At 46.4% G+C, this 72,089-nt stretch overlaps 1 long non-coding RNA gene across 1 annotated transcript; it reads left to right on the top strand.

The window, feature by feature from the left end:
• The first annotated feature begins 47,077 nt into the window (after window positions 1-47,077).
• Window positions 47,078-66,381, top strand: LOC140387182 (uncharacterized). The gene is made up of 3 exons (XR_011933771.1): window positions 47,078-47,297; window positions 56,842-57,325; window positions 66,146-66,381. It is a non-coding gene; the product is annotated as an uncharacterized lncRNA (long non-coding RNA).
• The last annotated feature ends 5,708 nt before the right edge of the window (window positions 66,382-72,089 follow it).

Raw genomic sequence — 72,089 nt, 5'->3', positions numbered from 1 at the left:
TCTACACGCTTATCGAAGACGCGGATGATTTTGAGGACGCAATGACTTTGTTAAAAGAGCACTACGTCCGCAGTGTGAATCAGGTATACGCTCGGCATCTTTTAGCTACCAGACGGCAGATCCCAGGGGAATCACTGGATGATTTTTACCACGCATTGTTAGTGTTAGGTAGAAACTGTAACTGTCCACAAGTCTCAGCCAATGACCACACCGAACTCTTAATACGGGATGCTTTTGTTGCGGGCATGCTGTCCTCTAAAATCCGCCAGCGACTGCTGGAAAATGACATGCTAGGGCTTAAAGAGGCATGGAAACCTGCGCACTCCCAAGATGTAGCCTCCTGCAACACCCAGGCCTACGTTCCCAATCGCACGGTACCCGCATGGACAGGGTGGACCCCACCCACGGCCGATTCCAAAGCACCCCTAAATTCACCACAAGCTTGTGCAGTGCGGCAGCCAGGAAACCCTGGGGGGGGTGGGGTGGGCCGATGATATTTTTGCGGCAAAACAAACACCCCCAGCAACGCTGCCCGGACCGATCCGCAATCTGCAAGGGCTGCGGGAAGAAGGGGCACCTCGTGGCAGTGTGCCAGGCCCGGTCCCCGCCGCCGTCTCCACAGGCGAACCGGGCCTGCTGCCATTCCTCTCCTCACAGGCCATGTGCGATTCATGGGGGCAGCCATCTTGGATGACGTATCAGGACCCAGACTCGGCTGGCCATGTATCGCCTGATGAGATCTCCCAGCCGGCCATGTGCGAGTCATGGGGGCAGTCATCTTGGATGACGTCTCAGGACCCCGACTCGGGTGGCCGTGTATCGCCCGACGAGATCTCTCAGCTTCTGCCACAACTTGCCTCAGTGACACTGGGCCAGTCTCGGCCCCGAACGCTTTCAACTGCTACGACGTTGGTACTCATCAGCGGGCACAAGACAACCTGCTTGAGCGACTCTGGGAGCACGGAGAGCTTCATCCATCCCAGTACTGTGGATAGCACAATTGCTTCACAGCTCCAGGGTCCCAGGTTCGATTCCGGCTTGGGTCACTGTCTGTGCAGAGTCTGCACATCCTCCCCATGTGTGCGTGGGTTTCCTCCGGGTGCTCCAGTTTCCTCCCACAGTCCAAAGATGTGCATGTTAGGTGGATTGGCCATGATACGTTGCCCTTAGTGTCCCAAATTGCCCTTAGTGTTGGGTGGGGTTACTGGGTTATGGGGACAGGATGGAGGTGTTGACCTTGGGTCGGGTGCTCTTTCCAAGAGCCGGTGCAGACTCGATGGTCCCGAATGGCCTCTTTCTGCACTGTAAATTCTATGATAATTTATGATTAATCTTGGACAAAGGTTCGGCACAACATTGTGAGCCGAAGGGCCTTTTCTGTGCTGTATTTTTCTATGTTCTAATACGGTAAGATACTACTCCCTCGCTGTACACCCGATTAAACAAAAGGTCTCCCTGGCCTCTGGGTCCCACTCTGTGGAGATCCGGGGGTACTGCATAGCCAACCTCACGGTCCAGGGCGTGGAGTTCAATAACTTCCGACTCTACGTCCTCCCCCATCTCTGCGCTGCCACACTCCTGGGACTGGACTTCCAGTGTAACCTGCAAAGTTTAACGTTCAGATTTGGGGGCCCCATACCCCCCCCTCACTGTCTGCGGCCTCGCGACCCTCAAGGTCGACCCGCCTTCCCTGTTTGCAAACCTTACCCCCGATTGCAAACCCGTCGCTACCAGGAGTAGACAGTGCAGTGCCCAGGATCGGGCCTTCATTCGGTCGGAAGTCCAACAATTACTAAAGGAAGGCGTTATCGAGGCCAGCAACAGCCCCTGGAGAGCTCAAGTGGTGGTTGTAAAGACCGGGAGAAACATAGGATGGTCATAGACTACAGTCAGACCATCAACAGGTATACGCAGCTCGCCGGCGTACCCTCTCCTCCGCATATCTGTAATGGTCAACCAGATAGCGCAATACAAGGTTTTCTCCACAGTAGACCTTAAATCAGCCTACCACCAGCTCCCCATTCGCCCAGACGACCTCAAGTACACTGCATTCGAAGCAGATGGGCGGCTCTACCACTTTCTAAGGGTTCCCTTTGGTGTCACAAATGGAGTCTCGGTCTTCCAATGGGAGATGGACCGAATGGTTGACCGGTACGGTCTGCGGGCCACGTTCCCGTACCTCGACAATGTCACCATCTGCGGGCACAACCAGCAGGACCATGACACCAACCACCGCAAATTCCTCCATACCACAAAATTCCTTAACTTAACCTATAACAAGGACAAATGCGTGTTTAGCACCGATCGCCTAGCCATCCTCAGCTACGTAGTGCATGATGGAGTCATAGACCCAGATCCCGAATGCATGCGCCCCCTCATGGAGTTTCCCCTCCACCACTGCCCCAAGGCCCTGAAATGTTGCCTGGGCTTCTTTTCTTGTTATGCCCAGTGGGTCCCCAATTATGCGGACAAGGCCCGCCCACTAATCCAGTCCACGGTTTTTCCCATATCAGCAGAGGCCCGCCAGGCTTTCAGATGCATCAAAGCAGACATCGCCAGGGCGACGATGCACGCAATCGATGAGTCCCTTCCCTTCCAGGTTGAGAGCGACGTATCAGACGTAGTTCTGGCTGCCACCCTCAATCAGGCGGGCAGATCCGTGGCCTTCTTTTCACGCACGCTCCACGCCTCTGGAATCCGCCATTCCTCCGTCGAGAAGGGAGCCCAAGCCATCGTCGAAGCTGTGCGGCATTGGAGGCATTACCTGGCCGGCAGGAGATTCACGCTCCTCACTGACCAACGGTCGGTAGCCTTCATGTTTGACAATACACAGCGGGGCAAAATTAAGAATGATAAGATCTTACGGTGGAGGATCGAGCTCTCCACCTATAATTACGAGATCTTGTATCATTCTGGAAAGCTCAATGAGCCTCTTGATGCCCTGTCCCGCGGCACTTGTGCCAGTGTACAAGTAGACCGACTCCGGACCCTCCACGACAACCTTTGCCACCCGGGGGTCACCTGGTTCTTCCACTTTGTTAAAACCCGCAATCTGCCCTACTCCATCGAGGATGTCAGGGCCGTAACCAGAAACTGCCAAATCTGCGCGGAGTGCAAGCCGCACTTCTACAGGCCAGAGAAAGCGCACCTGGTGAAGGCTTCCCGCCCCTTTGAACGCCTCAGCCTGGATTTCAAAGGGCCCCTTCCCTCCACTGACCGCAACACGTATTTCTTAAATGTGATTGATGAGTACTCCTGGTTCCCTTTCACCATCCCCTGTCCCGACATGACGGCTGCCACCGTCATTAAAGCCCTCCACAGCATCTTTACCCTGTTCGGTTTCCCCGCCTACATCCATAGCGATAGGGGGTCCTCCTTCATGAGTGACGAGCTGCGTCAATTCCAGCTCAGCAAGGACATTGCCTCCAGCAGGACGACCAGTTACAACCCCCGGGGAAACGGGCAGGTAGAGAGGGAGAACGGGACAGTCTGGAAGGTCGTCCTACTGGCCCTACGGTCCAATAATCTCCCAGTGTCCCGATGGCAGGAGGTCCTCCCCGATGCACTTCACTCCATCGGATCACTACTGTGCACTACTACCAACGAAATACCTCATGAACGTCTCCTTGCCTTCCCTAGGAAGTCCTCCTCGGGGACGTCGCTCCCAACATGGCTGGCAGCCCCGGACCCGTCCTACTCCGCAAACACGCACGGGCCCACAAGTCGGACCCACTGGTCGAGAGGGTACATCTCCTCCATGCTAACCCCCAGTACGCCTATGTGGCACACCCCGACGGCCGACAAGACCCGGTTTCCCTCCGGATTCTGGCCCCTGCTGGATCCGAACCCTCACCCCCCCCCCCCCCCCCCCACCACCACCAACCCCAACCATTTTTTCACCAGCGCACACCACCGCAGCCCCCTTCCCAGGAGAATCCGTCCTCCTACTGGCCCCATTCGGATGCGATGAAGCTGAAGACGACACGCTCCCAGAGCCACGGATGCCCGAGCCGACACCAGCATCACCGCCGGGACTGCGACGATCGCAGAGAATGACCATGGCCCCCGACAGGCTGATAGTTTCATTGTAAAATGAACTTGTAAATAATTGTCTGTAAATATGTGTATTGCATGTAAAGGCACCGAAGGGTACCGCTATAACCTCTACCACTGTAAAAGCAAGGCCACCACCACCGCCGGACTCTTTTTTTAAACAGGGGGTGAGTGTGGTAGGCTATATTAGGGGTATCGCGGTATCTAAGTGGGATGTACCTTATACTGTAGTAAGAGTGGTGGAACCTGCCTGCCGGTTCCACCCAGCAGGCGGAGTATAAGAGTCTGTGTTTCACCCACAGCAGTCATTCTATACCGGAGCTGCTGGGGTAACTACTTGTTCATTAAAGCCTTCAATTGGACTACAATCTCGCTTCAGTAGTGATTGATCGTGCATCACTCTGGGGCAGCGAATTCCACAGATTCGTAACCCTTTGGGAGAAGTAGTTTCTCCTCAACTACATTTTAAATTTGCTACCCCTTATCCTGAGACTATGACCTCCCATTCTAGAATGCCCCACAAGAGGAAGCATCAGCTCCACGTCTACTTTATCCATACCTTTATCACCAGTATACCTCAATTTGATCTCCCCTCATTTCTTCTAAATTCTGGAGAGTATAGGCCTAAACTGTTCAATCTTTCTTCATATGACAAACCCTTCATCTCTGGAATTAACCTTGTGAACTTCCTCCGAACTGCCTCCAATGCCACTACATCTTTCCTCAAATATGGGGACGAACACTGTGCACAATACCCCAGGTGTACAGTTGCAACAACACTTCCTTACCTTTATAATCAATTCCGTTAGCTGGTAATGAGGTTCCCGCTCTTAAATTTTAATAAATACTATTATAGAACTTCCCCACAATATGTTCCCATCACTGAGTGTTTTTAAAAACTTGTAGCAGTCGAGGCGACCCCTCCAGCGGTGCAAAGGTCAGTATTGCCCCCAGGGGGGTGAGGTAAATACCTGGGATCCTGGCACTGCCCCTCCCAATTGGAAGGGGGGATATACAGCACAGAAACAGGTCATTCGGTCCACTTTGGTGTTTATGCTCCATTCCAATCCCCTCCCATCTTTCCTCATCAAAATCTCTAATCCTAACTCTATTTCCCTTCTTCCTCAAATGCCTATCCGGCTTCCACTTAAATCTATCGGCTCTCGTCCCCTCACCATTCCCTGTGGTTACACATTTTCACCACTCTCTGGACAAAGAAATCTCTTCTGAATTCCCGATTGAATTTCTTAGCGCTGATCTTCTATTGATGACCACCAGCTATGCTCTTCCCCACAAGAGGAATCAATGGGCAGGATATCCGGCACTGCTGGCGGGATCTTCCCTCCCGCTGCTGGTGCCACTCTACACCCCCCCCCCCCCCCCCCTCCTCCCGTGCAACGGGCGCCCGGCAATGGGACAGACCAACAGTGCAAAACGGCATCGACCTCAGGGGGACTGGAATATTCCACCGGTGACCAATGAAGAGCCGCATTCACTGCTGGAAAACACACCGCTAGGGGCGGGGGGGTGGGGTGGCGGGGGGGGGGGGGGAGGAATCTCCCCCATTCTCTCTGTATCCACTCAATCAAAATCTTCCAGAATTTTAAAGATCTCACCCCTCAGCTTTCCTTTAGCGAAAGATAAGAGACCTAGACGGCCAGTTCTTTCCTGATATGTATACCCTCTCATTTCTCATATCATTCTTGTGTCTTAAGAAGAAAACAGTAAAGTACAATATTAAACACCGATAATGAATGAGTCGCTCTTCTTATTAAGCTCTCCAGATGCTGCAAGGCTGCATAAGTTGCTCATCCCTAATTGCCCTGAGAAGGTGGCGGTGGAAAATCTTGAACGCCTATACTAAACTTGGCGGTGGTGTTCCCATGGTGCTGATCATAGAATTCTTAGGGACCTGCTTCCTTACTCTCCCACCAGCTTCAGCCCAAGTATCTAATGGCAGCAGAAATCAAAACAGAAAATGCTGTAAGCACTCGGCGGGCCACGTAACATGTGTAGAGAGAGCCGATGGATTTAATGGGCTGAATTTTAAAATTTAAATTTAAAAGTCAGTGGTGAACCTGATTCCTCTTGACCGGCTCGCACCACAGCCATTTAACGGCCGGGAGACCATTAATTTGCTCATGCGGCCCCCGATAGGGGAGGAATTACAGCCTCCGAGAGCTGCCAGCCATTTGGTTGGCCAGCTGTTTTCTGGTCCCAGCAGGTCCAGCAGGACCGGGTGCCACAGGCAGGCAACCCTGTCATAATATACAACAGTATATCATGGTGCAGACACACACTGATGGACACACAGTGGGACCAATCAACATACATAACACCGCAGCCAATCACCAGTGAGAGCCCACACACTATAAAGACAGGGGACATCAGAGTTCCCGCTCATTCGAGTAGCAGCTAGCTAGGAGCACAGAGCTCACAACCAGCAACACAGACATTCGCCATGTGCTGAGTTCATCAACTGGTTCGGACAAGGCAAAGGTCTTTAGTTAAAGCTGGTATCGTATTGACCCACAGTTCAAGTATGTTTAAATAGTTAATCTTTTAATAAAATAGTGTTGCACTACTTCAAGTGTTGGTGACCTGTATGTGATCCAGAACACCCAACACATCATGATACCAGGAGTGGTTGCATACTAGCACTTCTGAGACCTACCTGCAAGTGATCTGCCTTCCGCCAGCATTCCGTCATTCTGCAACATGGACAACATCAGCCCACCGCCACCGCTCCGCATCGCCGGCAACCTCGGGGCCAACTGGAAGATTTTCAAACAGCGCTTCCAGCTCTACCTCGAACCCACGGACAAGGAGGGCACCTCGGACACCAGAAAGATTGTTCTTCTCCTCTCCACGGCCGATCCCCAGCGGGAAGCAAATTGTGATGGAGCCTGGACGAAAGCCAGAACGAAGGGGTGTGGGGGGGGGGCGGGGGGGGCGGTGAGGGGTTGAGCAGAGTAGGGCAGAGGGGAAAGTCTGGGAAGTGATAGAAGGCTAGAGTACCTGGGGGGGCGGGGGGGGGGGGGGGGGGTGGGGGGGGGGGGGCTCCGATTGTCACAAGGGAATCACAAAGGAGGCACCCCACCTTGCCCATCCATTGGTGGACTGGAGACTGGAGATTTGGAGCCAGTGTTCCTCACCAGTGGTAAAATCGCAGTGGTGGAGGGAGGAGGCACTTAAGTGGCCTTAATATTCAATGCTTCTTGTCACATTAAAACAAAATTGTTATGAGTGGAACAGAATGAAATTATTCATTCATGCAGAGCTTACTTGAAATATGTTTCAACTGAAAGTCAACACAAGGATTTATTTCTTATTTCTCTTTCATTTTGTGATTTCCTTTTCTTTCTAATCTCCTGTTGATCTGCCCTGTGGTGAGGAGAGAGATCCGGCTACAGAGCTACATCAATTCTTAATTAAGCCACTGACGGGAGGGGAATTTGGTCGATGTTGGACTAGACAAATGATGTAGCTGAGTTAAGCAAATCTTGCTATCTTGGGGAAATCCCCCCCAGATCTGCAGATCAGTGTTAAGAAGCGAACACAAACTCAGGTTGACCAGTTAAAAGTCCAACAGGGAAACAGTATTAATATCCAGAAGTTTCCATTGACACACTAGGGCGCCACGGTAGCACAGTGGTTAGCACTGTTGCTTCACAGGCCCAGGGTCCCAGGTTTGATTCCCGGCTTGGATCACTGTCTGTGCGGAGTCTGCATGTTTTCCCCGCGTCTGCATGGGTCTCCTCCGGGTACTCCGGTTTCCTCCCAAAAGTCCCAAAAGATGTGCTTGTTAGGTGAGTTGGACATTCTGAATTCTCCCTCAGTGTACCCGAACAGGCGCCGGAATGTGGCGACTAGGGGTTTTTCACAGTCATTGCAGTATTAATGTAAGTCTACTTGTGACAATAAAGATTATTATTATTAAATAAAACAAGGGTTAGACAGTAAGTGAGTTCATAAAATCATATAATTATTCAGCACAGAATAAGTCTATTTAGCTCATCATGCTCTGCTGTCCTTTGAGGGCAGAATTCTCCCTCAGGACATGCTTGAAGGCAAGAAAAACATTTGAATGAAGGGCGTTGGGGTCAGTTAGTTGATGGGTGCCCACCTCCGGATGGTTTTGCCGGAGGCAAGGTGGAAGAGAAAAGGGCTACCCGCCAGATAGTGGTGAGAGCCATGTTGTATATTTAATTGTCCAATTGTGGGCAGATTGGAGGCACCAACAGAACCTTCTGAGGCCAAAGCCTGGCAGGAGTCAGGAGTTGGCTTGTGGGCAGATGGCTGGGGCCCTATGAGGCTTCTTTCAATTCATCATCAACTCAGGACTACAGCCATCAACGAGTGATAGCTGAAGCCATGGGCCTACCTGTGGAGGGATTTGCTGTGGTCACCATTCATTTTATCAAAGTAAATACCCTTTCAGAGGATGCCTCAAGGTGGCAGCACCCACTTCTGCCAGCAAGGCCATCCTACCTCCACTGCCCGTTCACACAGTGCATTTCAGAGCATAATAACTTGCTGTGTAAATAAATTATTCCTCACCTCCTACTTCTGATACCGTTGCCAATTTTTGTAAATATGCATGTTCCAATTAACAAGCCTCCTGCCAGATTCTCCCTACCTACCCTTTCTAAATCCTTCATCATTCTGGCTATCTTGATTAAATATCTTCTTAACTTTAAGGAGAAGACTGTTTTGCTAAGTCGCTTCAATACCTGATGCCACTAGTCTTTCATTGTTGGGGAATCATCATTTCTTTAACACTTCTGAGGATGTCTTAAGTCTTCCCTTCCAGATTTCTCATGTTACTGACAGACAGACCAATACTTTTGGGATTAGGACAGAGTCACTCACATGTCTACTGTAGTGTGTATGGTGTGTGCAATTCTGTGAGTCTGGTGTCAGATAAACAATGGTACTTTTAAGAGATTTATATTTGTATTGGTAAACATTAGAAATAAGGTATAGTTTTAAGTGTATTTAGTTTAATGTTTCTGTGCCTGGAAAGGTAAAACCTATAGTTAGATTCATGCTGGACAAAGGTGTTGGGAGATTGTGTAGGGGTTGGTTCAGTTCCAACCGTGTTTCTATTGTACTCAGAGAGGGCTACAGCATGAAGAATAAATACACCAGCAGTAGTTGCTTAACAATTGGGGTCTTATAAACTGAGAAGCTTTTAAGTTTTAGTTTAGCTAATTTGATTGCAGTTGGAGACAGGACCTTGGAGAATGAATATCGCTCAACTCTGCCAGAAGGAAGACTGGACAGGATGAGAGCTGCAAAGAGGCAGACTTCCTGAAGTGTAAGTTGCAATCCAGAAAACCAGGGAATTGGAACAGAAAGAATGTTTCGGATGACTGGAGTTAAGTGAACAGAGACCAAGGTATTGGTCAGAAGAATTCAAGGACGAGTAAACAAAGTGTTCACAATTCAAGAGCCAATTGCAGTAACCAGATGTAAAGTGGGACAGCATCCTTCAAAGGTAAATCAAACATCAGATGCCATTTTAATAGAATCTGCGAGTCAAGAATTAATTGTTTGCACAGCAGTCAAGACAAATAAGTCCTAAAGGGGTTGATGTGAAACCCTGGACTGGATTCACTGTTAAAAGTGGAGCAGAAGCTTTGTTTAAAAATGTCATTTGGAAAAACTGGGGTGGGATTCCACACTGGCAGGATTCTCCCTTGCGCCGTCAGCGCACCCACGCTCATGGGTTTCCCAGCGGCCTGGGGTGGCCACAATGGGAAATCCCATTGGCAGGTGGCGGGAAAAGAGAATCCTGCTGCCGGCGAGGGTGTGCTGCCCAGGCAAACGCGCTGGTGAACCGGAGAATCCTGCCCCTGGTCAAGATTTTGGAATGCAAACTACTAAGGGAAAGCATAGGCAAGAGAGAAGATTTTAAAGCATTTGGGATTTTAGAGATTTTGGGAGTGGAGTTTGGAAACTCTCACGTGACAATCATTTAGGGAGAGATTCGGAGGAGACATCCACAAACATTGCCTTGATGTTGAGAGTGGAGAGTGTATTCACCCAGTCATCTTGTGTTCTTAAAAGGGACTTTGTGTGAATGAAACCATTGTAGATTAAAATGTACTTTGTAATCCGTGTTAATCCTAAAACCTGCGTGTAATTGTTAAACTAATGAGGGAGTAAAGGTGTATTGTATCATAATCCAATTTTTTCATGTTGAATAAATTATTTTTATCATTGTTAAAACTAATTAGTGGTCCTGTCTCTTGAGCAGTCTTTCGAGCCAGGGTTCTATTCTGGGATCTTCCCGTCCAGTTATAGTACCAATGAGATCATTATACTGGTCTGTTCTCACTGTGCTTGATTGGATAAGACTGGGTGATGACTCAGTGCTAGAGTGAACAGAGAGGTTCCTTGAAGTTAGAGCTGGGGAAAGAATGATTTGTCGATTGTCGAGATATTTTAAAGCCCCGTAAACAAACTAGCGTTGTCTCTGTATTTCTCAGAGTTAGATAAAGTATACATCAAACCGGTGAAACACAAGTGGGAAAATGTATTGCATGGGAAAGCTCTGCACACCGGCACCATTATACACGCAACTTGGGAATTATGATAGACAATCTCAAGTTTGCCAGGCGCAAAGGAACCCAGCCCCGGTACAGAAAGGCCAGTTTATCTCGGTGGCACTCCCAGCCCAGATCAATGGGGAGGGTTGATGGCAGGAAGGGCATCCAGCTGTAAAACCATCTACCAAACCCTAAAATGTTGCTGGATATGAAGGGTGGCCAACCAGCACCGTGACAACCCTGTGCAACACGGGAGCAGCTGAAAGAAAAAGGCATCTCATGTTTGGCAGTATCTACACCCTCATTATTTGGGCAGCGCGGTAGCACAGTGGTTAGCACAGTTAGCTCCAGGGTCCCAGGTTCGATTCCCGGCATAGGTCCCTGTCTGTGTGGAGTCTGCAGGTTCTCCCCGTGTCTGCGTGGGTTTCCTCCGGGTGCTCTGGTTTCCTCCCACAGTCCAAAGATGTTCAGGTTAGGTGGATTGGCCAAGCTAAATTGTCCTTGGTGTCCAAAAATGATAGGTGGGGTTACTGGGTTGCGGAAGTGTGGGCTTGGGTGGGGTGCTCATTCCGGGGACCGGTGCGGACTCGATGGGCCGGGTGGCCTACTTCTGCACTGTAAATTCTATGATTCATTCTGAATAATTAATTAGTCAATACAGTTGAAAAGCAAAGACGTTCAATGGCCCAAAGTCTGTGGAACAGGTGAGGTTTCCACAGCAGTAATGAATTTATGTTGGGGGCGAAATCAGATAGAAGACTATCTGAACCCCCTGGCTGGGAACCTGACTTTCAGATTCAGTCAGATAAGCTCAATGTCAGTAATGAAACGTGCATCTTATTCCTGCCATCAGCACTTCTGAAAGTAGCAGGAGGTGCCATCTTCCAGATGAATCCTTTTGTAACGGCGGCCTGCCCTCTGGAATGGACAAAACGATAACCAATTGGAATATTTTGAAGAAGGCCTGTGAATTCACCATTCTCCTGGCCAATATATGTCCTTCAACAAGCACCATGTGATAGATTGTCTGGACATTGTCCCATTGCTTTTTTGTGGGATCGTGCAGACATTGACTGCTGCATTTTCTACAGTACAACAGGGGCTGGAATTCTCCGGCTGTTGGGATTCTCTTTTCCCACTGGCAGCACAACCCACCTGTGGGTTTCCCCAAAGGCATGCTGCCGGAAACGTACGGCTGAGGGACCGGAGAATCCCGCCCAGTACTGCACGGCGAAAGGTCTTTCATTCACTGCGAAGTGTTTTGAGGTTGTGAAAGGCGCTTTGTGAATGCCTTTCCTTACATTTCTCTCTCCTGCTCTTTCACCCACTTCATTCCTTCTTGGTTGCCTGCCCTCTCTGGCACCCAGAGATGAGCCTGAGGCGCGAGTGTTTAGTGTTGCAGTACCTTTGTTGGCCACTGGCAGTGCCCTGGCTGCAAACGACTTTGGCAGGAGGCCAGACGCCATTAATGTACCAAACAGAAATTCTGCATTTGTTCCACTTTGTGTACAAGTTGGCCAGTGTGTCGTTAAATTAAATAAAGAATAGAATATTAACTTTCTGACAGAAAACACTCCTTCATGAAATGAAATGAAATTCGCTTATTGTCACAAGTAGGCTTCAAATGAAGTTACTGTGAAAAGCCCCTAGTCGACACATTCCAGCGCCTGTTCGGGGAGGCTGGTATGGGAATTGAACCATGCTGCTGGCCTGCCTTGGTCTGCTTTCAAAGCCAGCGATTTAGCTGCTGAAGACTTAAAGGGGAAAGAAAGTTTGCCATTTAAAAGCGCTCTTCATGACCACGGAATGTCCCAAAGCACTTTCCAGCCAATAAAATGCTTCTGAAATGTACTTAATATTGTAATGTAGGAAATGAGACAGCTCCTTTGCACCTAGAAAGCTCCCCAGACAGCAATATCATAAAAACTAGATAATCTTTTTCGGGATATCGATTGCGGGATAAATATTGGCTAAGATACGAGGGATAACTCCCCTACTCACCTTCAAAATAATGCCATGAGATGTTTCCCCCCATCTCAGAGCTCAATTTAGCTCCTTATCCAAAAGATGGCACCTCTGATGAGGCAGCACCCCCTCAGCACTGCTCTGGACTGTAGGACTTGACTTCTGTGCTCAAGTCTCAGAGTGGGACTTCAATCAAGGATCTTGAGACTTCGAAGGAAGCCCCTGCCGTTAACTAGTTGAACTCGTAGTGTGGAGTAGCCTTTTGGAGATTGATTGATATGTTGGACTTGATGCACATTCTCTTTTACCACCTTGCATTATTCCGCAGCCTTCTATCATCACTCCTGCAGTCCCAAATATGAACTCTCCCAGGGAGAGTTTAGCAAGAGAAAGGAACGATATTGATCAAATGTTTCAGTTACAATAAGAGACAAAGAAAAATGAGGTATGGAGTGGTGCCATTGGAAGTGCAATCTGTTGACTGAAGGACAAATAATACGAACACAGCCTGCAGCAAGGCCAAGCTTTTTGCTTCAGTTTTTAACATTCACCCAGCTTCATCTCACCAGAGATAGATAACTCATTCAATCTGGACAAGGAACTACAAAGTGTCTGAGAGCTAAATTATGACACTGTTCACAAGAACAACCACTTGTATTTATATAGTAATGTAATAAAACATCCCAAGGGGTGTCACAGAGACATTATCAACGAAACTTGAAGCCACGTAAGAAGTCATATTAGGGTAATTAACTAAAAGGGGTCAAGAATCACAGTTTTGAGGAGTCTTGTCAAGGAGGAAAGCATGATAGAGAGGCAAAGAGATTTAGGGAAAGAATTCCAGAGTTTGGGGCCTAGACAGCTGAAGATGCGGCCATCAGTGATAGAATGATTAAAATTGGACTGCTCAAGAGGCCAGAATTGAGGGGAGTACAGATACATCAGAGAGTTGTGGATCTGGAGGAGACTGCAGAGGTAGGGAGGGTCAAGAGCATGGAAACAAGTGAGGAGGTTTGGCCTGGTGGGATGGAAGAAGGAGGGAACTGTCAGCAGCGGTGGCATAGTGGTAATGTCAGTAATAATCCAGAGGCCCAGGGTAATGCTCTGGGGACATGGGTTCAAATCCCATCACAACATCTCATTTAAAAACTCAATTCACAAAATCTGGAATTAAAAACTGGTCTCAGTAATAGTGACCATGAATCAATTATTGTAAAAACCCATTTGGTTCACTAATGTCCTTACCTGGTCTGGCCTACATGTGACTCCAGACCCTCAGCAATATGGTGAACTCTTACCTGTCCTCTGAAATGGCCCAACCAACCATTCAGTTCGAGGGTAATTAGGGATGGGCAATAAATGTTGTTCTTGTCGGCGGCGCCCACATCATGTGAAAGAATAAAGAAAAACAATGAGGCAGCTCATCTGATTGTCTCAATCTCAGTGGCTGAGAAGTCCGTGACTTACTCACACTTGTTGTTGAAGGTGAGCGTGGAGAAGATCTGGGAAAGGGTTTAAGAGGATGGCTTGCATTGGAGAGAAGAATCCAGGTGCTATCAGAGTCGTATCGTACAGCACAGAAACTGACCCTTTGGCCCACCATGTCTATGCTGACCATCAAATACCAATCTATATTAATCCCATTTACCAACACTTGGTCCACAGCCTACCATTCCTTGCCGAATATTGTTGTATTCCTGGATTATTCGGGAATAGTGAGTTGTGTTAGCACACAAGAACATGGCCTGATAAACCTTTAGGTGGTCTAGTCAGATCCAGAAGTGAATGATTTACCCAGTTGTCCGCCATACCTTTTCCAGATTGCATGCCTTGGACTTAATGGAGCGGAGATGAGGGCCATCCCAACAGGAACAGCCAGGATGAGAGGGAGGATTGGTTTTAATGCGAGAGAGTAATAGTTTTAATGAAAAAGAGTAATGATTTTAATGAGGGTTCAGATGTTGAATGTGGAGGTGAGATTGTGATCAGGCAAACCAGCAGCTGCAGAAATGTCATGATGAATGGAGCGCTGAAAGTTAGATCGTTAGGAACTTGGGAGTGAAGGAAGGGGGAGAGCTTTTTTGCCGGGGTGAATACATAACTAGGAACAGTTTGGAAAACGAAAAGGAATATGTCTGAAAAGTGAGAGAAGGAGGTGATCAGAGATGGCCTATATTAATAGTGTGGTTGCCAAAGAAACTATGAAATGTAAGGTAAATAAATCAAAAAGCAGATAAGAGGAACCATAAAAATAAACGAGGAAATGCAGGAACGTTGACGTGAATCTGCCAATAAACACAGAATACTATAAAAGTGTCTGGAAAAAAGCAGACATAAATATTAATTTTTTTAAAAAGGTACAGACAGTGACCCAGGAAACTGCAGACTAGTGAATTTGGAGTCCATTCTGGGCATGTGTGTCCCAATCTTTATTAAAGACAAGATCATGAAGCGTCTGGATGAAATTAAAATCATAGATGTGAGTCAATATATGTTTCTAATGGCAGGATTTCCAATCTAAGATACAATTTTCTTCAAGGGTGTGCCAAAGACATTTGGTAGGGGTAAGGTAATGGATGTGGTATGATGGAGTGAGATGGCTATGGTCCTTAATGCACTATGGCTAATTACTTATATGGATTTCAGTAAAGCCTCTGATAGAGTTCCTCTGGCATTGAGAATAAATAAAGTGGGAATCAGTAGCAATATTTTACAATGCCTGTGCAGTTGGCTCACTGCTAGAATCCAGATGGTTCTGGTACAGAAATTGTCATCATCCTGGGGAAATATAACCAATGGAGTCCCACAGGGTTGGTCTTAAGATGGCTTTTTCTTAAATGAGCTAGAACTGTAACTAAACTTGCAGCTGGCACAAAGGTAATAAAAATGGTTGGAGTCATACCTGGCACAAAGGAAGATGGTTATGTTGGTTGGAAGTCAGTCATCTCACTTCCAGGACGTCATTGCAGGAGTTCCTCAGGGGAGTGTCCTAGGCTCAACCATCTTTCCCGTACCAGCCTCCCCGAACAGGCACCGGAATGTGGCGACTAGGGGCTTTTCACAGTAACTTCATTTGAAGCCTATTTGTGACAATAGCGATTTTCATTTCATTTCATTCATCTTCAGCTGCTTCACCAATGACCTTCCCTCCAAGATGATATCAGAAGTGGGACTGTTTGCTGATAATTGCCAATCCACAGATACTAAGGCAGTCCAAGTCCAAATGCAGCAAAATCTGGACAGTATGCAGGTTTGGCCTAACAAGTGGCAAGTAACATTCATGTCACACAAGTGCCAGGCAATGAGCATCTCCAGCAGAAGAGAATCTAAAAATCGACCCGTGACATTCAGTGGCATTACCATTGCTGAATCCCCCAGTGTCAACATCCTGGGGGTTACCATTGAACAGAAACTGAACTAGACTAACGATATGTGTATACAAGAGCAGGTCAGAGGCAAGGAATCCTGTGGCAAGTAACTCATCTCCTGAATCCCTAAAACCTGTCCGCAATCTACAAGGCACAGTTAGGAGTGTGATGGGATACTCTCCACTTGCCTGGACGATTGCATTTCCAACAACACTAAAGAAGCTCAACACATCCAGGACAAAGCAGCCCACTTGATTGGCACCCCTTCACAAACACTAACTCCGTCCATAGAACATAGAAAATACAGCACAGAACAGGCCCTTCGGCCCACGATGTTGTGCCGAACCTTTGTCCTAGATTAATCATAGATTATCATTTACAGTGCAGAAGGAGGCCATTCGGCCCTTTGAGTCTGCACCGGCTCTTGGAAAGAGCCCCCTACCCAAACTCAACACCTCCACCCAACACCAAGGGCAATTTTGGACACTAAGGGCAATTAACATGGCCAATCCACCTAACCTGCACATCTTTGGACTGTGGGAGCAAACCGGAGCACCCGGAGGAAACCCACGCAGACACGGGGAGGATGTGCAGACTCCGCACAGACAGTGATCCAAGCCGGAATCAAACCTGGGACCCTGGAGCTGTGAAGCAATTGTGCTATCCACAATGCTACCGTGCTGCCCTTAAGAACAAATAAATCTACACTATATCATTTTACCGTAATCCATGTACCTATCCAATAGCTGCTTGAAGGTCCCTAATGTTTCTAACTCAACTACTTCCACAGGCAGTGCATTCCATGCCCCCACTACTCTCTGGGTAAAGAACCTACCTCTGATATCCCTCCTATATCTTCCACCTTTCACCTTAAATTTATGTCCCCTCGTAATGGTTTGTTCCACCCGGGGAAAAAGTCTCTGACTGTCTACTCTATCTATTCCCCTGATCATCTTATAAACCTCTATCAAGTTGCCCCTCATCCTTCTCCGTTCTAATGAGAAAAGGCCTAACACCCTCAACCTTTCCTCGTAAGACCTACTCTCCATTCCAGGCAACATCCTGGTAAATCTCCTTTGCACCTTTTCCAAAGCTTCCACATCCTTCCTAAAATGAGGCGACCAGAACTGTACACAGTACTCCAAATGTGGCCTTACCAAAGTTTTGTACAGCTGCATCATCACCTCACGGCTCTTAAATTCAATCCCTCTGTTAATGAACGCGAGCACACCATAGGCCTTCTTCACAGCTCTATCCACTTGAGTGGCAACTTTCAAAGATGAATGAACATAGACCCCAAGATCTCTCTGCTCCTCCACATTGCCAAGAACTCTACCGTTAACCGTGTATTCCGCATTCATATTTGTCCTTCCAAAATGGACAACCTCACACTTTTCAGGGTTAAACTGAATATTTGCCATCCACCACCACTCTCTGACTTCTATCGGTTAGCCAGTTCGTTATCCAACTAGCCAAATTTCCCACTATCCCATGCCTCCTTACTTTCTGCAGAAGCCTACCATGGGGAACCTTATCAAATGCCTTACTAAAATCCATGTACACTACATCCACTGCTTTACCTTCATCCACATGCTTGTTCACCTCCTCAAAGAATTCAATAAGACTTGTAAGGCAAGACCTACCCCTCACAAATCAGTGCTGACTATCCCTAATCAAGCAGTGTCTTTCCAGATGCTCAGAAATCCTATCCTTCAGTACCCTTTCCATTACTTTGCCTACCACCGAAGTAAGACTAACAGGCCTGTAATTCCCAGGGTTATCCCTAGTCCCTTTTTTGAACAGGGGCACGACATTCGCCACTCTCCAATCCCCTGGTACCACCCCTGTTGACAGTGAGGACGAAAAGATCATTGCCAACGGCTCTGCAATTTCATCTCTTGCTTCCCATAGAATCCTTGGATATATCCCGTCAGGCCCGGGGGACTTGTCTATCCTCAAGTTTTTCAAAATGCCCAACACATCTTCCTTCCTAACAAGTATTTCCTCGAGCTTACCAATCTGTTTCACACTGTCCTCTCCAACAATATCGCCCCTCTCATTTGTAAATACAGAAGAAAAGTACTCGTTCAAGACCTCTCCTATCTCTTCAGACTCAATACACAATCTCCCGCTACTGTCCTTGATCGGACCTACCCTCGCTCTAGTCATTCTCATATTTCTCACATATGTGTAAAAAGCCTTGGGGTTTTCCTTGATCCTACCCGCCAAAGATTGTTCATGCCCTCTCTTACCTCTCCTAATCCCTTTCTTCAGTTCCCTCCTGGCTATCTTGTATCCCTCCAATGCCCTGTCTGAACCTTGTTTCCTCAGCCTTACATAAGTCACCTTTTTCCTCTTAACAAGACATTCAACCTCTCTTGTCAACCATGGTTCCCTCACTCGACCATCTCTTCCCTGCCTGACAGGGACATACATATCAAGGACACGTAGTACCTGTTCCTTGAACAAGTTCCACATTTTACTTGTGTCCTTCCCTGACAGCCTATGTTCCCAACTTATGCACTTCAATTCTGTCTGACAACATCGTATTTACCCTTCCCCCAATTGTAAACCTTGCCCTGTTGCACGCACCTATCCCTCTCCATTACGAAAGTGAAAGTCACAGAATTGTGGTCACTATCTCCAAAATGCTCCCCCACTAACAAATCTATCACTTGCCCTGGTTCATTACCAAGTACTAAATCCAATATTGCCCTTCCTCTGGTCGGACAATCTACATACTGTGTTAGAATAGCTTCCTGGACACACTGCACAAACACCACCCCATCCAAACTATTTGATCTGAAGAGTTTCCACTCAATATTTGGGAAGTTAAAGTCACCCACGACTAATACCCTGTGACTTCTGCACCTTTCCAAAATCTGTTTCCCAATCTGTTCCTCCACATCTCTGCTACTATTGGGGGGCCTATAGAAAACTCCTAACAAGGAAAGGTGCTCCTTTCCTATTTCTGACTTCAACCCACACTACCTCAGTAGGGTGATACTCCTCCACCACCGAGACACAGTGGCAGCCGTGTGTACCATTATTTTGGGGAACATTGTGGATTTATACTCTAGCTGTGTCTGCTGCTGGATCGTTGTGGTTACTTCGGTCTCTATTCTCTGAAGTTTAGAAGAATTAGAGGTGATCACATTGAAAAATACAAGATTCTGAATGGGCTTGACAGGGTAGACACTGAGTGGTTGTTTCCCCCAGCTGGGGAATTTAGAATACGGGGGCACAGACTCATGGCAAGGGAAGACAGCACTCACCCAAACATACACCTCTGCCATGCTGTGTTAAATCAATGTTACCACAATGGTGTGGCTCTTACTTGAGGCCTGCTTGATGCTCTGCAGCTACAAAGCGGGAAAAAAAACCTGATGAAGATTTGACATCTCACTGAAGAGACTTCAAGCCGATCCACATCCAACAAATTAATCCTATCTCCCAAATTTAAAAGATCCTTAAAAAGTTTCAGGATCAGGATCCAGATTCACATCTTTGATTAATTCCAGAGCTGCAGTATTAAACTGGACACTCTAATCACCCCACGTCTCACCAGATGTCACGTGTCTACTGGTGGTAAAGTTTCCAAAGCGCACCAACAAAATGCGAATAAAACTCCTAGCCATTTAGACTAAACCTAACTAGGAACTTTAAGTGGCGTAAAGGAGATAGATTCCTGAATGCCAGTCCTCTTCAAGCCAGCCCAACACCTGAAGAAATTCAATTACCTTTGGGCCTCATCCCAAGAGTGACGAGCAAAGTTTGAAAAGGTAATTGATACGGGCAATTGCAGAATAAGATTAATGTGTGGATGATGGAATGAGTACAGAATGTGTAGTGCTATTGCTCCTTTTTTTATTAACCAGGAAAGCAGTGTAAAGAAATGTAATCAAAATTCAATTTTGTTCCCAAGTGGTGGATGTTTGTCATGTTCTTTAAAGACATGTCATATTTATAACTTTATGTATGGACAGAGCTACTATGGAAAGTTGTAGTGCTGTACTTTATTTGTTTAAAATGGATGCTGATGAACTGGTAAAATGGCTGCCAAGCGATCAAATGACCTTTGCTTACACAACACAGACTATCAAGCGTCTGGAAAATTCTGAATTGACTAACCATGGGTGTGGGCCTCCTAGTGGAATGGTGTTACAGTACCGAACCAGACCCCCAATTTATTTTCGGAACTGGATGAGAAACCCCAACTTTTCAATTTGTAAACTGTGAGGAAAGAATATTTCCCTCCCAGGAGTGAATCCACAGGCTAATAAGGAATTTTTATATTACAACTATTGTTAACGCAGGATTAATCCCATTAACGTCCAAGGATAAAAAACAGCTTTTCAAATAACAGGTAAACAGTTCTTTAAAAAAATTATTTGAGCTTACTTTCCCATCTACTCCTAAACGTTCAATTAAGTAAATTCTACATGCAAGTCAAATGCCACTTATTAATAAAGTTAACATGTAGTGGCTTACAGATTCACAAACTCCTTGGAGAGAAGCCTTCAGAAGTCCATCTGAGAAACACAGCTCCTTTCATAAGAACATAAGAACTAGGAGCAGGAGTAGGCCATCTGGCCCCTCGAGCCTGCTCCACCATTCAATGAGATCATGGCTGATCTTTTGTGGACTCAGCTCCACTTTCCGGCCCGAACGCCATAACCCTTAATCCCTTTATTCTTCAAAAAACTATCTGTCTTTATCTTAAAAACATTTAATGAAGGAGCCTCTACTGCTTCACTGGGCAAGGAATTCCATAGATTCACAACCCTTTGGGTGAAGAAGTTCCTCCTAAACTCAGTCCTAAATCTACTTCCCCTTATTTTGAGGCTATGCCCCCTAGTTCTGCTTTCACCCGCCAGTGGAAACAACCTGCCCGCATCGATCCTATCTATTCCCTTCATAATCTTATATGTTTCTATAAGATCCCCCCTCATCCTTCTAAATTCCAACGAGTACAGTCCCAGTCTACTCAACTTCTCCTCGTAATCCAACCCCTTCAGCTCTGGGATTAACCTAGTGAATCTCCTCTGCACACCCTCCAGTGCCAGTACGTCCTTTCTCAAGTAAGGAGACCAAAACTGAACACAATACTCCAGGTGTGGCCTCACTAACACCTTATACAATTGCAGCAGAACCTCCCTAGTCTTAAACTCCATCCCTCTAGCAATGAAGGACAAAATTCCATTTGCCTTCTTAATCACCTGTTGCACCGGAAAACCAACTTTTTGCGACTCATGCACTAGCACACCCAGGTCTCTCTGCACAGCAGCATGTTTTAATATTTTATCTTTTAAATAATAATCCCTTTTGCTGTTATTCCTACCAAAATGGATAACCTCACATTTGTCAACATTGTATTCCATAAAGTCCGCCCGCATATTACCACAATGGTGTGGCTCTTACTTGAGGCCTGCTTGATGCTCTGCAGCTACAAAGCGGGAAAAAAAACCTGATGAAGATTTGACATCTCACTGAAGAGACTTCAAGCCGATCCACATCCAACAACCTGCTCCAAAAACCCTGCTTCCTCAGAACCCAGAGCAGAACTGTAAAATGAAACTAAAAACAGACACAGGGCAGTGCCGAAAAATGAAATTAAAACAGACTGTGCCCCACCCATGAGTGATATCACTTCCTGCCTAGCTGTTAACCCCTTAATCATGTATGATGTGGTGATGCTGGCATTGGACTGGGTGGGCACAGTAAGAAGTCTTACAACACCAGGTTAAAGTCCAACAGGTTTGTTTCAAAACACTAGCTTTTAGAGCACAGCTCCTTCATCAGGTGAGTGAGTTAATCATGTATAGCAATCTGGATACCTCAACCTAAGTTACTTTAATAACATTGCAATACAATATATATAATAATACAATATATAATAAAATATATATTAAAAGTTTCCAACATTCATCACACCTCCCCCTTCAGCAAATGAATGAGCAATATGAAAAGATGGCTTCATTTTCCCAAAACCTTTTCAACTTTAAACACACGTACTCTAAAAGGTACTCTAAATCTTATTAAATTTAGGCATGCAGATTCAAACATTAGCATAGTCCATTTCAGCCTGTCTTTTCCAACTTTGAACATTCCATCCTTCTTGCACCTCCAAGTCATGGTAAAGCATCTGCAGTCATGATTTCTCTTCCTGCTACATGCATAATTTTCAAGTTAAATGGTTGTAGCAATAAGCTTCATCTAAACAGTCTTGCCTTTCGACCTTTAAAAGCTTTAATGGATTCTGGTTGGTATAAATAATTGTCCCTGATGAAATGTTAGCAATATAAATGTCAAAATGTTGCAACACCAATACCAAACTCAACACCTTCTCGATGGTCAAATGCTTCTTTTGGTTAATATTTAATTTCTGGAAAAATAACCAACAGGTCTTTCTATTTGTTTGTCATCTTCTTGTAACAGTACAGCACCAATGCCAATATCATGCACATCAACTGTCACCTTAAATTCTTGGCATAATTCGATGCCGGCAAAACCGGTGCAGTCATTAACAGTTTTCAGATTGTCAAATGCCTCCTAACATTCTGATGTCCAATTGACTTCCCTGTGCTTTTTCAGAAGTTCCATCAATGCAGCAACCGCACTGCTAAAGTTTGGCACGAATTTCATGCAGAAAACACCCATGCTCAGAAATCTCAGAACTTCATTTTTCATTGATGGTATTGGGAACTCCCTAAAAGCTTTTGTTTTCATATTCCATGCGGCATCTGACCATATCCAACAATTTGGCCCGAGAATGTGACTTGGACTTTCGTAAATTCACTTTTAGCCACATTTACCACCAAGCTAGCCTCCTGTAATCAATCAAACAATTCCTTTAAATGTTCCAAATGCTTCTTCTAAGTTTGACTGACATCACCAGATCGTTTATGTACACAGCGCAACTCATTAGTCCAGAAATTACTTTGTTGGTTAGTTGTTGGTACATTCTTCATTCCAAATGGCATAACTTTAAACTGATACAGACCATTTGGTGTTACAAAAGCTGAAACTTCCTTCGCCCGTTCTGATAAAGGTATTTGCCAGTATCCTTTAAGTAAGTCAAGTTTAGTAATAAAATGTGTTTGTCGCACCTTTTCAATACAGCCTTCCAAACAAGGAATAGGATATGAAGTTGACTTCATAACTGCACTGACTTTTCATTACACCACACACAATTGTTGCGTTCTATTTGGTTTTCGTGCCATCACAATAGGTGTGCTCCAATCACTGCACCTCATTTCAATGATATCATTCTTAAGCATGCTTTCAATCTCCTTTTGTATCCATGCTGACATTAGTGGATTGAGCGTATATCGATGTTGCTTAATTGGAATAGAATTTCCAACATCTACATCATGTATAATTACTTTTGTACTTCACCCAAACTCAGCTGACTGTGGAGTTTCCACTTTCTCCTCGTGTCTGTGTGGGTTTATTCTGGGTGCTCTAGTTTCCTCCCACAGTCCAAAGATGTGCAGATTAGATAGATTGGCAATTCTAAATTGCGCCCTAGTGTCCAAAAGGTTAGGTGGGGTTACTGGGTTCTGGAGATAGGGTGGGGACATGGGCTTAAGTAGGGTTCCCTTTCGGAGGGCTGGTGCTGGTTAGATAGGCCAAATGGTGGAGTTGTAGACAGTGCGGAAGGATGTTACAAGTTACAGAAGGACATAGATAAGTTGCAGTGTCGGCTGAGAAGTGGCAAATGGTGTTTAATGCAAAAAAGTGTGAAGTGATTCATTTTGGAAGGAATAACAGGAAGACAGAGTACTGGGCTAATGGTAAGATTCTTGGCAGTGTGGATGAGCAGAGAGATCTCGGTGTCCATGTACATAGATCCCTGATAGTTGCCAGGTTGAGAGGGTTGTTAAGAAGGCGTACAGTGTGTTAGCTTTTATTGGTAGAGGGATTGAGTTTCGGAGCCATGAGGTCATGTCGCAGCTGTACAAAACTCTGGTGCGGCCGCATTTGGAGTATTGCGTGCAATTCTGGTCGCCGCATTATAGGAAGGATGTGGAAGCATTGGAAAGGGTGCAGAGGAGATTTACCAGAATGTTGCCTGGTATGGAGGGAAGATCTTATGAGGAAAGGCTGAGGGACTTGAGGCTGTTTTCGTTAAGAGAGAAGAAGGTTAAGAGGTGGCTTAATTGAGGCATACAAGATGATCAGAGGATTGGATAGGGTGGACAGTGAGAGCCTTTTTCCTCGGATGGTGATGTCTAGCACGAGGGGGACATAGCTTTAAATTGAGGGGAGACAGATATAAGACAGATGTCAGATGTAGGTTCTTTACTCAGAGATTAGTAAGGGCGTGGAATGCCCTGCCTGCAACAGTAGTGGACTCGCCAACACTAAGGGCATTCAAATGGTCATTGGATAGACATATGGACGATAAGGGAATAGTATAGATGGGCTTTAGAGTGGTTTCACAGGTCGGCGCAACATCGAGGGCCGAAAGGCCTGTACTGCGCTGTAATGTTCTATGTTCTATGGCCTCCTTCTGTACTGTAAATGTTATGATCTATGAACCATGGTTTTAAGTTGCCACTTGAATAAACCCTACTGGCTTTTCCTGTTTTAACAAGTCTGTCATCCCAGTACCTTTCTTAAGCCACCAACACTACGATTTTGTGTGTTCAACTTTATTACAATAAAATAATTGAAGTTTTCTTTTCTCTCTACACTCTCATAAGTTTCCTTTTTTACCTGAGGAAAACTGTCCTTAATATCTTCAACTAGACCACCTTTTCCAAGACCACCTGTGGAGTTTTCATTTCCCCAGTTTCGATCCTTCACAGATTGAAATTGATATTGAAAACCAAACTTTGATTTATAAACCAACTCAAAATCATCTGCCATTCCTGCTGCCAGTCTAGCAGTTTTAACCTTTTGCTCTTCCACATGAATTCTCACTACTGCAGGAAGTGAATCTTTAAATTCCTACAAAATAGCCATTTCTCTAGGAGCTTCATACCTTCAGTCTATTTTAATGCTCTTATCCACCTATCATGATTGTTTTATTTGATTCTTTCAAATTCTATCTACGTCATTCTTCCTTTAGATTTCTAAACTGTCTGTAAGCTTCTGGCACTATTTCAAATGAACTTAATATGGCTTTTCTCACCCCATCATAATCCCGAGATATCTCCTCTGATAGTGATGCAAACACTTCACTAGCTCTGCATACTAACTTTGATTGAACCAACAATCCCCACGCGGTAGTTCACCAGTACAATTGCTTAGCCATTTTCTTAAATGAGATTTTTTAAAAAGGCTTCCATGTCTTCTTGTCTATCCTTGGATGTTCTTGAATATCTTCAACCATGTCTCCACTAAGCTTTTGACTAGGAGGGGTTACTCCTTCCTCTAGACTTTCCTCACTGTCTGCTTTAGCTCCAACATTTTCAGTTAATATTCTCTTTTCCTTTTCACCTCCCTCTCCTTCATTTTCATGTGGTGAAGTTTAAGTTCTCTCTCTTTTCTCTTGCCATTGTCTTTCTTTCTCTTTTTCTTCTGCCAGAGCCATTCTCTCTTTTTCCTTTTCTGCTCACTCGTTCTTTTTCTTTTAATTCCAATTCAAGCTGTCTCATTTCTTCATCATTTTGCAACTGTTTCATTTGTAACTGGACCCGAGCGAATTCTAATGCTCCAGACTGTGTCTCTGACAAATTTAAGTGCTGAGTTGTCGCTTGAATCATCTTCAGTTTCCTCACCCCTTCAAGTAAAGTGAACTGCAGCTTGTCCGCCAAATCCAAAAGCTTTGTTTTAACAACCTCTGTAAACCAACCAGAGTGACTTCTGCCACACCCTGGAAACTCTTAGCCAATGAAAAAGCTATTTCACAAGTCACACTCTATTTGAACTACCCGAATGCAATACCTGAAAGAAAGCACCAGTTTTTCACACTCACTGTCAGTTCAATGATCCCAAGCCAAACTAGGAATTGTACTTTTTAATCCCGCCAAAAGCCCCCAATTTTGTTACAGTATCGAACCAGACTCACAATTTATATTAGGAACCTGTACAAAAAACCCAACAATTTTTCATTTTGTAAAATGTGAAGAAAGGATACATCACCCTCAGGAGTGATTCCACTGAAAACTAGGGATTTTTTGTAATAAAACAAACTTTATTATTAACACGGGATTAACCCTATTAAAATCCAAGGGGAAAAACAGATTTGTAATTAACGGTTAAACAGTTCTTTAAAAATATAAAGGTCTTTAAGCTTACTTTCCTGTCTACTTCTAAAATTTCAATTAAGCAAAATCCACATACAGGTCAAATGCCACTTGTTAATAAAGTTAACACTGAGTGGCTTACAGATTTAGTCACAAAATCCCTGGAAAAAAGGTTTTAGAAGTCAGCCTGAGAAACACAGCTCCTTTCCTCAGAACGCAGAGCAGTACTCTAAAATGAAACTAAAAACAAACACAGGGCGGGCTGAGAAACTAAAATAAAAACAGAACCCAACCCTCCCATGCCTGCCTAGCTGTTAACCCCTTAATCACAGCTTTAGAAGACATGATTTGGATACCTTAACCAAAATACTTCTAATAACATTACTGCAACAGGCACATAATACAATATATATATATAACATTTTCGACATTCATCACAATGGACAAGACAAGATGAAGGTTATCTGTGGAATTCACACCTGTCATTGTTCAAAGCTTCCTCAAAACACAGAGTCAATGGACTCCTCGACGCTGTCTCCAAGTTTGCAGTTCAACAAAGGAAAACTGGCAAGACCAATTACCCACCAGTTAGGTCTATCCCCGATTGTATATCAATGGTACTTTAGCCAATGCCATTGACCATCTGATCAAAGCTGACTTCTGATCCTGAGATAATTTTTTATTCCAAGACCCAGAAGAATCCTAGGCAGACTGCAGAAGAACACGGGCAGGACAACAGCTGGGCCACTTTGCCTTTTAAGAACTATCAGTCATCGGTCAATCTGAGAAACAGACTCTGAAACTAACTACAAGCAACCGCTGAACCGGTTCCAGTTTCAAAGTTCACCTAAGAACCAACCTCCATGATATTTGACTGCAAGAACCTAATAACCTTCTCTTTACAAAACCATCACTTCAACTTTCAACCATCAACCCCATTCAGGAAACCTCAGGCCTACCTCATGGGAGATCATAATCAAAAATAAGGGATTGAATTATTTGTTATCTGTAAAAGTGCAATATCTTTATTAGTATTTAATGTGTGTGTGTGTGTACGCATGTGTATGTGTGTGTGTGTGTGTGTGTGTTTGTGTGTGCACGTGTGTATGTGAGACTGAGGGTGGGATTCTCCTACACCCCGCTGGGCCAGAGAATTGCCGGGGGGCAGCGTGAATCCCGCCCCGACGCCGGCTGCCGAATTCTCCGGCGCCGGTTTTTTGGCGGGGGCGGGAATCGCAGCACGCCAGTCGGGGGCTGTTGGCCGCGCCCCCCCCCCCGGCGATTCTCCGCTCCACGATGGGCCGAGCGGCCACCCGTTTTTGGCCAGTCCCGCCGGCGTAAATTACACAAGGTTCTTACCGGCGGGACCTGGCTCTGCGGGCGGCCTGCGGAGTCCTCGGAGGGGCATGGGGGGATTTGGCCCCGGGGGGGGGGGCCCCACAGTTGCCTGGCCAGCGATCGGGGCCCACCGATCTGCGGGCGGGCCTGTGCCATGGGGGCACTCTTTCCCTCCGTGCCGGCCGCTGTAAAGCTCCGCCATGGTTGGCGTGGAGAAGAAACCCCCTGCACATGCGCTGGGATCACGCCAGCGGTTCTGGCATGCTCCAACTCGCGCCGGCCGGCGGAGGCTCTTTGGCGCCAGTTGGCGTGGCGGCAATCACTCCAGCACCGGCCTAGCCCCAGAAGGTGCGGAGGATTCTGCACCTTCCGGGCGGCCCAACACCGGAGTCGTTCACGCCATTCTTTGGCGCCGGTACAGGCCGCCTGCCGGATATCGGAGAATCCCGGCCTGAGTGTCTTACATTGCATCAATTTTAGGTGAGTGTATCAGAATAAGTAACCATCTTTATTTTAAACCCATGAAAGCTTGCTGTTGAATTATTTACTGGAATTTGCACTCCACAAGTAAAAAAAGACACAACTCTTTCCATGCAAAACATACTGAATATGGACAGTGAGACAGTAAATACATTACATTGAATGTTGGAGAAAGCTCAATATGTTGTATGATTTACTCCTGTTCCTGTTTCCCATTTTCTTATGGATATGACCTTGAAGAGCTTCTCTGAAATCATGAATGCCACAGCTGACGGTGTATTGCTGACTCCCAATGCATCCCCCTTCCTGGAAGGTAACATCAGAGTTATGGTTAGAGCTAGATTTTAACTTTCATTTCACTGTTAGGTTGCCTTTTACTGAGGGCCTGTGATAATGAGGGTCTATATCTGTTACTTTGGCAGAAGAGTAGGGTGTTTTTGCCGAACATCCACGAATGTGTGTTTTTTTTTGGGTTTTTTTGCACTGAGTGCTGAATTTGGTGCATTTGAGTGCGATAGTGAGAGTTTGGTGACCGAGGGAGTATAAGGCTTCATTTTTATCTAAAGTTTAGTCTTTCTTTTATTTAGTTAATTAGATTAAAAGTTGCTGTTTGGTTTAGAAGAAGGTGAATTTTCAATAAGCTTTAAACCGGCTTCTACTTGTAGGCACTTGCAGCTGGAGCTTGTTAATTAGTTAATTGGATTAGGCCAGTTTTCAGAGGCTAGATTCACAGTATAAAAGTGATCCCCTACAGTGCAGACTTTGTTTGCACTGAGTGCTGAATTTGGTGCATTTGAGTGTGATAGTGAGAGTTTGGTGACCGAGGGAGTGCTGAATTTGGTGCATTTGAGTGCGATAGTGAGAGTTTGGTGACCGAGGGAGTTAGGTGAGGAGGGAGTAAGGTGCTCCTTTCATTTTGTTTCCGACTTTTCCGCAAAGAGTGCGAAGAGAGCCAGGAGTTTACAGAAAGTGTAGCTGACTGGGAGCAGGGTCGGAGGGCGGAGATCTAGTTAGTCCACAGGGCAGCTATATTCTGTCAGGTAAGAGGGGAGGCTAGGCCAGTTACATGCTCCTCCTGTAGGATGTGGGTGGTGAGGGATACCACCGGTGTCCCCACTGACTACACCTGCGGGAAGTGCACCCAACTTCAGCTCCTCAAAGACCGTGTTAGGGAACTGGAGCTGAAGCTGGATGAACTTCGGATCATCCGGGAGGCAGAGGGGATGATTGAGAAGAGTTACAAGGAGGTAACCACACCCAAGGTACAGGACAAGAATAGCTGGGTTACAGTCAGGGGGAAAAAAACAAACAGGCAGAAAGTGCAGGGATCCCTCGTGGCCGTTCCCCTTCAAAACAAGTATACCGTTTTGGATGCTGTTGGGGGGGATGACCTACCGGGGGAAGGCCCTAGCGGCCAGGTCTCTGGCACTGAGTCTGGCTCTGGGGCTCAGAAGGGAAGGGGGGAGAATAGAAAAGCAATAGTTGTAGGAGATTCAATGGTTAGGGGAATAGATAGGAGATTCTGTGGTCGCGAGCGAGACTCCCGGAAGGTATGTTGCCTCCCGGGTGCCAGGGCCAGGGATGTCTCGGATCGTGTCTTCAGGATCCTTAAGGGGGAGGGTGAGCAGCCAGAAGTCGTGGTGCACATTGGTACCAACGACATAGGTAGGAAAAGGGGTGTGGAGGTAATAAACAAGTTTAGGGAGTTAGGCTGGAAGTTAAAAGCCAGGACAGACAGAGTTGTCATCTCTGGTTTGTTGCCGGTGACACGTGATAGCGAGGCTAGGAATAGGGAGAGAGTGCAGCTGAACACGTGGCTGCAGGAATGGTGTAGGAGGGAGGGCTTCAGGTATTTGGATAATTGGAGCGCATTCTGGGGAAGGTGGGACCTGTACAAGCAGGACGGGTTGCATCTGAACCAGAGGGGCACCAATATCCTGGGAGGGAGGTTTTCTAGTACTCTTCGGGAGGGTTTAAACTAATTTGGCAGGGGAATGGGAACCGGATTTGTAGTCCAGCAACTAAGGTAGCCGATATTCAGGACGCCAAAGCGTGTAATGAGGCAGTGGGGAAGGGAACACTGACAAAGGAGAGTACTTGCAGGCACGGAGAGGGGTTGAAGTGTGTATACCTCAACGCAAGAAGCAACAGGAATAAGGTGGGTGAACTTAAGGCATGGATCGGTACTTGGGACTACGATGTGGTGGCCATCACGGAAACTTGGATAGAAGAGGGGCAGAAATGGTTGTTGGAGGTCCCTGGTTAAAGATGTTTCAATAAGATTAGGGAGGGTGGTAAAAGAGGTGGGGGGGTGGCATTATTAATTAGAGATAGTATAACAGCTGCAGAAAGGCAGTTCGAGGAGTATCAGCCTACTGAGGTAGTATGGGTTGAAGTCAGAAATAGGAAAGGAGCAGTCACCTTGTTAGGAGTTTTCTATAGGCCCCCCAATCGTAGCAGAGATGTGGAGGAACAGATTGGGAAGCAGATTTTGGAAAGGTGCAGAAGTCATAGGGTAGTAGTCATGGGCGACTTTAACTTCCCAAATATTGAGTGGAAACTCTTTAGATCAAATAGTTTGGATGGGGTGGTGTTTGTGCAGTGTGTCCAGGAAGCTTTTCTAACGCAGTATGTAGATTGTCCGACCAGAGGAGGGGCAATATTGGATTTAGTACTGGGTAATGAGCCAGGGCAAGTGATAGATTTGTTAGTGGGGGAGCATTTTGGAGATAGTGACCTCAATTCTGTGACTTTCACTTTAGTAATGGAGAGGGATAGGTACATGCAACAGGGCGAGGCTTACAATTGGGGGAAGGGTAAATACGATGTTGTCAGACAAGAATTGAAGTGCATAAGTTGGGAACATAGGCTGGCAGGGAAGGACACAAGTGAAATGTGGAACTTGTTCAAGGAACAGGTGCTACGTGTCCTTGATATGTATGTCCCTGTCAGGCAGGGAAGAGATGGTCGAGTGAGGGAACCATGGTTGACAAGAGAGGTTGAATGTCTTGTTAAGAGGAAAAAGGTGACTTATGTAAGGCTGAGGAAACAAGGTTTAGACAGGGCATTGGAGGGATACAAGATAGCCAGGAGGGAACTGAAGAAAGGGATTAGGAGAGCTAAGAGAGGGCATGAACAATCTTTGGCGGGTAGGATCAAGGAAAATCCCAAGGCTTTTTACACATATGTGAGAAATATGAGAATGACTAGAGCGAGGGTAGGTCCGATCAAGGACAGTAGTGGGAGATTGTGTATTGAGTCTGAAGAGATAGGAGAGGTCTTGAACGAGTACTTTTCTTCTGTATTTACAAATGAGAGGGGCGATATTGTTGGAGAGGACAGTGTGAAACAGATTGGTAAGCTCGAGGAAATACTTGTTAGGAAGGAAGATGTGTTGGGCATTTTGAAAAACTTGAGGATAGACAAGTCCCCCGGGCCTGACGGGATATATCCAAGGATTCTATGGAAAGCAAGAGATGAAATTGCAGAGCCGTTGGCAATGATCTTTTCGTCCTCACTGTCAACAGGGGTAGTACCAGGGGCTTGGAGAGTGGCGAATGTCGTGCCCCCCTGTTCAAAAAAGGGACTAGGGATAACCCTGGGAATTACAGGCCAGTTAGTCTTACTTCGGTGGTAGGCAAACTAATGGAAAGGGTACTGAAGGATAGGATTTCTGAGCATCTGGAAAGACACTGCTTGATTAGGGATAGTCAGCACGGATTTGTGAGGGGTAGGTCTTGCCTTACAAATCTTATTGAATTCTTTGAGGAGGTGACCAAGCATGTGGATGAAGGTAAAGCAGTGGATGTAGTGTACGTGGATTTTAGTAAGGCATTTGATAAAGTTCCCCATGGTAGGCTTATGCAGAAAGTAAGGAGGCATGGGATAGTGGGAAATTTGACCAGTTGGATAACGAACTGACTAACCGATAGAAGTCAGAGAGTGGTGGTGGATGGCAAATATTCAGCCTGGATCCCAGTTACTAGTGGCGTACCGCAGGAATCAGTTCTGGGTCCTCTGCTGTTTGTGATTTTCATTAATGACTTGGATGAGGGAGTTGAAGGGTGGTCAGTAAATTTGCAGACGATACGAAGATTGGTGGAGTTGTGGATAGTAAGGAGGGCTGTTGTCGGCTGCAAAGAGACATAGATAGGATGCAGAGCTGGGCTGAGAAGTGGCAGATGGAGTTTAACCCTGAAAAGTGTGAGGTTGTCCATTTTGGAAGGACAAATATGAATGTGGAATACAGGGTTAACGGTAGAGTTCTTGGCAATGTGGAGGAGCAGAGAGATCTTGGGGTCTATGTTCATACATCTTTGAAAGTTACCACTCAAGTGGATAGAGCTGTGAAGAAGGCCTATGGTGTGCTCGCGTTCATTAACAGAGGGATTGAATTTAAGAGCCGTGAGGTGATGATGCAGCTGTACAAAACTTTGGTAAGGCCACATTTGGAGTACTGTGCACAGTTCTGGTCGCCTCATTTTAGGAAGGATGTGGAAGCTTTGGAAAAGGTGCAAAGAAGATTTACAAGGATGTTGCCTGGAATGGAGAGTAGGTCTTACGAGGAAAGGTTGAGGGTGCTAGGCCTTTTCTCATTAGAACGGAGAAGGATGAGGGGCGACTTGATAGAGGTTTATAAGATGATCAGGGGAATAGATAGAGTAGACAGTCAGAGACTTTTTCCCCGGGTGGAACAAACCATTACAAGGGGACATAAATTTAAGGTGAAAGGTGGAAGATATAGGAGGGATATCAGAGGTAGGTTCTTTACCCAGAGAGTAGTGGGGACATGGAATGCACTGCCTGTGGAAGTAGCTGAGTCGGAAACATTAGGGACCTTCAAGCAGCTATTGGATAGGTACATGGATTACGGTTAAATGATATAGTGTAGATTTATTTGTTCTCAAGGGCAGCACGGTAGCATTGTGGATAGCACAATTGCTTCACAGCTCCAGGGTCCCAGGTTCGATTCCGGCTTGGGTCACTGTCTGTGCAGAGTCTGCACGTCCTCCCCGTGTCTGCGTGGGTTTCCTCCGGGTGCTCCGGTTTCCTCCCACAATCCAAAGATATGCGGGTTAGGTGAATTGGCCAATGATAAATTGCCCTTAATGTCCAAATTGCCCTTGGTGTTGGGTGGAGGTGTTGAGTTTGGGTAGGGTGCTCTTTCCAAGAGCTGGTGCAGACCCAAAGGGCCGAATGGCCTCCTTCTGCACTGTAAATTCAATGATAATCTATGATTAATCTAGGACAAAGGTTTGGCACAACATCGTGGGCCGAAGGGCCTGTTCTGTGCTGTATTTTCTGTGTTCTATGTTCTATGTTAATGTCACAATGGTGAAGTGAGAGAAGACCGGTGCGGAGATTCGGAGAATCCCAGCCCAGAGTTTTTACAATGGGGCTGAAAAATCATCAGAGCTCCAGCAATCTAATGGTTAAGTGTACATCGATTAATGGGACTCAGGTTTGGAACTCAGAGCACTGGATGAAGAATGTCCCAAATTTTATTCTGTACGGGTTTGGACCTCAGCCAAAGTGATTGTCATTGGCCTCAGTATCACTATTACAGTGAGAGGAAAACTCCACCAGGTTTTCTGCTCCCTTGGTAGCTCAGTGGGCAGAGCATCAGACTTTTAACCTGAGGGTCCAGGGTTCTGGTCCCTGCCTGGGTGCTGCTTTGGGGCAGCAAGCTGACACAGTGTTTCGCACTGCTGCCTCACAATGCCAGGGACCTGGGTTCAATTCCAGCCTTAGGTCACTGCCTGTGTGGAGTTTGCACTTTTTCCCCGTGACTGATTGGGTTTCCTCCCACAGTCCAAAGATCGGCAGATTAGGTGGATTGGCCATGTCAAATTTTCCCCCAGTGTCCAAAAAGGATGTGTAGGTTAGGTTAATGGGTTATTGGGATAGGGCGGAGGTTGGGTGCAGTGCTCTTCAAGAGAGTCAGTGCGACTCGATGGGTCAAATGGCCTTCTTCTGCACAGTAGGGATTTAACAGAGGACCGGTGCAGACACGATGGACTGAATGGCCTCCTTCTGCACTCTCGGAATTCTATGATTTTATGATTCCCGGAAGATGTTAACTAGGCTTTTTGTAGAGTGCACATTTTCCCACAGGGATTTATTATCAATGTGACAGTCAATAGGTATATTACCCAAATCCCCTAATCCCAAAATTTCTGTCAATATCATACTTATATAAAAGGCCATATCCACCGCCTCTACAAGGCTTAACGTCTCAGCAGCCAAAGTGCTTTATACCACTCTCCTTATTTTCTTTGTTTCCCACACAAGTGGGCAACATTTACCATTGTTCCCCAAAAGGAAAATTATAAAACCTCCTGCGCTTGAAACCCCATCACATAAATTTGCGTAGGACGCATCACTATAAACTATGAGTTTCAAGTGCTTAAGGTCACCTAAAACCGGGAACTTCAAAACACACTCCAGCATTTTTAGTTTGGCCAACGCTTTATTTGCTCTTATTATGTCTTCCACTTTGGGATCATTCATTTTTGTGCTCAACTCTAAGACATCAAAACTCACGTCCGGTTTATTCTGTCTACCTAACCAGTTCAGTTGCCCAATTAAACTTCGTAGTTGCTCTTTTTCTATCTTTGAAACCATTGCGTCTTTTTATGAAACTCGGCCAAACTGCTTTCCAAATAAGATTGCTGATGTAAAGGTGCCCCTAATTTAGTCTCTCCAATTTCCAATCCAATATATTTAAATGCACCGGAAGCCGGACTTCCAACCCTGAATTCTTTCCTCAGACCAGAAATTACAATAGCTTCAAAATCATTAGTCCCACCCCACAAAAAATCATCGACATGCATCATAAAAATGCCAGATTTCCTTTATAGTGCCAGTAAAACATTGCAGGATCTGCTTTCAACTGGCAACAGCTTAACTTTAACAAAACTGACCTTACCAAAAAATACCAGATTCTAGATGCATCATTTAATCCATATACACATTTGTTCAACTTCCAGAGTACCCCTTCTGTGTTAGCTGCTTCTTTAGGAGGACGGAGAAAAATGTCTCTCTGGAGCTGATGCCCCTGCAAAAAAGCAGCTTTTATATCTATAGATTTGCATTCCCATGCCTTTGTGGCTAATAGAGCCAAGAAGATCTTTAAAATAACCTTTCCTGCTGTAGGTGATTTACCCTTAAATCCTGATCTTTTAAGTTTTCTTCAAATCCCCTTGCCACGAGCCTGGCCTTTGTCTTATAAGTTCCATCCGGAAGAACCTTTTCCGTGCAAATCCATCTGTGGGATAGAGCTCTTTGTCCCCTATCCGGTACTTCCGTGTATACCCCAAATTCACTCCAACTCTGCAATTCTTGCTGTTTAGCTTCTTTAATAACTTTTTCATCTAATTTATTTGAAGCTACCAAAATCTCATGTGCATGTGGGCTTCTACTCCTATTAGTACTCATAGTCTTACTCATGTTCCGAGATCTTGACAAACTACGTCCCCTCTCCCGCCTGGTATCTCGTTCTATACTGCTCCTGTTTGCTCTTTCCTGGGCCTTTCCATTCATTAGAATTGTCTCTCTTATAGTATACCATGCCTCCTTGCTGAAAAACGGCATCTGATGGCCGTACGTTATATCTTAAAGCTCTGCGAATTCTTTCAGAGACTTCTGCTTCCAAAAAAGCTTTTCTACTGCTATGTAATGCATTTAAATGTTCAGCAAAACCAGAGCTAATTGTAGTCCCCTCCCAAGCTGGAGGCTGGTCATCCAAAATGGACGGAATTTTAGGATTTCTACCAAACACTAATTGATAAGGACTATAGCCTCCAACCATCTGCAATGAATTCTTTGCATGTACTGCCCATGCTAAAGCTGAATTTAGCCTGCAATTTGGTCGATCTGCCAAAATTTTCCGAAGCATGTCATCGATGACAGCATGATTTCTTTCACAGACACCATTACTAAATGGGCTTTCTGCAGCCTTTTTCATTACTCTGATATTCATGGTTTCACACATATCCCTAAACTCATCATTAGAAAATTCTCCCCCATTGTCCGTAAGGAATTTTGCCGGTGGACCCATTCCTGTCCCTATCCATTTTTCCACGATTTGATGCAGAATTATTCTCTTTTCTTTACTTTTTGTACAATCGTTGATTGACTAAATCTGGTTGCTAAATCTACAAAATGCAAAATAAATATATTATTTGCTTTATCCCAGATCTTAAGGTCCATGGCCACAATGTCGTTAAAATCCCTGGCCAAAGGTAGGGTTACTATCGGTTGTGCTGGTGTCCTTCTGAACTTCCTACAAACTTCACAGCGGTCACTAACCTGTTCTCATGATTCCTTTACCCCTGCATCCTTAATACATTTTTCAGCCTCCGAGGAGACAGATGTGCAAATTGCCTCTGCAGTTTTAATACCACAAGCTTTTTATCAGCTAAAGTCCCATTTTCAACTGCCATTAGCACATCCTTAACCACTCTACTTGAAAAATTATTTGTCAGTAATGGAATACAATAGTGTCCCGACTGTGTAAATTGTAAGTCCGCCATCTTTCCAAAAACTGTTGCCTTATCCTGTTCCATATCCAGTTTCATGTGTGCTTTCTTCATCGATGGTCTGCTCAGAAGCAATGGTATCTCACTTGATACAACATCGTGCTAATGAAATGATTCACTCCGGCAATATTGCAAGGGCTCACCACTCTTTTCAGCGACATCAGAGTATTATCACCCCCAAACCTGAAACTTGTGGAACTTTCAAATTCCTTAACCTTGTTACGATTTTCAGCATTCAAAGAGTCCAGGTAACATTTTAACCAGTCAATTCCACACACAGTAGCCACTGTCCAATACAGCACAGTTGAAGGATTCTGCAACCAACACCCACATTACCGGCGTAAATCTGCTTGTCAATAGGACAATGCCTTCTTTCTGGTCACTATCTTTTTCCTCTTCTGACTCTTCTGTGTCATGTGTCGCTTCAAACACTCTATCATAACGAGTTGGACAGTTGAAAGCATAATGGTATTGAGAGTCACATCGAAAACATTGATTTATCATGCCCCGTGCATTTCTGGGGTTCATCTTCGTATTGTAGGTCCTAACTGGGTTTCTGTCTTCATAATTTCCTTGTCTCGGTCTCCGTCTTTAGTCTTGAGCCCTGTTCGTAGCCATACGATTTTGCCATCCTGTTACTCAGGGGCTGTTTAGCACAGGGCTAAATTGCTGGCTTTGAAAGCAGACCAAGGCAGGCCAGCAGCACGGTTCAATTCCCGTGACAGCCTCCCCGAACAGGCGCTGGAATGTGGCGACTAGGGGCTTTTCACAGTAACTTAATTGAAGCCTACTTGTGACAATAAGCGATTTTCATTTCATTTCATTTAGTGTATCTTCCATATTCTGCCTTATTGAAGGCTGACCTATTTGGGTCATCAGAGCCATCGGAATCGAATGTTTCCCCAGAAACTTTTGTAAAGCTTTTGTCATCTGTTCGAATAAGGTATCCTTATCAGTAAACTGAACTCCTGTCAAAACCAGGAGCCTATCCATGTTGTTCACTCTAGCACAGTCAAGTAATTTAAAGGCCAACACAGACTGTGGAAATTCCAGATTGTGTTTCTGCAGCCTTTTATATTGTCTGCCAAATTCCATTATATAGTCTTCCATGGAGATATCCTCCATTTTCCGGAACTTATCAAAATCCGACCATGCTTCATACGCACTTAACAAGTCATCTTTCTTATAAATCTTATCCATATAATGTAATAAAGTCTCCAGACCTTCTTCTGAGTCTAACTCTTCCAATTCCAGCTCAGAAAGCACTTTGTTTCGGATTTTACTGCCATATGGTAGAGAAAGAGCCAATGCCATACCTTGTTTTCTCTTTCCCAAAGCAGTTATTTTAGTCCACATAACTACTGCACTTCTCCATTGGTCGTACAATTTCCTTTCAGAAAATAAGGGAGGATAGTCATATCCAGCCATCTTTATCCTGGCTTCAGCCATGTATCTTTCTTTTTTTTCCTTCTCACTCACTCCTTGGTTTGATCAGGAAAAGTTGTATCTTTCTAACCTTCACATTTGCACAGCAACCATCCTCGGTTGCATATACCGAAATGCATTCCCTTGGGGCAACCCATATTTTTCCGTCAGCGCTCCCAGACTCGCAAACGTCCCACCTACGAACAGATCTTTCAATTGTACTACCCCAGCTCTTTGCCATGCTCCAAATCCCCCATCCATTCTCCCCGGAACAAACCTATGGTTATTTCTTATCGGGGACCGCACCGAGGCTCCCGTCCTTCCCCTATGCCGTCTCCACTGCCCCCAAATTTTTAATGTAGCCGCCACCACCGGGCTTGTGGTGTATTTCTTCGGTGAGAACGGCAACGGTGCCGTCACCATTGCTTGTAGGCTAGTCCCCCTGCAGGACGCCCTCTCCGATCTCTTCCACGCCGCTCGCTCCCCTTCTACCATCCACTTAAACACCATTGAAATATTGGCGGCCCAGTAGTACTCACTTAGGCTCGGTAGTGCCAGCCCCCATCTGTCCCTACTACGCTGCAAAAATCCCCTCCTCACTCTCGGGGTCTTTCCAGCCCACACAAAACTCATAATACTCTTCTCGATTCTTTTGAAAAAAGCCTTCGTGAAACACAAAAAGGAATCTCGGGAGGACCACCATTTTAACCGCCTGCACCCTACCTGCCAGTGACAGGGACACCATGTCCCATCTCTTAAAGTCCTCCTCCATCTGTTCCACCATCCGCGTTAAATTAAGCCTATGTAATGTACCCCAAGTCTTGGCTATCTGGATCCCCAAGTACCGGAAGTCCCTTGTTACCTTCCTCAACGGTAAATCCTCTATTTCTCTGCTCTGCTCCCCTGGATGCACCACAAACAGCTCACTTTTCCCCATGTTCAGTTTATACCCTGAAAAATCCCCAAACTCCCCAAGTATCTGCATTATCTCTGGCATCCCCTCCGCCGGGTCCGCCACATATAGCAACAAATCATCCGCATACAGAGATACCCGGTGTTCTTCTCCTCCCCTGAGTACTCCCCTCCACTTCCTGGAACCCCTCAATGCTATGGCCAGGGGTTCAATCGCCAGTGCAAACAATAACGGGGACAGAGGACATCCCTGCCTCGTCCCTCTATGGAGCCTAAGATAATCAGACCCCCGTCCATTCGTGACCACGCTCGCCATCGGGGCCCTATAGAGCAACTGTACCCATCTGATATACCCATCTCCAAAGCCAAATCTCCTCAGCACCTCCCACAAATAATCCCACTCCACTCTATCAAATGCTTTCTCGGCATCCATCGCCACCACTATCTCCGCTTCCCCCTCTGGGGGGGGCATCATCATTACCCCTAGCAGCCTCCGTATATTTGTATTCAGCTGTCTTCCCTTCACAAACCCAGTTTGGTCCTCCTGAACCACCCCCGGGACACACTCCTCTATCCTCGTTGCCATTACCTTGGCCAGAATCTTAGCGTCCATATTCAGGAGGGAAATGGGCCTATAGGACCTGCATTGCAGCGGGTCTTTTTCCTTCTTTAGGAGGAGCGATATCGTTGCCTCTGACATAGTCGGGGGCAGCTGCCCCCTTTCCCTCGCCTCATTGAAGGTTCTCATCAGTAGCGGGGCCAGCAAGTCCATATATTTCCTATAGAATTCAACTGGGAATCCGTCTGGTCCCGGGGTCTTCCCCGCCTGCATGCTCCCAATCCCTTTCACTACTTCCTCCGTCTCAATCTGTGCTCCCAGTCCAACCCTCTCCTGCTCCTCCACCTTACGAAATTCCAGCTGATCCAGAAAGCACATCATTCTCTCCTTCCCATCCGGGGGCTGAGCTTCATATAATCTTTCGTAAAATGCCTTGAACACTCCATTCACTCTCTCCGCACCCCGCTCCATCTCTCCCTCCTCATCTCTCACCCCCCCTATCTCCCTCGCTGCTCCCCTTTTCCTCTGTTGGTGGGCCAGCAACCTGCTCGCCTTCTCCCCGTATTCGTACTGTACACCCTGTGCCTTCCTCCATTGTGCCTCTGCATTACCCGTAGTCAACAAGTCAAATTCTACATGTAGCCTTTGCCTTTCCCTGTACAGTCCCTCCTCCGGTGCCTCCGCATATTGTCTGTCCACCCTCAGAAGTTCTTTCAACAACCGCTCCCTTTCCCTACCCTCCTGCTTTCCTTTATGTGCCCTAATAGATATCAGCTCCCCTCTAGCCACTGCCTTCAGCGCCTCCCAGACCACTCCCACCTGAACCTCCCCATTATCATTAAGTTCCAAGTACCTTTCAATACACCCCCTCACCCTTAAACACCCCCCCTCATCTGCCAATAATCCCATGTCCATTCTCCAGGGTGGATGCTGTTGTTTTTCCTCCCCTATCTCCAGGTCCACCCAATGTGGAGCGTGATCCAAAATAGCTATAGCCGTGTACTCCGTCCCCGTCACCTTCGGGATCAGTGCCCTTCCCAAAACAAAAAAGTCTATTCGTGAATAAACTTTGTGGACATAGGAGAAAAACGAAAACTCCTTACTCCTAGGTCTACTAAATCTCCAGGGGTCTACTCTTCCCATCTGCTCCATAAAGTCCTTAAGCACCCTAGCTGTAGCCGGCCTCCTTCCGGTCCTGGACCTCGATCTGTCCAGCCCTGGGTCCAGCACCGTATTAAAATCTCCACCCATTACCAACTTCCCCACCTCTAGGTCCGGGATACGTCCTAACATACGCCTCATAAAGTTGGCATCATCCCAGTTCGGGGCATATACGTTCACTAAGACCACCGCCTCCCCTTGCAATTTGCCACTCACCATCACGTATCTGCCCCCACTATCCACCACTATGGTCTTTGCCTCAAACATTACCCGCTTCCCCACTAGTATAGCCACCCCCCTGTTTTTTGCGTCTAGCCCCGAATGAAACACCTGCCCCACCCATCCTTTGCATAGTCTGACCTGGTCTATCAGTTTCAGATGCGTCTCCTGGAGCATAACCACATCTGCCTTAAGTTTCTTTAGGTGTGCAAGTACCCGTGCCCTCTTAATCGGCCCGTTCAGCCCTCTCACATTCCACGTGATCAGCTGGGCTGGGGGGCTCTTTACCACCCCCCCCTTGTCGACTAGCCATCTCCTTTTTCAATCCAGCTCCTCACCCGGTTCCCACGTAGCCGTATCTCCCCCCAACGGCGCCCTCCCGCCCCGACCACCCCACCCCATACCAGCTCCCCCTTCTCCCCAGCAGTAGCAACCCAGTTAACCGCCCCCCCCCCCCCCCGCTAGATCCCTCACTAGCGTAATTGCACCCCCCATGTTGCTCCCAGAAGTCAGCAAACTCTGGCCGACCTCGGCTTCCCCCCGTGACCTCGGCTCACACTGTGCGAGGCCCCCTCCTTCCTGCTTCCCTGTTCCCGCCATGATTACCATAGCGTGGGAACAAGCCCGCGCTTCCCATTTGGCCCCGCCCCCAATGGCCGGCGCCCCCAGCTCCTCATCCTCCCTCCCCCCCTCCCCCACGACATGGGGAAGAGAGAAAAGTTACAGGGTCGCAGGATTAACAACTTGGGAAGCCATCTCTTCCCCCTGTCCCCCCCTTCACCCCACATATTCACCCCAAACGGGTGAATTGTCCCAAACGTTCTTTTTCTAGCCCGCTTATTCCAATTTCTCCTAGACAATAAATGTCCATGCCTCTTCTGCCGTTTCAAAGTAGTGGTGTTTCCCATGATATGTGACCCACAGTCTTGCCGGCTGCAGCATTCCAAATTTAACCTTCCTTTTGTGCAGCACCGCCTTGGCCCGATTAAAGCTTGCCCTCCTTCTCGCCACCTCCGCACTCCAGTCTTGATATACGCGGATCACCGCGTTCTCCCACCTACTGCTCCGAGTTTTCTTTGCCCATCTGAGGACCATCTCTCTGTCCTTATATCAGAGAAATCTCACCACTATGGCTCGAGGAATTTCTCCAGCCCTCGGTCTTCGCGCCATAACTCGATAGGCTCCCTCCACCTCCAGCGGACCCGTCGGGGCCTCCGATCCCATTAACGAGTGCAGCATCGTGCTCACATATGCCCCAATGTCCGCCCCTTCTGCACCTTCGGGAAGACCAAGAATCCTTAAATTCTTCCTCCTCGCATTATTCTCCAGCACCTCCAGCCTTTCCACACACCTTTTGTGTTGTGCCTCGTGCATCTCTGTTTTTACCACCAGGCCCTGTATGTCGTCCTCATTCTCAGCAGCCTTTGCCTTCACGACCCAAAGCTCCTGTTCCTGGGTCTTTTGCTCCTCCTTTAGCCCCTCAATCGCCTGTAATATCGGGGCCAACAGCTCCTTCTTCATCCCCTTTTTGAGTTCTTCCACGCAACGCCGCAGGAACTCTTGTTGGTCAGGGCCCCATATTAAACTGCCTCCTTCCGACGCCATCTTGCTTTGTGCCTGCCTTCCTGGCCACTGCTCTAGAGGATCCACCGCAATCCGGCCACTTTCCTCCCCTTTTTCCATCCGTGTCCAGGGGGGATTCCCTTCTGGTTTACCGCACAGTGTTTTTAGCCATTAAAATTGCCGTTGGGGCTCCTATTAAGAGCCCAAAAGTCCGTTCCACCGGGAGCTGCCGAAACGTGCGACTTAGCTGGTCATCGCCGCACCCGGAAGTGCTCTTAACCCATTCCTTAACAATTGACACCAATGCAGCACTTTCCATAAAATTACATGGACCAGAGGAGCCTCCATGGGCACCCCCTTCCTCCACGATGGTAGCACCCAGCACATGAATATAAACCTTCAACCAAAAGTACCCAGTTGATGGACAACCTTGCCCATTGAGACCCCACCATTGCATTAATGCAGTCTTCAGACAATTGGATTCACTCCATGTTGCTATCGAACAATGACTGAGTGCACTGGATTCACTAAAGGCTATGAGACTTAACAACATCCCAGCTGTAGTACTAAAGCCCCAGAGCCTGCCGCACCCTTGGCCAAGTACATCTACAATACTGGCATCTCCCAACAAAGTAGAAAACTGACCCGGTAAGACCTGTCCACAGAAAGCAGGATAAATCCAATCGAAGCCAAATAGTCTGCTGTCAATCAACAGCAAACAGTTTTATCAAGCGGCACTTACAAAGTCAAAGCCCAGTCAGCAGTCCTGAGTTTGGGTTCCGCCGGGGCCACTCCGCTCCTGATCTCATTCTAACCTTGGTCCAAACAGAAACACAAGAGCTGAACACAAAAGGTGAGACGAAAGTGGCAGTCTCTGACAGCAGGATGGCATTTGGCCAAGTGCGACATCCAGGATACCATCCAAAGTTAACTCATGGAAATCAGGAGGAAACTCTCCACTGGTTGGAGTCATCCCTGGCACAAAGGAAGATGGTTGCAATAGTTGGAGGGCAATCATCTCAGTTCCAGGACATTACTACAGGAGTTCCTCAGGGGAGTGTCCTAGGTCCAACTATCAATGGCTGCCTCCATCATAAGGAGAGAATTGGGCTGTTTATAAATTATTACCTAGTTTTCAGTGCCATTTACTGTTCCTCATACTGAAGCATTCCATAACCAAATACAGTAAATACTGACAATATAGAGCCTTGGGCTGATAAATTATAAAAATAAGTGCACCCCATAAGTGCCAGGCAATGACCATCTCCTAAAGATGAGAATCTAACCATTGCCCCTTTATATTCAATAGCATTACCATTGCTGAATCCCCCATCATCACCATTCTGGGGTTCCATTGACCAGAAACTGACCTGAATCAGCCATATAAATACTGTGGCTATAAAGATCAGAGGCTGGAATTCCTGTGGTCAATAACTCAGCTCCAGCCTCTCTAAAGCCTGTCCACCTTCTACAAGGCACAAGTCAGATGTGTGATGGAATACTCTCCACTTGCCTGGATGAGTGCAGCTCCAACAGTCAGGAAGCTCGACATCATCCAGGACAAAGCCACTCGTTTGATTGGCACCCCATCCACCACTATAAACATTCACTCCCTCCACCACTGATGCACAGTGACAGCAGTGTGTATTATCGACATGATGCACTGCATCAACTCACCATGGCTCCTTCAGCATCACCTTCCAAATCCACAACCTCAACCAACTAGAAGCACAAGTGCAGCAAACACATGTAAACATCACCACCTACAATGTTCCTCTCCACGTCACACATCCTCCTTCAGTGTCACTGGGTCAAAATCAAAGAAATCCTTCCCTAATAGCTCTGTGGGCGTACCTACAACATAAAACAGATGTTGCAACAGATTGATAAGACAATAACTTCTCAAAGTCAATTAGGGATAGACAGTAGACACAAACGCGCAACGTCCCATACCCTGTGAATGAATATTAATAAAAAGTACGGAACAGGCTGTTCGGCACCAGTCAGTGCTAGTGCTTTGTTTCTTTATTCTTTCATGAGTTGTGGGCTGGGCTGGCAAGGACAGCATTTGTTGCCCATCCCTAAAACCCCTTGAACGGAGTGGCTTGCTAAGCCATTTCAGAGAGAAGTTAAGAGTCAGCCACATTTCTGTCACATAGAGGCCAGACCGGGTAAGAATTGCAGATTTCCTTCCCTAAAGGACATTAGTGAACCAGATGGGTTTGTACTGCACACAAATTTCCTCCCATTTTGTCTGGAGTCACATGTAGGCCAGACCGGTTAAGGATGGCAGATTTCCTTCTCTAAAGGGTATCAGTGAACCAATTTGCTTTTGTACTGCACATGAGTTTCCTCCCATTATTTTCTGCTTTACCTCAGCTCTTGTTTCGATCCCCTTTTCTCTCATATATTCATCTTGTTTCCTTTTGAGAGTATCTCAGCTATTTGTCCCACCTATTCCCTGTGGTAACAAATTCTAATCACCTTCTAAGAAATGGTCCTTATTTTCTTGTTGGATTTATTAGTGACTAGCTTGCATTAATCTAGTTTTAGACTGGAAACAATCTTTCCATATTTACCCAATATCTGTCCAATCCATTCATAATTTTGACAGCCTCTATCGATTAAATGCAAAATTTCTCTTTGCTGAGGAAAAAAGCCCCAAATTGTTAAATCTTTCCCAAATCCTGCAATCTTGCAGAACAATTCTTGGATTCTTCTTGGCAATCTTTTTTGAGTTTTCTCTGTGTTTTTATATCCTGTTCTGTCATATGAGGGTCAGAACTGTGCTCATTGGCCTGACAAAGGTTTGGTATAGGTTTAATGTAACGCCCAAAACCTCTGATCCAGGGGGCTGCATCGCGGGAGGGAGCCCAGAACAGTGTTTTTCAAACTTTTTTTTCCCAGGACCCACTTTTGCCAACCAGCCGACCTTCGTGACACATGCCATAATCGCTTACCTTCAATGCGAAAGGGGAGCATGCATCATCCTCATAATCTCACTGTAATCGGGTTCACAGGAGGAGAGGGCAATGTGTACATCAGATGCAGACTTCAGCCAGCTCCTTTGTGCCATCTTCACCTTTGTGAGAACGAAAAATTCTACCTCGCACATGTAGGTCGTCGTGAAGGGCAATAGCAACAAATTTTTGTTTTACTCAGCACTAGATATTCCTGGGAGATGCTACTCCAGAATGCTGACAGCCTCATGGACGATTGGCATGTTTTTAATGTGGTATCACAGGTCAGGTACCACACCTTGGTCTTTTCATTTGAAGTCAGATGCAAGTAAACAACTGACCCTGGGGTCTCAACCTCAAAAGGAATTTTTCACCCACCACTTCTCATTCAAAATCTGAAACTTCTCCTCTCATTTTCCAGTACTCCTATGCATATAACACACATGGGCTTTGCAACCTTATTTGCATTCGCACGATTGACAAAACCATACCCCAGGAAACCATCTTCAAACTGCTTTGTTCCCGAGTTAAGTTTCTTCTTTGTAGGCTGTTAGCCAGAGGCTCTGAGCTCTGTATAGGGCTAACACCAGCACAGCTCTATGCTGCTGTGGATTCTCCTGAGCAGCTCCCTGCAGCAGATCCTGGCTATTTGTGTCTCTGGCTTTCACTTGCATGTAAGAAAATGATCCATCTTCACAGTCCTCTTGCCTTGCTTGTTAGCAGCTAAAAAATGGAAGAAGCTCTCCTCCGTATGTGACATCATACAAATGTACAGCATGTGAAGAGTTAATGCTATGTTAAGCCTAGCCACTATAGGGAGCTATGGGACAGTGGTATATATTGCACTAGCTTTTCGACTTCTGGGGGAGAGTGGATTAGAGCTGAAGAAGACAAGATTAGAAGTGTATTGCCGAGCTAGTTAAGATATTATAGTCGTAGTTAGTAGAAAAACATAGTGTTAGTGAGTGTAATTTAACTGTATCATCATCATAGATATCATCACATTTACAGTGCAGAAGGAGGCCATTCGGCCCATCGAGTCTGCACCAGCCCTTGGAAAGAGCACCCCACTTAAGCCCACACCTCCACCCTATCCCCGTAACCCAGTAACCTCACCCAACCTTTTTTTGGACATTAAGGGCAATTTAGCATGGCCAATCCACCTAACCTGCACATCTTTGGACTATGGGAGGAAACCGGAGCACCCAGAGGAAACCCACGCAGATACGGGGAGAACGTGCAGTCTCCGCACAGACAGTGACCCAAGCCGGGAATCAAACCTGGGATGCAGGAGCTGTGAAGCAACTGTGTTAACCACTGTGCTACCGTGCTGCCCAATGTTTACTGTTAGTATATGTTTACAATGGTATATGGTTACAATATACCATATATATGGTTAAAATAGTATATGTTTACTATTTGGAATAAGTGTCAAACTCTAAAGTGTAAATACATTTTTTTGTTTTTAAAAGGAGCTTCAAGTGTCTTTGTGATCACTATGCCTTCCGTCCTGGAACCCCCTCACAAAGATCACCACACCGTGATTTGGTGTCAAAAGCACGTACATAGAGGACGTCAATTGTGTGTGCAGGGTGCATGACCTGCTCACCGCTGCCACTTCTGGCCGGAAGACTGCGCACTGTCTCATTTCCTTCTCATTTAAAAGGTGGCAGCAGCTGCCATTCTTAATAAAATTTCCTGTCATGGCCATTGGGCGCTTTTCCCACGACGAGACCACCGCAGGAACACCGCAACCTATCGCTCCGCGACCCTCCTGGCACCCGTTGCGACTGACCTATTGGTCATGACCCGCACTTTGAAAAACCCCAGAAGATGTGGGGGACGTCCTGGAGGTCCCCTTGCTAGGACAGCATTGGACTTTCCTGGGAAGTTCAAAATTACGACGGGCAAAATACCCTACACTGGGAACCATCCAAATCTCCGATTTAAATCACAGTCTTTGGATTGTTCCGAATGTCTTACCAGAAGAGTTACTTGGGAAAGGTAAGAGGAATTAAAACCACTTTGAACTCCCGGGTAACAAAGGTACTTGATGCCCCTCCCCCGACCCTCAATAACCACCCCCCTCCACCTGCACCCCTCCCCACCCCCACCACACACAAACTTGACCTCCCAACTAACCCAACACCCCCAAATACCAGCCCACACCCCTGACTACCTGCTTGACCCTCCAACTAACCCCCAACCCCTATCTATCCCATTCCCCAATCCCCCTGACTGAACTCCCACCGGGCCGCGCCGTTCGCCCCCCAACTGGCTGACACCCACCGGATGTCTAACACCCTCCCACCTCCTCATTCTCTCCATCTACCTCATTGCAAACTTACCTTCTCCCCAGCTTCTCAAAATGGCGGGCAGTTTTAGACTTTCCGGGTTTCTGGCAGCTAGTGCCGTAAAAAGAGGTGTGGGTTCCTTTCCCCTGACCCTGTGGCACCCGACCGAAGACCTTGCGAATCTGCTGCACTACACAGTTCTTACCAGGCCCAAGACGGAGGTTGGGTGTGCAATGTGCGCCTATGTCTCAGCGTAACTCAGAAGGAATGGAGTGGCAATTCGACTGTGGTTGCCACACCTCGGAGGTTGTGATCCAATGACACTGTCATGTGAGAGTACCTTTAAGAAATGAGTGTTTAAGAAATGTACCTTTCAGAAATGGGTGTTTATCAGTGATGTCAGAGTGTGGGTGGAGCTGGGCTGACTCAGCTTTTTACTTTCGTTTTAGGCTGTTTGCTGTAGGGTGTGTTTTAGTTTCGTTTTCAGAGCTGGATAGCTGCAGTCACAGCCAGAAGGTGTATGAGTCTCTCTGTAATCTAAAGCCTGTAAATCGAGCCTTTGGTGATTTAAAACTAATAACTGCTCTCAGTCGTGACTTTAACCTGATGTGCTGATGGATGTTAAAAGGACAGCTTAAGGATTACTTAGTGTTGTATTCTTTGGGGATTATATTTGAATTGATGGTTGCTAAGATGTTCACTGTATGTTTTAAAAAGGTTAACTTGAGTTCATAGAATAAACATTATTTTGCTTTAAAAAATACTTTCCATTTCTGCTGTACCACACCTGTCGAGTGGGCCGTGTGCTCCCCATACCAAAATCTATTAAAAGTTGTGGGTCAGGTGAACTCCATGATACACTTTGGCGTTCTCTAAACCCTGGCCCATAACAGTCACCAGATCACAGAATTGTTGGGGCGCAGAAGGAGGCCATTTGGCCCATCGTGTCTGTGCTGCAATGTGCATACGATTGTTGTGTGAATGCAGCCTCAGATCACAATCGGGTAATCAAGAGAGTGAGACTTTCTCCCGGGTTGTTCATGATTAATACCAAATAATTACAACTGAATCTTTAATTCGATGTGGTCATGCCAATGAATTGGTCAAAAGGATGGAATTAACGGTGTGCCCTGTGGAGTAATTACAAAGAGCCTGACATTTTCCCTCAATAATTGTTGAGGCCTTTAACAGTTTACATAGATTACATAGAACATACAGTGCAGAAGGAGGCCATTCGGCCCATCGAGTCTGCACCGACCCACATTAATCCCTCACTTCCACCTTATCCCCGCAACCCAATAACCCCTCCCAACCTTTATGAATGAATTAGTTGATGAATTAGTTTTAATTAGGGTGACTGTGTAAGGCTGATTCCCCCTGGATGATGGTTAGGGATGGAGTTGGAGCCTTGGCTATCGGACATGTGACTTTCATCAAACAGGCTCCTCCGAGGGGCTGTTTAGCACAGGGCTAAAGACCCCCGGACTGCTGTTCCCTACCAGTGGCTTCTGCACGCAATGGGAGTCACTCCAGCAGCAGCAACATACCCCCGCTGATGCTCCAAATTGGGCGCTGAAACAGATGCAATTGGTTGTCCACCTCCGTGGTGATGGCAGCTGATCCAGATTCCACCCTCCCTGGGGGGGGGGGGGGGGAACCTCCCTACATCCCTACAGACGGGAATGCGTTGGGAAGTCCTCCTGATGAAGCTCCCCACACACACTGTCCCACCTCTACTTTCCCTGCGCCGCCCCTCCCCCCTGCACCCCCTCCCCCACACCCTCCATCCCATCTTCACAGAACTGAGAAATGTAGCCCCAGTTGTAGCCACTGTGAGATACACTTTTCCAGCAGAATGAGGTTGCTGAGGGGCCTGCCTGTACATTACATTTGTGTGTGTGTTGCTCCTTATTATAGCTAATGGTGTACAGGGCTGAGCACAGCGGGCTATTGCTATTTAAACACTTGACAAATCTAACAATAATTAAGCCAGTATTGGACCGGAAGGGAGTTAGTTAGGAAATGGAGGAATGTAACATTACATTATTAACACAGATCTCATACAATGGTGTGTTAGTTAAACACCCCCTCCCCCCACCCACCCCATGTGCTCGGGCTGTATGTCAAAGGTTAAATATTAACACAAGGACGGTGCGGCTCTTACTCTTGTGATCCTTGTGTGCTAAATAAAAAGTGAATCTGTGAATCGGTACGAATGAGTTCCTGCGACTGGTGTTGGAGCCTGGAATGGAAAGAGCCCATTTGATCTGTCAGACCCATCAGGAAAGGGGCTCCTGGCAGAGAGGGAGAGTAACGGAAAGGTTAGGAGAGAGTGTACATGTTGATGAGAGAATGTATGAGAGGGAGTGTGCAGCTAGATCAGAAAAGATCAGAGAATCATAAAGTGACACAGGACAGAAGGAGGCCATTCAGCCCATCATTTCTCTGCTTTCTGTTTTGCAGAGCTCCCCACTCAATCCCGCTCCCCATAGCCCTGTAAAGAAGTGAGAAAGCACCAATAGATCCTCTCCTCCTTTGGGTACGTGCCCAAAGTATGCATTGGTGACCATGAACTCAAAGATATGGAGAGGGCCAGGTAGTGTTGAGGAAGCTGGGGGGTCTTCAGAAGGATTATGGAGAGGCAGTGGCGTTGTGGCCTTGTCAGTGGACTAGTAATCCAGAGACCTAGGATAATGATCTGGGGACCAGGTTAAAATCCTGCCATGGCAGTCGGTGGAAGTTAAATACAATAAAACATGTGGTGCCCAATTCTTCCACCCCGCTCGCCACAAGAACGACATGGGCGAGATGCCGACAATGGAAAATCCACTGACCTCGGGCGGGATTCTCCGGTCGCCGAGCGATCGCAGCCAGAGAATCCCGCCCATGGAATTAAAAGTCTAATGATGACCATGAAACCATTGTTGATTGTCGCAAAACCCCATCCGGTTCACGAATGTCCTTTAGGGAAGGAATCTGTCGTCCTTACCCGGTCTGGCCGACATGTGACTCCAGACCCACAGCAATGTGGTGACTCTTAAACGCCCTCTGAAATGGCCTAGCAAGCCACTGAGTTGTATTCAACCACTACGAAAAGACAAAAAAGGAATGAAACTGGACGGATCACCGAAAACGACAATGGCACACCGACCGGGCAACGTCTCACCGGCAATACAGACCCAGAAGAGGTGGCGGCACAGTGGTATTCCATCGGGAGGGAGTTGCCCTGGGAGTCCTCAACATTGACTCTGGACCCCATGAAGTCTCATGGCTTCAGGTTAAATATGGACAACGAAACCTCCTGCTGATTACCGCGTATCGTCCACCTTCAGCTGATGAATCAGTGCTCCTCCATGTGGAACATCACTTGGATGAAGCACTGAGTGTGGCAAGGGTGCCAAATACACTCCAGGTGGGAGACTTCAATCCATCACAAAGAGTGGCTCGGTAATACCACCACAGATCGAGCTGGCTGGGTTCTAAAGGACATAACTGCTAGACTGGAACTGCAGCAGGTGGTGAGGGAACCAACAAGAGGGAAAACCATACTTGACCTCATCCTCACCAATCTGCCTGCTGCAGATGCATCAGTCCATGACAGTATCGGTAGGAGTGACCACTACACAGTCCTTATGGAGGCAAAGTCCCATCTTCTACGTTAAGGATACCCTCCATTGTGTTGTGTGGCACTAGCACCATGCTAAGTGGGTTAGATTTCAAACAGATCCAGCACCACAAGACAGGGCATCCATGAGGCACTGGGGGCCATCAGCAGCAGCAGAATTGAATTTGACCACAATCTGCAACCTCATTGCCCAGCATATCCCCCACTCTATCATTACCACTAAGCCATGGAATCAACCCTGGTTCAATGAAGAGAGCAGGAGAGCATGCCAGGAGCAACAACAAGAATACCTAAAAATGAGATGTCAATCTGGGGAAGCTACAACACAGGATTACTTGTGTGCCAAACAGCATAAGCAGCAAGTAATAGACAGACCTAAGCAATTGCACAACAAATGCATCTGACCTAAGCTCCACAGTCCTGCCACAGCTAGCCCTGAATAGAACGTAGAACATAGAACATTACAGCGCAGTACAGGCCCTTCGGCCCTCGCTGTTGCGCCGACCTGTGAAACCACTCTAAAGCCCATCTACACTATTCCCTTATCAAATGGTCTATCCAATGACCATTTGAATGCCCTTAGTGTTGGCGAGTCCACTGCTGTTGCAGGCAGGGCAGTCCACGCCCTTACTACTCTCTGAGTAAAGAACCTACCTCTGACATCTGTCTTATATTTATCTCCCCTCAATTTAAAGTTATGTCCCCTCATGATAGACATCACGATCCAAGGAAAAAGGCTCTCACTGTCCACCCTATCTAATCCTCTTATCATCTTGTATGCCTCAATTAAGTCACCTCTTAACCTTCTTCTCTCTAACGAAAACAGCCTCAAGTCCCTCAGCCTTTCCTCATAAGATCTTCCCTCCAGACCAGGCAACATTCTGGTAAATCTCCTCTGCACCCTTTTCAATGCTTCCACATCCTTCCTATAATGCGGCGACCAGAATTGCACGCAATACTCCAAATGCGGCCACACTAGAGTTTTGTACTGCTGCAACATGATCTCATGGCTCCGAAACTCAATCCCTCTACCAATAAAAGCTAACACACCGTACGCCTTCTTAACAACCCTCTCAACCTGGGTGGCAACTTTCAGGGATCTATGTACATGGACACCGAGATCTCTCTGCTCATCCACACTGCCAAGAATCTTACCATCAGCATAGTACTCTGTCTTCCTGTTATTCCTTCCAAAATGAATCACCTCACACTTTTCTGCATTAAACTCCATTTGCCACCTCTCAGCCCAGCGCTGCAGCTTATCTATGTCCCTCTGTAACTTGTAACATTCTTCCGCACTGTCCACAACTCCACCGACTTTAATGTCATCTGCAAATTTACTCACCCATCCTTCTACGCCCTCCTCCAGGTCATTTATAAAAATGACAAACAGCAGTGGCCCCAAAACAGATCCTTGTGGTACACCACTAGTAACTGGACTCCAGTCTGAACATTTCCCATCAACCACCACCCTTTGTCTTCTTCCAACTAGCCAATTTCTGATCCAAACTGCTAAATCACCCTGAATCCCATGCCTCCGTATTTTCTGCAGTAGCCTACCGTGGGGAACCTTATCAAACGCTTTACTGAAATCCATATACACCACATCAACTGCTTTACCCTCATCCTCCTGTTTGGTCACCTTCTCAAAGAACTCAATAAGGTTTGTGAGGCACGACCTATCCTTGACAAAACCGTGTTGACTATCTCTAATCAAATTATTTATTTCCAGATGATTATACATCCTATCTCTTATAAACCTTTCCAAGATTTTGCCCACAACAGAATTAAGGCTCACTGGTCGATAGTTACCTGGGTTGTCTCTACTCCCCTTCATTTGCTATCCTCCAGTCTATTGGTGGGCAATTAATCAACTCACTGGAGAAGGAGGCTCCACAACTATCCTCATCCTCAATGATTGAGGAACCCCTGATCCAACTGTGCAAAAGACAAGGCTGAAGCAATTGCAATGATTCATCTCGGACTCCTCCGGAGGTCCCCAGCATCACAGATGTCAGTCTTTAGCCTATACGATTTATTCCACGTGATATCAAGAGACGGCTGATGGCACTGGATACTGCAAAGGCTATCGGCCCTGTGTGTATGTGAGGAGGCGAATGAGAGTATGAGGGGAGAGAGAGTGTGTGAGAAGGAGAATGTATATGTGAGGGGGAGAGAGATAATGTGGGGGAAGAGAGAGTGTGAGGGGAGAGAGAGAGAGAGTGTGGGGAGGAGACAGAGAGTGTGTGTGTGTTGGGTGAGAGAGAGAGTATGTATGGGGGGAGAGAGAGAGAGAGAGAGAGAATGAGAGGGGGGAGTGAGTGTGAGGGCAAGAGAGAGAAAGTGAACGGGGGACAGAGTGTGTGTGAGGGGAAGAGAAAGTGTTTGAGGGGGAAGAGAAATTGTGAGCGGGAGGGAGAGAAAATGTGAGAGGGAGAGAGACTATGTAGGGAAGAAAAATTGTGAGAGGAAAAGAAAGAGTCCAAGGGGGGGAGAGAGAGAGAGTGTATGAGGAAGAGAGAGAGGGTGTGAGAGGGAGAGAGTGTGTTGGGGGGGGGGGGGAGACACAGTAAGTGGGGATGAGAGAATGTGGGTGGAATGAGAGTGTGAGCAGATTGAGAGAGTGTGTCTGGAGTGTGAGAGAGTGTGTTTGGGGTGAGTGAGCGGGATGAGACAGTGTGGAGGGGTGAGAGTGTATGAGCGGGGTAAGAGAGTGTTGGGGGGTGAGAGGGTGTTGGGGGGTGAGAGAATGTTGGGGGGGGTGAGAGAGTGTAGTGGGGTGAGAGTGTTGGGGGGGGTGAGAGAGTGTGAGGGATGAGACAGTGTTGGGGGGGTGAGAGAGTGTGGGGGGGGGTGAGAGAGTGTTGGTGGGGGTGAGAGAGTGTTTCGACTGTAGGAGAGTGTGGGTGGGAGGGACTGTGTGATTGCGGGAGAGAGGGCCGTGAAAGTGTGGGGGCAAATGTATCCATAACTCTGGCTCTCTTCTATTATTATGGTTCTCACTGACCCTCGCCCACACACACACCATCATGCACTCTCACAGTGAACTGGACACAGACACTCACTCTACTATATGTCATGATATTCAGGTAAACATCATAGCACAAACATACATACATACTGATGGACAGATCAACGGACCAATCAACACACACAACATCACAGCCAATCACAGGCAAGAGCATACACAGTACAAAACACGGAACACGACACTTCCTGAGCATTCCAGCAGGAGACGGCTCAGGGCACAGAGCTCATAGCAAGCCACTCAGACATCCACCATGTGCTGAGTGCCACTACAAGATAGTATTAGGAATAGGTCCACAGATTCTAGGGTTATGATCGAACCTCAGTAACCAGTTTACCACTGTAAATAAATGATAGTAATAAAACTGAGTTGTACCATTCACAACCGTGTTCGTCTGTGTAGCAGAGTACCCAACACATCACAAACTCTTATACTCTGCTATACTTATTACTCATTGTTTTTTTGCTCAGCAAATTGTTTCATTTCGTACCTCAGTTATTTCAAATTTATGTTTAATGCTGCGCCAAACTTTATCTTACAGAAATTTCCTCATCGGCCCTTTGTGTGAGGAGAATGTTGAAATGTGTCACTCCACCACAAAAAAGGTTATATCAGCCTGATTGGCTCCATTATGAACACATGTCCATCAGCTCAATGAAGTGAGATTGGACCCCGGAGTTTCTGGTTTAGGAGTACAGGCACTACCCCACAGCGCCACAAGACCTCAGCAGGTGGTGCAAAGCTCAGAGATTGATGTACAATGAGCAAACCTATACTTGGAACAAACATCTCTGGCTTTTAAAGGCACTTACGGGATTTTAAAAATTGATATAAGGTTATATCCGAAGGCAAAAACTTCTATTATGTAGGAAATTGCTCTGAGTATTGACCGAGAAATAAGCTTTTTGTTTTACCTTAGGAAACAATCTGCTGGGACCTTTAAATTCACTTCCCCCTTTCCCATAGCAACTGACAATACCTTGTACAGATACAATCACCACCAAATGTGATTTAAAATGAAAATGCTTTTAAGATGCAGGTGACAAACAAGGTAGCACTGATTGCCAACCACCCCCCCCCCCCCCCCCCCCCCCCGCTTTCCCCTGAGGGGATTAAACAATGTACCATTGATGTCATGTGTAGGCTTAGACCAGGTAAGAGTGGACATTAGTGGACTTGTCGATGACAACCAAGCAGCATGCTTCTTTTCTTTCCTTGGAACTCGCCAATTTATACTTAGATTTATTTGATTTGATTTCTTATCGCCAGTGGCGTTGACGCTACGATTAAGAAAGCACAACAGCACCTATACTTCCTCAGGAAACTAAGGAAATTCGGCATGTCCACACTGACTCTTACCAACTTTTACAGATGCACCATAGAAAGCATCCTATCTGGCTGCATCACAACCTGGCATGGCAACTGCCTCATTTTTGCCACATTTAAATATTTAAACTTGCGAATTCTGTCAGGGTTTTTTCACCATTTGCCACGAACAACTTCGGAAAATTGGATAGGCATTAATATTGCTGGGGATTTAGATAATAGATCCCACGCTCCATCACTCGAGCATCAGATGGCAAATGGCCAAGATTTATAGGAGACCGGGAGCTTAAAAATGACCAGGCCTACAACTGAATTCCACTGGGGCTGCCTCTAACCTCGGAGAAAAGGGATGGGAATTATTTTTCCTGACTTCATAACATTGGTACTTCACAGGAGGTGCCAGTGGAATAAGATTATATCCATTTCTTTGTGTAGTTCAAAAGAGAAAAATGTGGTATTTCCGAATACACATGAAATGAATTTAAAACAATTAGATATCGCAGCCGGTGTTTGTCATTACTGTTCCAATTTAAATAAAAGTCTTTAAATGAAGCTTTGGTACACTAAATGGAAATTATTCCTTTAAAGTCAGTCCTTTGCTATTAAGAGACAATGAAATGTTTTCATCCATTTGCCAACGAGGAGAGAGAGAATATCTAAAAGTTGAATGTGGTATGTGAGATGAAACCTAAATGAGGTTCCTCAGGGCCAAATTAACACAGATCACACAGAAATTCTGCTCTGCAGGCATACTTGTATCTGCTGCCTTCAATACCTACAGCAGAGTTTTCTATTTCAATCACATTCCAATTATGAAAAGCTTATCTTTATAATGTAAACATAATCATGTTATATTGTGTTAAATAATGCTGATTTTTTAAAAACGGTATCGGTTGGATAGACTGCTGTGATTCAGACTGAGATCCTCCTCAATAACCAATGCAAAAAAAAAAATCCTCTCTTTTATTTTCCATTTCTTACTTGGGATTCTAAAATCTCCCACATAATTTCCGGAGGATTGATGACATCAGCTGTATACAAGGCACTCATCGTAGCAAAATACATTATTCAGGTTTATTCAAAATTACATTCAATCACAGGGCTAAATCGCTGGCTTATATAGCAGACCAAGGCAGGACAGCAGCACGGTTCGATTCCCGTAACAGCCTCCCCGAACAGGCGCAGGAATGTGGCGACTAGGGGCTTTTCACAGTAACTTCATTTGAAGCCTACTTGTGACAAAAAGCGATTTTCATTTTTCATTTTCAATTACAGAAGCAAGAAGAGGAAATGTGCTATGAAAGAGTCTAATCCCTGTCTGAGTTTTGCACTGAGAGATCCTTACCATGTTCCTACTTGAAGTGGGAAATGATTCAGAAGGGCACTTGGCACAGAAGGTGGCTGCCTGACACACAAGATGGAGACACAGAGAATAAAGCAGACATAACTGATGCCTGGGGCCCAGCGGGGTGCCAGTGGGACAGATAGGAACAGATCCAGGACAAAGGGAGCCAGACAGGAAGATTAAGAAATACATAAATGCGGGACACCACTTGTATAAAGCTGACTTTAGCCAAGGTGTACACAATGATATGCTAATACGAATGTCTTGGCCATTTCCTAAAACAAAGGGACAATCGATACTGCTTTTCTGCTGCTACCTGTAACCTGTAAAACCACTTTAACTATAACCATGTGTAAATGGCAAAACGCTTACAAATAGCGATGTACAATCTATAAAATGTTTAAAGATAACAAGGTGATAATTGTTTTGTATCTGGGCTCATTGTGAATGCAAAGTATAAAATGAATGACTGCCATTCAAACCACGAGAAAGGCTGGCTACCGTACCGCGGGGGTACGTACGCTTTCTCCCGAAGCTTCGTGTAACAATAAACTGCACTGATTGAACACAGCAAGTCTGACTCCCGAAGTGGTTGATTTTCCCACAACATATTGGCGTAGTCCGGCAGGATCTTACTTCTGGTGAGTTCCGATCGAAGGCCTCGATCGGAAAGCCGGGGTAAAGATCATTTCGAATCTGCAGGAGTCAGACAGGTCAAAAGGTGCAGTTTAAAATAAGGTACCTATAGTGATAAGCATAGTGATATAAGTCTTGACTGTATAGTGACATGATAATAGATAAAGTTTGGTACTAACTGCTGATAGTATTAAGGATTTGTGGCTTGTGCTGATCAACAAACGAACAAGGTAGTGCTGCCCCAAACGCCCAGCCTTAGACTGGCTATCAAGAGGAGGAATCTCCCACGTGAAGGTCAGGATTTGAAGTGGGTATTGAGGCACCAAAGGCACTAAGGATTGTGAAGCACGAGTGGCAGAAATCGGCTAACCCCGAACTCTGTAGTGGCGAACAAACGCAGAGTTCTTGTATGAAAGTAGAGCATAAGTTGGGTACTGGGCTGTCCAATGTCTTATTAGCGGTGCGGAAAAAGAGTTGATCAACTCTGACCTAGAGCCGAACTCCGGTGGAGAAGCACGTTGCTGAGGTGGTAATAGTGGACACTGTGAGTATAAGTCAAACCCTGAGAGACGGTAACGATAGCGCGGCGCTGGAATAGTAATAGTGGCTGGGGGGTAGTGAAGTCCCTTCAGTCGCGAGCACACTTTACTCATAGTAACCGGGGGTATTGAAGTCTGCGAGATGGCAGACAATGATATAAAAAGGGGATCTGCAGGTTCTCTTATCGAGACGTATATGACAGACAGACAAGCGTTGATAAAAAAGATGAAGAAGGACGGCTGCGACACTTCCCAGACCTTAGAACAACAGAGGGGTTGGATGGACAAAGAGAAGAGAAACAAGACTAAAAGGATAGGGACAATGTTAGTACATCAGTTAGCAGGACTAATTGAACAAGTAGGCACCTCTACTGAAAAGTGGAAGGAAGACAAAGAGAAGATCAGGGAATTGGAATCTAGAGTAAGGGAACTGGAGAAACACAACCACGTGTTGAGAGAACAACAAGGGAGGGGGGAAACTGATCCCCTACCCCCTTACGAGCCCACACAGCAGGGGCCAACCGCCCCTCCGGCAGGGTGGGGTGCGTTAGAATACAATTTTGTGCCAGTAACCCGAGGGGGAACAGATGCGCAGCCAAAAGCGAATTATAAACCCTTTACCCCAGGTGAGAGACAGCAGATAATGGCTTCCCTGGGCAAATTACAACCTAGAAGCACAAACACCAAATTCTGGGAAGAATTAGACACAATCTGGGTAGGACACCACTTACACCTAAGAGACGTACACCAGCGGGTCAGGGCAGCCTGTCCAGCAGATAAGTGGAGGCAGGTAGCTGGCGGACCCGCCACTCCTGCAGCCCAGGATTATAACGGGGGACGGTGGACACATGCCGTCGCTTTAACAGCAGAGATAGATGCACAACAGGACCCCTTCGCCCAATTTAAAACGGAAATCCAGAGAGTGTTAGGGAACGCTCCCACTAACTGGAGCAAGATCACTACCACAAGACAGCAGAAAGGGGAAGGAGCTTCTGAATACAGGGAACGATTGTTCCACGTGTACCAAGAGTGTTCAGGGCAAGGGAACCCATGCCGTGGGGATCGGGCGTTCATCCAAGCTTTTAAAGATGGACTCTCTAGTGCCCACCAGGCTATCCTAAAAATGGGAGTGATTATGTCCCAGGATTACAACGAGTTGGTAGAGTGGGCTAGCGGTGTACAGGTAGAGGAGACATCCCAGGTCAGAGCAAGACCAGAAAGAGTAGCAACCCCCAGTAACGGGAACTGGGCCAAGCCGAAACTGACCTGCCACAATTGTGGCCGGCAAGGGCACTATGCGAGGGATTGCGGGGCCCCACAGAAAGGAGACAGACCAGGAGACAGTGGGAAGCATTGCAGCCACTGTAATAAGTATGGACACTCAGAGGCAGTGTGTTGGGAGAAGCATGGGAGACCCCCGACCCGATCCAGAACCACCACAGAACCGGAGGGATCACGGAACCTCCGAGGTCAGCAGGGCTGACTGTCTGCAGCCCCCACTCACAAGGGTAAAAAGGAGGGAAGAATTTATGTGTCTGCACTAGTAGGGGGCAGACAATGTGAGATGCTAGTGGACACAGGAGCGTCCATATCTGTTACCAACCTACCCTTACCCCATACAAACAAAATGATTCACCTAACCAGGATAGGAGGGAACAAAACACCCGCCTACCTGAGCGAAACCACGTTAGTAGAAATAAATAATTTGTATATACCCATGAGATTCTATGTATGCCAAAATAACGAGGGTACAATAATGGGAAATGATTTAATGAAGGAATATGAAGTTTTAATAGATTGTGGAAAGGGAGAATTGATTTGGCCAAGACAGGACGGCTGGAAAACTAAAATAGGGAAACTTACAAATCACTTGGAAACCATTAAGGTGGCCACAGTCACCGGGTTTCCAAGATGCATGGCCGCTTTAGAATGTGCCGCCTGGGCCGTAAGAATTAGCGAACCAGTAGTGATGGCAGGGAACATAATCCTCCACGCCAAGCACACCTGGGTGGAAATGTTAAATACGGGGAAATTGAGGTCAGTCTCAAACATAAGGAGGGCCAAGTGGGAAGCTGTCCTCCTACCCACAAGCAAGTCCGTAGTAATAGTAAGAGATATAGGGGAGAATCCAGCAGAAGGGATTTTAGATACAGGAGAGCCACACACCTGTGGAGATGAAGACAGAGATGAAGGAGAAGGTAGAATAAAAGACACACCATTAACAACAGCTGAGGAGACCCTCTTCACAAAAATATGTGGAAGGATCACCCCGGACAGGGTGGGCAGTAGTGAATGATAAGTTAGAAACCATAAGGTCAGGAAGGATTGACGGAGGTCAATCCGCACAAGTAGCTGAACTAGTGACGTTCACACAGGCACTAGAGTTATCTGAGGGAAAAACCGTGAACATATACACGGATAGCCGATATGCATTTGGAATTATACATGATTACATGACAACATGGGGAAGGAGAGGGTTCATAACCACTGGCGGAACCCCTATCAAACATCAGCAAAGAATTAAGGCGCTATTAAAAGCCAGTGAGAAACCCAGAGAAGCCGCAGTAATCAAAATTAAAGCGCACCAGAAGGAGCCAGGAAGAGACAACCCGGATTGGTTGAATTTAAAAGGAAACCAAGCAGCTGATGCAGCAGCACAACTGGCTCTAGAACAAGAAACGATTAGCGAGCTACCAACAGCAGCTACGGAACCAGTAGAAGAAGATATAGATATTAGGGAATTACAGGAGAACACCCCAAGTGAGGAGAGAGAGAGGTGGAAGCGCAGGGTGCAGCCAAAGGGGCTGATAATGTTTGGAGACGAGAGGATAAGGTGATAGCACCGGAATGCATACAGAACACCCTATTGGAATTACACCATGGGCTCTCGCATGTGGGTAGAGAGGCCATGATAACCAGCTTAGGAAGAGAATGGTGGTGGAAAGGGATGGGAAGAGACGTAGCCCGACACTGCCACCGATGCGTGATATGTGCACAACACAACCCTGGTAAACCCATAAAAATTAAAATGGGACACCAACCCAAACCCAAGGGACCCTGGGAACACCTGCAAATGGATTTCACAGGGCCACTACCACAATCCCATGGAAAAACTTATTGTCTGGTCATCATTGACCAATTCACCGGGTGGGTAGAAACATTCCCTACCAGAAATTGTACTGCTACCACGGTAGCCAGAATATTGGCAGAGGAAGTAATCCCTAGATGGGGAGTGCCCCTACAAATTGATTCGGACCAGGGGACACACTTCACTGGGAAAGTGATGAAAACAGTATGTAAGCTGATGGGGATAAAACAAAAATTCCATATCCCCTATCATCCACAGAGTTCTGGGATGATGGAACGTATGAATCGAACACTTAAGAATACATTAGCTAAAGCCATGCAAACATTGGGAAAAATGTGGACAGAGGTATTGCCCACTATACTAATGAGGCTAAGAGCTACCACAAACCGGACAACCGGATTAACCCCTTATGAGCTAATGACAGGACGGGCGATGCAATTACCAGAAAGCATCATAACAGGTGGGACCGATGTAGGTCTGCTAAAAGACAGAATCAGGAGGTATGTTTCGGAACTGAGCACCCAGCTAAAAGGGATGCGCAAATTCGTAAAAGACAATCAGGAACAAAAAGACGCACAAAGAGAGCTTGAAATATTCCCTGATGTCCCAGCAGCGGGAAGTCGCATCCTAATAAAAACACTACCTGTTAAGCCAGGATTTGTCCCAAAATGGAATGGGCCATATGAAGTCATAATTAGTGGAGACACCTGTGCCTGTATTGACAAAAGAGGGAAGGGAACATGGAAACACTGGAGCCAGCTAAAATTGTATAAACCTGAACATGAATGAACTAATCCGATTGCTTTCCCCCAAACACAGGAGGAGACCGCGAGCGAACGACCAGTGTACTCGGAAAGTGTTGAACAGTTCTGCAAACAAGCATACAGACAGATTATAAACTATAGTGTTAGAATTGATACTTGCTCGTTGTAAAAATGTGTGTAACCACGGGTGTGATTATGATACTTTGCGTTGTCGCGACTGTAAATTTGACTGGGCTAGAGGATAATCTATTTTACAAAGCCCACATAAACCTACACGGGAATCGAACTGTATGCTACCCATTAGCACAGCCGGTAGAGGCCCTATTTGTAGCCACCCCTGGGTGGATCCCGAGCAATTTATATACAATTGATACATCAGGTGCATCCTGTAAGGGAGAAATCGGAAAGTATAAAAAGGGGATACAGGGGAGGTGTGTGGAACTTGTAAATCCCACCAACTCTGGGGGCGGGGAGCTCCTAAAGGAGGGAGGGAAAGCTGGTCAAGATACAGCAAGCTATTCGCTTTGTTTCACAGGGCAGGGATGGGGATGTGCCTATGCCCTGGTCCCCACAAATAATTCCTGCATACAGACGTAGTGCATCCGCCAGCATTGTCGGGTTAATAAAGGACAGTTTACTTGCACCTGCAATGAACTGAAATGCATGAACATAACCGCAGGAAGACAGCTCATGTGTGGGCAGTGCAATGGGACTCACATCAGCTCAGCCACATGGGCATACCCGTTTGATACTCACCAGGTGGTGGAATCCAACGGGGAGTTAGGGGAACCGAGAAATTGGGAATACAGGCAGACTCATAATCAGGACACTACATGCTACCGGGCAAAGGAGGGATACGTGTTCCTCTTCAATGGAACGTACGCGACAGAAACACTAGATCTCCCAGACCTTTTTGCAGTGGGAACCATAGGACCACTCACCGTACCATGCCCTCAGAAGGGACATATTTGGAGAAGAATAGTGACCCGGGCTATCAGCAAGGAATTCTGCGATGATTGGGAAACCCCGGGCACATTAGGATCATCCCTGGGGTATGTGTTCCTCGGGACTCTATCTCTGGGGGGAGCAGCAGGAGTGATTAGTGCTAAGAACAGAAATGTAATTGTTTGTGGATTAACAATCTTGGGAAACAGTACCTCAAAAGCGCCAGAGGCTGTCAACCAAGAAATGGCCGAACTCAGATTATATGCACAACAGACACGGTATGCAGTAGACTACCAGTTAGCCCAACAAGGGGGAGTGTGTACAATCATAGGAGATAAATGTATAACCCATGTCATAGACGAATCCTATAATATTACAGAGGCCATTCACAATATCAGGGAACAACTGGATAACTTCAGACAGGGACCCACAAAAGGAAGTAGCTGGCTAGAGTGGCTAGTGGGAAATACCTGGGGACCCTATTTAATACACGGACTGGTCATGTTCATATCGGTCACACTGGTGTGCTGCCTTAGCTTTGGGTGTCTAAAAATCTGCTGTAGTACCGTAACAAAGGTGTGCCAGGAGCCAGTGTCACCCTTAATGAAACCACAATATTCCCCGAAGACTCCAGGAGATGCGGAGAAAGACGGGAAGTTGTGGACCTACACCTATGAGAGATACCGTAGTGTTGGTCTACAGGGCTGTTGGGGCGACAGCAGCCCGGACCAAAAGGAGGGATTGAAGTGGGAAATGTTTCAGAAGGGCACTTGGCACAGAAGATGGCTCCTGACACACAAGATGGAGACACAGAGAATAAAGCAGACATAACTGATGCCTGGAGCCCAGTGGGGTGCCAGTGGGACAGATAGGAACAGATCCAGGATAAAGGGAGCCAGACAGGAAGATTAAGAAATACATAAATGTGGGACACCACTTGAATAAAGCTGACTTCAGCCAAGGTGTACACAATGATATGCTAATACGAATGTCTTGGGCCATTTCCTTTTTTTTTTTTAAATATGTTTTATTGAAATTTTTTTCCCAAACAACAATTTTTCCCCTCTTACAAAGCAAATGCAACAATAACAATACAGAAATTTTTAACAATACACAAGTAACAAAACCCCTTTATCTTTGACCTAAACTAAACTAAACCCCCCCCCCCTTCCCCCTGGGTTGCTGCTGCTGGTCATCTGTCTTCCCTCTAACGTTCCCCTAGGTAGTCGAGAAATGGCTGCCACCGCCTGGTGAACCCTTGAGCCGATCCTCTCAGGGCAAACTTTATCTGCTCCAGTTTAATGAACCCCGCCATATCATTTACCCAGGCCTCCAGTCCGGGGGGTTTCGCCTCCTTCCACATGAGTAGGATCCTGCGCCGGGCTACTAGGGATGCAAAGGCCACAACGTCGGCCTCTTTCGCCTCCTGCACTCCCGGCTCTTCCGCAACTCCAAATAGAGCTAACCCCCAGCCTGGTTTGACCCGGGCCTTCACCACCCGCGAAATCACTCCCGTCACTCCCTTCCAATACCCTTCCAGTGCCGGGCACGCCCAAAACATATGTGCGTGGTTTGCCGGGCTCCCGCCGCACCTCCCACATTTGTCCTCCACTCCAAAGAACCTGCTCAATCTTGCTCCCGTTATGTGTGCTCTATGTAGCACCTTAAATTGAATCAGGCTAAGGCTGGCGCATGAGGAAGAGGAATTTACCCTGCTTAGGGCATCAGCCCACATACCCTCCTCTATCTCCTCCCCTAGTTCTTCTTCCCACTTTCCTTTTAGTTCGCCCACCGACTCCTCCCCCTCTTCCCTCATCTCTCGGTAAATCTCTGACACCTTGCCCTCTCCGACCCACACCCCTGAAAGCACCCTGTCCTGTATCCCCTGTGTCGGGAGCAACGGAAATTCCCTCACCTGTTGTCTAGTAAATGCCCTCACCTGCATATATCTCAAGAAATTTCCCCGGGGCAACTTATACTTTTCCTCCAATGCTCCCAAGCTCGCAAAAGTCCCATCTATAAATAAATCTCCCACCCTCCTAATTCCCAACTGGTACCAGCTCTGAAATCCTCCATCCATTCTTCCTGGGGCGAACCTATGGTTGTTCCTGATTGGGGACCCCACCAGGGCTCCCCGCACCCCTCTCTGTCGCCTCCACTGTCCGTAGATATTCAATGTTGCCGCCACCACCGGGTTCGTGGTCAACCTTTTAGGTGAGATCAGTAGCGGCGCCGTCACCAGCGCCTCTAAACTCGTCCCTTTACAGGGCTTTCTCTCCAGTCTTTTCCAGGCCGCTCCCTCACCCTCCATCATCCAGTTACGTATCATTGCCACATTGGCGGCCCAATAGTAATCGCCCAAGTTCGGTAGTGCCAATCCTCCTCTGTCCCTACTACGCTGAAGGAACCCCCTCCTTACTCTCGGAACTTTCCCTGCCCACACGAAGCTCGTGATGCTCCTGTCTATTTTATTAAAAAAGGTCTTGGTGGTTAGTATAGGGAGACATTGAAATACAAATAAGAACCTCGGGAGGACCATCATCTTAATTGCTTGCACCCTGCCCGCCAGCGATAGAGGCTGCATGTCCCACCTCTTGAAGTCCTCCTCCATTTGTTCTACCAACCGTGTCAGATTAAGTCTGTGCAAGGTTCCCCAGCTCCTAGCGATCTGAATCCCCAGGTATCGGAAGTTTCTTTCCACTTTCCTTAGAGGCAAGCCTTCTATCTCTCTACTCTGGTCCCCTGGATGTATCACAAATAATTCACTCTTCCCCATGTTTAGCCTATACCCCGAGAAATCCCCGAACCCCCTCAAAATTCGCATAACCTCTATCATCCCCCCCGCTGGGTCCGACACGTATAACAATAGGTCATCCGCGTATAACGAGACTCGGTGTTCTTCTCCCCCTCTAATCACCCCTCTCCATTTCCTGGAGTCTCTCAACGCCATGGCCAGAGGTTCAATTGCCAACGCGAACAACAGTGGAGACAGCGGGCATCCCTGTCTTGTTCCCCTATATAGTCGGAAATACTCCGATCTATGTCGGTCTTGGGCCATTTCCTAAAACAAAGGGACAATCGATACTGCTTTTCTGCTGCTACCTGTAACCTGTAAAACCTCTTTAACTATAACCATGTGTAAATGGCAAAATGCTTACAAATAGCGATGTACAATCTATAAAATGTTTAAAGATAACAAGGTGATAATTGTTTTGTATCTGGGCGCATTGTGAACCCGAAGTGGCTGTTTAAAGATAACAAGGTGATAATTGTTTTGTATCTGGGCTCATTGTGAACCCGAAGTGGCTGTTTAAAGATAATAAGGTGATAATTGTTTTGTATCTGGGCTCATTGTGAACCCGAAGTGGCTGTTTAAAGATAACAAGGTGATAATTGTTTTGTATCTGGGCTCATTGTGAACCCAAAGTATAAAATGAATGACTGCTATTCAAACCACAAGAAAGGTTGGCTAACATACCGCGGGGTACGTACACTTGCTCCCGAAGCTTCGTGTAACAATAAACTGCACTGATTGAACACAGCAAGTCTAACTCCCGAAGTGGTTGATTTTCCCACAACACTACTCCTCGGAGATTTCAACTTCCATCTCAATCAACGCAAACAGAAAATGACGTAAAATCTCAGCAGGTCTGACAGCATCTGTGGAGAGAGAAGGGAGCTAACGTTTCGAATCTGGATGACTCTTTGTCAACGTTGGAGAGAACTGGAAATAGGGTCAGATTTATACTGTTGTGGGGTGGGGTTTGGGGAGTGTTATATCCGTTAGATCGCGCCCACAGTTAATACTTCAAGTTGATAATCTTTCACCAGAACTGAAAAGGGTGAGGCGTTATCATGCGTCAAGAAAATATGGCGAAGTCAAAGGGCGAATCGAAAGATGAGGTGCATTGTGAAGGGACAATATCCTCGTCCACTCCTCAATCACGCCAAGATCCCTCCTTTCCCATGGCCACCTTCTCATCCAAATGAGGAGGTGCAACACCTGTCCTTTTACCTCCTCACTCTGCACTATTTGAAACCCCAAAAGCTCCTTCCAGGTAAAACAATGATTTACTAGGTTTAGTATACTGTCACTGCTGCTCATAATGGGTCTTCTCGACATTGAAGAGACCAAATGCAGACTCCTTGCCCACTTTCTGGAACCCATCTTCAGTTTGCAACCGTAACCCTGAACCTCCAGTGGCCTGGCAGCTTCATTCTCAACTCTATTCCACTGAGGGCAGCACGATGGCGCTGTGGTTAGCACTCCTGCCTCATGGCGCCGAGGTCCCAGGTTTGATCCCGGCTCTGGGTCACTGTCTGTTTGGAGTTTGCACATTCTCCCAGTGTTTGCGTGGGTTTCGCCCCGCCAACCCAAAGATGTGCAGGGTAGGTGGATTGGCCATGCTAAATTGCCCCTTAATTGGAAAAAATGAATTGGGTACTCTAAATTTATTTTAAAAAACACAAAAAAACTCGCCTCCACTGACCTCTCTGTCCTCGGGCTGCTGTACTCTTCCAATGAAGCCCAGTGAACAGCACCTTATTTTTAGATTAGGCACTTCATACCATCCCAACTCAATACTGAGTTCAACAATCTCTGATCATAACCGTTGTTCTATTTTCCGTGGCAGTTGATAGTGATTCTGCTATTTTCATTTACACCATCATAGGGCAAGTCTTTTGTTTTTTTTACTTGTCTCATCACCATCTTCCTTTTCCTTGCACCATTATCCCTCTCGCCATTTAATTTCTCCCGCCTTCGAACCTATCACAGACCTTCGCCTCTGGTTCTTTACAACATCCCATCACTTTCCCTTAATCTATACCTTCTTAAAACCTGTTACAACTCAAACTTTATCCGGTTCTGATCAAAGTTCACTGACCGGAAATGCTAGCAGGCCCAATTTAAACTCAATCAAAACCATTCACACAGCTACAATTGTGACCAATTAACACTGTCTTTCTCTCAATGGGCACTGCCTGATCTGCTGATTATTTCCACTATTTTCTGTTCTATTGTCAATTTCTGGCAACTGAAGCACTTAGCTTTTGTATGAGGAGAGATTGGGTGTGACAGGCCCCCCACTCGATGAGGAATGTTAAAAAGACAGGCCCTAAGGCTTTGTCCCTTAAGATGCGGAGTATTCACAATAATGTGGATGAATTAATCGCGCAAATAGATGTAAAAGGGTGTGACACAGTCAGGATTACGGAGACATGCCTGCAGGGTGACCAGGGATCGGCACTGAACATCCAGGGGTATTCAAGTATTTAAGAAGGGCAGACAGAAAGGAAAAGGTGGTGGAGTTGAATTGCCGGTTAAAGAGGGAATAGTGAGGAAGGATATTAGCTGCCACTATGTGGAACCTGTCTGGGTGGAGCTAAGAAACACCGAGGGACAAAAAACACTGGTGGAGGTTGTACATCGACCCTCAATCTGTAATGGTGATATTGGAAATGGTATTAAACAGGAAATTGGAGATGCATGTGATAAAAGAACAAATGTAATTATGGGTGACTGATCTGCATATAGATTGTGCAAATCAAATTAGTAACAATACCATGGAGAACAAGGGCGGGATTCTCCGATGCCTCCACGCTGGAATCGCACTCGGCTCAGGGGCGGAGAATGGGTGTCAAACCAGCGATCGGGTTCAACGGCGCTCCTGCGATTCTCCGGTCGCCGGAATATCGCCGCGAATCGGGCGCGCGTGGTCTGCTGTTTTTTCTCGCCAATTTGTACGCCTCATCCTTGGATCCATACCATCTCTCATTTCCCTTGTAAGCCATGGTTTGGACACATTTCCCATTTTATTTTTATGCCAGACAGGAATAAAGAATTGTTGCAGTTAACCCAGTCGACGCGGCGCCGGTCGGGGGCCATTGAAAAAGGGCACGTGGTGATTCTCCAAAGTCAACTGGCCGAGTTTCCGCCAGCGTGGTTCTCTCATGGTTCCACCCGGCAGACACTCAGCCCGCGGCCTCCCTGGTTGGGGGAGGGGGGATCCTTCGCTGGGGAGGGGGGGGGGGGGCCTCCAGGACAGCCAGGGTTCCGATCAGGGGCCACCGATCAGCGGGTGCGCGCGATCTGGGGGGGCCTTTGTTGTCGGTGCCGGTCCGCAGTGTGGGTCAGCCATGTTGTGCGGCGCAGATGACCGAGGCCGCCGCCGTGCCCATGCGTGGACCCCCGACAGGAAGTGCAGTGCCCCGTATCGGGTGCCAGAGCTGCGAGGAGCACTCTGGGGCCCTGCTAGTCCCCTGGAAATCGCAAAATCACCCGGGACTTGCTCCAGTTATGTCCAGAGTGATTCGCACGCGTTTTTCCGTGGGCGTGGGGACATAGCCCCATTACTGGAGAATTCCGCCCCAAATTCCTGGAGTGTATATGGGATGTTTTTCTGGGCCAATGCATTGAGGAACCAACTGGAGACCAGGCCATCCTAGACTGCGTCTTGTGTAATGTGAAAGGAATAATTGGCAATCTAGTTGCACAAGGTCCCTCGTCAGTATTCAGCTGATAAAGTTAAACATTAAATTAAATGACCATAAAAGACAGAATTCTTCATCAAGGTGGAGAGTGAGGTAGTTGATTCTGAGATTAGGGTCTTGAATCTTAATAAAGGAAACTCCGATGATATGAGGTACGAGTTGGTTATGATGCATTGGGGAACACTACTTAAAGAGACGACGTGAATTGGCAATGACAAACATTCAAAGAGCACATGGGTAAACTGCAACAATTCTTTATTCCTGTCTGGCATAAAAATAAAATGGGAAAGGTGTCCAAACCATGGCTTACAAGGGAAATTAGCGATGGTATGGATCCAAGGATGAGGCGTACAAATTGGCTGGAAAAAACAGCAGACCTGAAGATTGGGAGCATTTTAGAATTCAGCAAAGGAGGACAAAGGGATTGAGAGGGGGAAATAGAGTGCAAGAATAAATTTGCAGGTTCCATAAAAACTGACTGTAAAAGCTTCTATAGGTATGTGAAGAGAAAAAGATGTAGGTCCCTTACAGTCAGAAACAGGGAAGTTTATAATGGAAAACAAAGAAATGGCTGCCCAACTAAATACATACTTCAAAAATAAACATACCAGAGATTCTGGGGAACTCAGGGTATAGTGAGAGGGAGGAGCTTAAGGAGATCATCATTAGTAGGGAAATGGTGTTGGAGAAATTGGTGGGATTGAAGGCCCATAAATCCCCAGGGCCTGATAATCTACATCCTAGAGTACTTAAGGAAGTGGCCCCAGAAATAGTGGATGCATTGATGGTCATCTTCCAAGATTCTATGGACTCTGGAACAGTTCCTACAGATTGGAGAGTCACTAATGTAACCTCATTATTTAAAAAGGGAGGTAGAGAGAAAACAGGGAATTATAGATCAGTCAACCTGGGGTTGACTGATCTATGGTTATCGGTGGTGGAGAAAATTCTCGACTCCATTGTAAAAGATTTAATAGCAGAGCACTTGGAAAACAGTGGCAGGATCGGACAGAGTCAGCATGGAATTTTGAAAGGCAAATCACGCTTGACAAATCAACTGGAATATTTGAGGATCTAACGAGTAGCGTTGATGAGGTGGAGACAGTGGATGTGGTTTATTTACACCTTCAGAAGCCTTTCGACAAAGTTCCAAATAAGAGGTAAGCAAATAAAATTAAATCGCATGGGATTGGGGGTAGTGTATTGAGATGGTTGGAAAACTGGTTGACAGATAGGAAACAAAGAGTACGAATAAATAGGTATTTTTCCAAGTGGCAGGCAGTGACTAGTGGGGTACCGTAGGGATCAGTGCTAAGACCCCAGCTATTCACAATGTCTATTAATGATTGAGATGAGGGAACAAAATGTCATATCTCCAAATTTGCAGATGACGCAAAGTTGGCTGGGATGTTGAACTACGAGGAAGATGCAGAGATGCTTCAGTGTGAGTTGGCAAAGTTGAGTGAGTGGGCAAATGCAGTATAATGTGGATAAATATGAGGTTATCCATTTTGGTAGCAAAAACAGGAAGGCAGATTATTACCTGAATGGCTATAGAATGAGAGTGGGGAATATGCAATGAGACCTGTGAATCTTTGATGGCGCCGGAGCTTGGCGACTCTCTGCGAGCTCTCTCAACCAAACCCTTTTCTTTTAACTCTTATCACCGTTATCATTTGTCAATGTATCTGTTGATTATTCTTTTGTCTATGTGCGTTCTGTGTACTTTCCCGCAGAAAAATACTTTTCACTGTACTTCGGTGCATGTGACAATAAATATCAACCAATCACCGAAAGTAAGCATGCAATTGCAGTACTTGGTAAAAAAGGCAAATGGTGTGTTGGCCTTCAATACGCGAGTATTCAAGTACAAGAGCAGGGATGTCTTGCTGCAATTATACAGGGCCTTGGTGAGACCACACTTAGAATATTGTGTGAAGCTTTGGTCGCCTTATTTGACTAAGGATGTTCTTGCTATGGAAGGGGTACAGCAAAGATTTGCCAGACTGATTTCTGGGATGTCCGGACTGAAGTATGAGGAGAGATTGAGTTGGTTATGATTATCTTCACTGGAGTTGAGAAGAATGACGTGGTATCTCATAGAAACCTATAAAATTCTAACAGAACTAAACAGGGTAGACACAGGAAGGATGTTCCTGATGGCGCGGGGAGTCCAGCACCAGGGGGTTACATCTAAGGGTATGGGGGTCACAATTTATGACTGAGATGAAGATAAATTTCTTCACCCAGAGTGTGGTCGTCCTATAAAACTCACTACCACAAAAAGCAGTTGAGGCCAAAACAATGTATGTTTTCAAGAAAGAATTAGATATAGATCTTGGGTCTATACGGAACAAAGGATATGGGGGGAAAGCGGGAACAGGTTACTGAGTTGGATGATCAGCCATGATCATCATGAACGGCAGGCTCGAAGGGACAAATGGCCTACTCCTGTCTCAATTTTCTATGTTTCTATGACTCTCTGTCCCCACTTACTGAGGAGCAGGCATACCTAAGAAAAATTCCCCAGCTCTGAACGTGTGAAAGGAAATTGTGTGATGCCCCGCTGTAACTGGGTCAATGAAGGTTTAAAACAACCTCAATAATTTCTACCCACCTAACCTCTAGAATTGATTTCGAAAGAAGGAAAAATCATGAAAACTTCATGTTAAAGGAATTTCTCTATCAATATGTGGGCAGATTGAATCGAGATA

This window comes from Scyliorhinus torazame, chromosome 12 (assembly GCF_047496885.1).
Source record: "Scyliorhinus torazame isolate Kashiwa2021f chromosome 12, sScyTor2.1, whole genome shotgun sequence".
Taxonomy (NCBI): Eukaryota; Metazoa; Chordata; class Chondrichthyes; order Carcharhiniformes; family Scyliorhinidae; genus Scyliorhinus; species Scyliorhinus torazame.
Note: the sequence above shows the minus strand (reverse complement) of the source record. Positions and strands in the feature narration are given on the sequence as shown.